Below are 60,948 nucleotides of genomic sequence, written 5' to 3' on the forward strand. Positions count from 1 at the left end.
ACGTATGTGGGAGTGTGTGGTGTGTGCGGGGCGACAGGGGCTGGGTAGGGTGTGGGAGAGACAAGCACACACACCTGTAATAACATTGGCTTCAGACGCTAGGAGAGAAGAAATTCCCCCAACTGTTTTATCAGAGCCGAAGTTACTAAATTACGTTGTTGTTTTAAATTTGAGCTTCTCTGCCTGCAAACGAGGGGATCTCAGGTTCACAAGCTTAATGCTTGGCTGGGCCTGGAGCTCCACTTCCCCACCCAACCCGGGCTCCCAGAGCTCCCAGGCCTGAAGAACAAAAGTCTTCTCTCCCAGGGCTTTGAAGTAGAAACACTAACTGCTCCCTTTAATTAGAAAGAAACCCCCTATTGTTCCTGCTTTATTACTGATGGATGAAGACATTGTGGGGGGGGGTTCTGAAGAGCAAGGGGGGTGGGGGAGGAGTGGAAGGGAGACAAAAATCTCTATTTAGAATAGACAATCTCCACACTCAGTCTCCATGCACCAAGGCAGACCTCTTTGTCTACACCATCAACCAAGACTTTACAGGGCCTCAGCCTTTGATTAGATGTTACGGGAAACAGGCAAGATAGGGTCTCAGCCCTCAAAGAGTTTATAATCTAGGTAAGGGAGGGAGGCAGGGGGACAAGAAATAAAAGAGAATCAGTACTGCGAAACATAGGCAAGAAGAATTTAGGATACATGGAACGGAGAGAGAGTCCCATGAGACAACCTCCTAAGAAACTTCTGGGGAGGGGCAGTGGCCTACAGACTTGAGCTGGATGCTACAGAATGGAGAGAATTGACAGCGAGCAGGGGAAGCTACAGGAGAAGGGGTTCCCACCCCAAGCAGGGAAGTGGGCCCGGGAAAGGCACAGAAGCAGGAACTGGGACAACTTCTTTGGAGGACAGTATGGAAATGGGTCTGTTGGTAGAGGGGGCTGCGTGCAGGGGGACTATGGGAAATCAGGTGCATAGAGCAGATGTAACAGAGGAGTGGAAGACTTTGAAAGCACATAAGGGAGCAGGGCCTTGATGAGATATTAGGGAGCCATTGAGCTTTCTTGAGCAGGGGAGTGGCCTGATAAAAAGTGGCCCTTGGGGAGATTAATCTGGCAGCCCCTCGTGCAAGAAGGCATGGAGGGAAGGAGAGCAAAGGAGGGAAGCCAGCTGGGGAGCTCCTGAGGAAGCCCAGTAATGATGGCTTAGACGAAGGTGATGGCAGTGCGATCAGGAAAGAAAAGGTGAGTCTGGGATAGATTTCAAAGGAAGAAAAAGATGTGTTGACAGAATAGATATAAGAGGATAAAGGAGTGGGATGAGTCAAAGACACCTCTAACATCTCCAGTCTGGGAGACTAGGAGGGTGGTGGAGGGGAAAGAGGGTAGAAGCCCTCTAGGGGAAGTGTGGGGCCAGAGGAGTTAATAAACAAAACCCCCAAAAGCTTCATGCTCCCTTCCAGAGCCCAGAGATGTCCTGAACCTTGTAGTAACTCCAGGGCAAGAGAGCCCTGTTCTCTGACAATGGGAACACCATTAATGAAAACAACAACTTTTGTACAATCTTTTTTTCATGCACTTCAAAGCGATTCACACTTGCACCTTATTTGATCCTCAAAACAATCACAGTCAGTATCATTTTCCCCATTTTGCAGATGAAAAAACGGAGGCACAGAAAGACTAAACAACTTGCTCTAAGTCACACAACTAGTTAAGGGCAGAGCTGGAAGCAGAAGCTTTCTGGTTTTCGGCTCAGAACCCCTCCCAGTGCCTGTTGGCAGCCCAGGAGAGGGGTGGGGCCTGGAGCTGCATGTGCCCTGAGTCACTGGGGGCAAGGAGTCTGGGGTTCAGAGACAGGGTCCACCCCGGACTTCAACAGCACCTCCAGCCTGCTCCTCACACTCACATAGGGCGTAAGTCGGGAGCCCAGGGTTGGAAACGCCAAGTCTAATCAGACCTCACAAGCCCACAGATGGTTTGAATCAATGTGCTACCTTGATAGGAATAATGAGGAGTCCTGAAGACAGTCTTATGCCAGATCTATCCATCTGGACAGAGAACCATATCTTTCACAGGAGTTTCCCCATCCAGGGTCCCATCACCCTCCAGGCTGGGCAAATCCTTCATGGGGATGTCCTCTGGTCCCACATCATACCTGCTCCTCAGCCCCCACCAGCAGAACCACCCACAGATTTTCCAAAAGCTTTGGCCTCAGGTTCTGATTTGACAAAATCTGAGTTCTCAGGCTTTTCTTGAGGCTGAAAATGGTTCCTAGGGAGAAACAGGTGACCACAGGTTACCAGGATGGGCAGGGGTTGTGAGGCAATACGGTAGGGTGGATGGACCTGGATCCAGAGAAATGAAGAACCAGACAATTGTCCCACCCACTCCCTGGCAGAAAGAGTATTCCCAATGTGCAATGTTTCATTCAATCAACATGATGGGATACCTGACCTAGGGCACCCAAATCTCATGGAGTTAATCAATCTATAAGGTCACAGACTCCCAGCAACAGAACCAGACCTACGATCTAGAAAAACCTCTCCTCTTACTGTGGGAGCCCATTGGAGCCAGGACCCCAGAATGGCAGCAGTGACCATTCCCCAGGGAAAGCTCAGGCTTAAGATCTCAAGCCCCCAAGGGTGGTCCTGTGGGCAGGGACCTACTTTAATGTAATTTGGTCCTGCCCCACCCCTTGCCTAGCAAAGCTTAATTTGAAGCTTAAAAAACAATGAAGTTAATTTTTAAAAACCTTTCATTGAGTTCCATGAGACCCCTATTAATTTTATTGTTTCAATAAAGCATTTATTTAATTGTCTCCAGAAGGGCCCTGTTAAAGGCACAGATGTTACCTGAGTCAGAAGGGAGGGGAGGGAGCTGGGAGCCTTTTTTTTTTTTTCACCCTCTCCCATTAGCACATTAGCAGGATTCTGTTATTGGATTAACTGATTGTCACCTTAAAAGTCACAAAGTAGAGCCCTGAGGGAATGAGACAGGAGGCAGGTAAATTCTGGGGAGCAGTTTTGGTCACAGTTGCAGAAAGCAGCAAGCCAGGCTCATGATAAAGAGGCTGGGTTTGGTTAAGACAAAAGGAGAGCATTTTTTTTTTCTCTGCTGATGAGGAGACACTTGTTACTTAGCCTCTGGCACAAGGCTGATAACCCTGAAAAAGATCAGAGAATAAGCACATCAGTAGATGTGTGCTGTCCAAACCATAGGAGGGGATGGGCTCAGCTTGAGTCGACGGAGGATCAGGGGAACATCACATTCAGTCCCTCCACAATTATTTACTGAGTATCCACTATATGCTGCTACTACTTGGAGCTTCGAAGATACAGCCGTGAACAAAACAGGTCCCCTGCTCTCGTGGTGCATACATTCTAATGAGGGGACACGTGGACAACAGAAAATATAACAGACATATCAAGATCATTTCAGACAATAAGTGCTCTGGGGACAAAACAGAGTAATGTGGTAGAAAGTGGTCAGAGGAGGCCTGTGATAAGACATTTGAGGCAAGACCTGAATATAGGAAGGAGCCAACCACAGGAAGGTCTGAGAGAAGAGCTTTCTGGGCAGAGGGAACAGCAAGTGCAAAGATCCTGGGGCCCCATTTTGAGAAGAGCATTATGAAATGGTTAAGTAATCGAAGGAGCAAGATCTGGGGAGAGACCCAGGAGACCCTCTAATGTCAAGAAATAATCTCAGAACAGAGAGTCCATCATTATCTTTTGTCCCTGGTTATTGCTTAGTGTTTAGCACAGAATAGGTGATCAATACATGTAGGTTTGAAGGAAGAAAGGAATGAGAGGAAGGGTAAAATTGAACATTTAGGCTTCATTTAGTCAGATTATTCTTTTAGTCAACAACCAATTAAAACAGAAAGAGGAGGAAAAAAGAGCTGAGTCTACACACTAGGTCATTCATTACCGAGCCAGGGAGTGCCCAGGGGAAGGAAGGCACGGGGCGGGGGGTTGGGGAGTATACATCTGCACCCATCGAGGAGATCAAAATGTAACTGAAGAAACAGTAATAGTAATCACTCATTATTATTATATTATTATAGGCCCTGATTATAGCTTAAGCGGTGCTTTTGTACACATTTCCTGTTTCTCACAGACTCATGAAATAGAAAATAACACTATTAGTCAATATTTAATGAATTGCCTATAGGCCTTGGCACCGTGCTAGTTGACGGGGATATACTGGGAACAGAAATCAAACAAGGCCCCGCTTTCATGGACTATATAGCCCAGAGTCGACAGACTTCAACCAAATGACACAAATGAGAGAAATGCCAACCATAATGAGTATTGCAATGGATAGGTACAAAGGACTGCAAGCACCCATACTGGGGGTGCTCAGGAAAGACTTCCTTGGGGAGGTGTCTTAGGAGCTGAGCTCTAACGAGGAGTGGAGTCAGTAGGTAAAGAGGGCAGACAAGAGTGTTCCAAGCAGAGGGAACAGTAAGTGAAAGGAGAGAGCAAGGTGCAAACGAGAAGCAAGGGAGGGTAAGTGTGTCCTGAGCAGAGATAAGGAGGTAGGGCACAGTGAAGGGGGTAGTGGGAGTGGATAAGGCTCTAGTATGGGGGGCCTCAGACAACACAGAAGAAAGTTTGTCTTTGGCCTACAGGAAACCAGAGGCCAATGGAGGTTTTAAGTTATCTTCAAAGACTCGAAGGGCTGTCCTGAGGAAGATGGTTTAGATTTACTACAATCAAATAATGTCTTGGCCCCCCGTAAGAAAGCGAGCTCATCCATCACCAGAGTGGGGCAGTGGTTGGCTATTTGAATGTCAGGGAGAGGTCCTCCTTTGGCCAGGAGCCTGGGCAGCATCAATGACTTCAACCTTCTCACTATCAAGCGTCCTTTTTACCCATCTTGCTGCCCCCACAAACTCCAGATTTTTTAGAGTCTACCTCCCAGGATACATTAACATAATTTCCCCCCATTTTTCTTAATAAACAACCAATGTCATCCAGAAGGACAAGAAACGCAATGCATGATATAGTTCTGGCCACAAGCAAAGAAATTCAATGTTTCCTTTGGGAAAACTTATCATGAAATATGTATAATTCCCTATAGGCTTTCTGAAATATTGACAATAGCTCCCCACTCCCCAGTACACTTACAGACTCTAGGAGATCTTCTGGCTCCAGGCTAGGAACCTACTATTCTATGGTCATACCCAAGGTCTCTTCCAACCAGGGTACTCTGAACCACAAGGTATAGCTTCCTTGTATTCAGGCATTTGGGGGAAGGAGCAATAAATGTGAATTAAAACAATCAGGGAAGGCTTGCAGAAACAAAGAAAGCCTTGAGATGGGCCCTGAAGGATGGGCAAGCTTTGGATAGGTGAGGAAAGTGTGTTGTCAGGCAGGAGCAGCAGAATGTTCTCTAAGAGTGGTGAAGCGACCAGCCAGGCTGCAGCATGGAGTCAGGAAGTATTTGTGGATACAAGAATAGAAAAAGTCGGTCGCAACTGACTTTAAATGCCAAGCTGAATTACCCTCCAAATGACGGGGAGTCATCAAAGATTTTAGAACAGGAAAATGATGTGTTGGAAGCAGTGTTCTTGGCAGATGAATCTGGTGCCCATACATGCTTCGAGGTGGGAGGGGAACTTCGAGGGGACCCGATCAACAGACCAGATGTGAGAGGAAGAGCCTGAACTGGGTAGGATGGCAGTGAGGAAATAAAGGAGCAAATCCAAGAGACATGGCTTTTTTTAAAGCCCAGGACTTGAATCTGAGTTTAGAAGCAGCAGAGACTGCGAGGCATCTTGGAACCTGCTGGTAGAAAAATGAGACAGTCACCAGGGGAAGCTCATGGGTCTGGGGGAGATGATGAGTGCATGGGGCATCTTAGGGAGTTTTTACTCCATCCTTCATAGCAGCTACCCCTGCAAGTGGGGTTGGAGGGGCAGGCAAGGTGGCTTTCACATCTTATGATATATAATCTCCTTTAATGGAGGGATTTTGTATAATTTTTACTTCCTTTTTTTGTGTGTGTGTGTGCTTTTTGAGATTTCTCAAATAATTATTTTAACTTCCAGAGTCTCGTTAACCCTTCGTAAAACATCACTCGTGATGGAATGATTCACAGGGTCTGCTGGGGTCTCTGAAAAACACATCAGAGGGGTTTCGTCTCTACTCCTGAGTCTGTGGGTTTCCCTATGGGTGAGTGGTGAGGACTCTTCCACGTACCTCTTTCTGCGTCTCCCTCCTTCTCTCCTCACTGCCCCCTGCCCCAGCAGAGCCTACCTCTGTCCTTTAAAGGCTCAAAGATCATCAGACAGCCGTCTTTCCCGCCAGATAGCAATGCCAGGCTTGGAAAGACTGACCTTGGCATTTTTACAGCTGAAATCAGCCCAGCCTGGCCCAGCCCATGGACAAAACTACAGGCAACAGGACCGAACCTAGAAGGCACGAGTTCTGCACGCACATCAGACAGCTGTGTCCAGATCCCAGCTCTGCCACCGGTTACCTACCCCATCAGTACGTCAATCTTCTCATCTTGAAAATTGGAGATAATGATAGTATTTATTTCCTAGAGGCATTAAGTGGATCAAACCACGATGAAAGGCATTTAGTAAGCGTGCTGTATCATTAGTATTAATATGAACAATAAAATAATAAAACTTTATGACCAAACTCTGTTGCCTGGAGGCAAAGATAACCTTAATACCCTTCCATCTCGGTTCCCACTGGTGGCATTTATTTGCCTCTCTCCATCTCCATGCCAACTGGAATTTTCTTTTCCCAAACCAACCAAGAGCAGAGAGAAAACCTAAATCAGGGCCCGAGTCGCTGCTTGCTCATTTCATGGTGGTCTGCTCTGCCCCTTAAAGATGTGTGTGACATTCGACAAATTCCTTAATCTCATGAGCCCCAATCCCCTCCTGTATAAAACAGGTGTGGCGATACGGACCTCACAGTGTGGGCCAAGAGGCTAGACCATTCCCGGCACACAGCAGGCTTTCAGTTCAAGATAGTTCTCCATCCGGGTTCCAGGTAGGGGTCAGTTCTTTCCTGCCGGCCCATCCCAGACCCTCCTTGCTATGAGTCCCTGATGGTTTGGAGGGAATCTTCTCAATTACACCATAAGCTCCTGAGGGCACATGCAGGGCCCAGGTCTTCCTCCTGTCTTCCTCCCAGGCCTTGGTCCAGGCCAGCCTCCTGGGGGCAGCCAGGGAAGAGGGAGAAGACTGTCAGCCTTCTAGAGGTCCAGAACCAGACACACAAACTCAACAGCCTCCCTTTTCGTCCCCTTTTCTCTCCACTTTCCAAACCACAGCCCTGAGGTTGCTTGAAAAGAACTGGTTCTATTTGACAAGGGCCTAGAAGGAAAGTTGCCCCATGCACCCTCAGGGTATATTTGGCCTGGTTAAAGAAGGTATAATGTGTCAGATCCAATCACCCAGCCCCTATGCTCCATTCCCATCCCTCTCTGATGCAAAGGCCTCTGGACAAAGGCAAAGGTCTCCCTTCACCACCCCCTGCCACCAAAGTCCATCCATCATCCAGTAGTGATCCAATGGTCAACTCTCCATTCATCTATTAGCCTCTTCATCTGCCCCAGGAACAGAGCACCTGGAGTTCAGCTCTAACAGAATCTCAGTTCTGGGCTGGGTCCAACACCAAGGCAGCCCCCTTGCTCCTACCCCCAGGTAATGGCTCTAAACAGGTACCTCTCAGCCTTCTCTGTCGTTCCCCCACCCCTACCCTCCGGCTCCCCCAATCAAAGGAAGCAGTGTAAGAGGAGGACACACATCTCAGCCAACCAGGAAAGGGAGAGAAAGAGAAGCTGCAGAGCATCTCTCTGGGCTGGAGAAAGGACGGAAAAAGAAAAGAGCCCTGCCCAGGGAGGGAGACTAGAGGGACACTTGGGACCCCAGACCCAGAGGCCCAGACCCAGAGAGACCAGCCTGGGCAGTGGGAGCTCTGAGAGGCTACAAAGCCTTTCGGTTGCTAGGGTCCTGAAGGGCCTCACCCTCTGACAGGGTCATGGAGTCGTAATGGCTCACGTTCACATCTTGGGACCCACACAGAGGAACTAAGCTCTTTTCCAGAGGAGTAGACAGATCTCTCCTGAGTCACAGCTTTCTGTCTCTTTGTCTGACTATCTTTCTCAGGATTCAGGGCTTTTGTCTCTGCCTCCCTGTCTCTGCATCGTGTTGTCTTATCTTGTCTCTTCTCTTTCTCCCTCTGCCCCCATCTCTGTCTCAAATCATTTCTTAGGGGACTCTGCCTTGGGGCTCCCGCTCTCCACTGTGTAGGAAACCTGACCTTCATCATCTGTTTTTTATATTTTGCAAAGTCAGCTTCACTTCCTACCTGAGGGAAGTGGGGGTGGGAGAGCAGGCTGCCTGACTCCACCCCTTTCCCTCCCCCCTCCTCTTCTGAATCCATCCCCTCCCCCAGCTTCTTGCCCCAGGAAGGCCTATCCTGCTCTCAGTCACTTTGGCATCAGGCCCTGATTCGTGGTCTTCTCTCCACAGCTCACTGTGGGGTGGGGGAGGCAAAGGAGGCCTCTTCTGATCAACTGACCACTGGTTTGCTGATTTGGAAAAAAGTGAAAATTCCAGGCACAGTGAAAGCCCAGGAGGCTGAGGGATTTCACCAGTGGAAACCAGGATGGAAGTAAAGTCATTTCTGCCTCTGGGCAGAGTTACAGCCAACCAAGCAATGTGGTCACAGATGTTTATTTGTTTGACCGTGAATACTAGCAATAAATCACACATACTGAGGGCTTGCCCTGTGCCAGGCACTTTACATGTCTTTGCATATCATCACTCAACAACTTCACGTGGTAGTGACTATTTTCTCCCATTTTCTTCGTGAGAAAACTCGACACAGAGAGGTTACCTACCTTGCCCAAGGTAACTCAGCTAATGAGATTTGAACCCCGATTTCTCTGACTCCAAGTCCCAAGCTCTCAACTCTACATCAAAGTTTCCAAGACCAGAGAAATGTATTTTGTACATTTCCTTTTAAAGGAAATAAATCCACAGAACTCTGAGAATATACCTTCAAGATCCCAGGGACCCAGGCACCCGAGAAGATTATGTGTAACTCGCTACTTTCCGGAAGACCTAGAAGAACCAGCTAGCAAAGACTACACGGAGAGGCTAGAAGAGAGCATTTCAGGAAGGAGGAGCTGGGAGGGCAACCTGGGAAAACACAGATGATGGCTGCAAGTCAGGACACAGGGCAGGCACGGGGCTGGGGAAGTCTGGCTCCATGCAGGGGCCAACAGGGCTGGGGGCAGGGCTGGGGCAGCTCATGGAGGCCCAACGGCCCAGTTCAGTTTACCCTCCAAGTTTTCAAGCAGGAGCATAATACTCCAAAAGAGGTGTTAAAGGGAGGTTAAAGGGAGCTGGGCTGGAGGTTAAAGGGAGACGACTAAGAGAGCTGCTGAGAGGCAGCCCAGGACCACCTGACACAACATACAGACAAGAGGTGTCTAAGACATTTCCAGAGAAATCTAGCATTTTGGAGTCTGAACCCTCTGCCTCCTTCCCAAGGAGAGCTATCCAAGTTAGCCTTTGGGGTGGGTAGGGGTGTGGCAGGCAGGGGGAGAAACAGGAAGATGCGGTATGGCTGCAGCACTGAGCCTTCACACTAGCAGAGACTCTGGTCTGCGGGCGGCTGTGGCCCTGAGTGACAGCTGGAGGAAGACTCTCTTGTGAAGATGGCATTCAGTGCTCAAAGCTGGACACTGGCCTGAGCAGGAGGCTGGCCCTGCCGGGTCGCCAGGACAGGGCCAGTGGGCAGACTACGGATCCCGAGCTTGAAGCAGTAGTCTGTCTTTTTCCATTCTTTTGAAATGATGATTCTTCTCCCTGGGTGGCAAAAAAAAAAAAAAAAGCAAACAAGCAGAATTTGGTTAAGAACTCAAGAACTGCCAATTCAGAAACTCTAATCTCCAAAAGCGCAATCCCTTTTTTTCAGAGGCCAGAAACCTATTTCCATCAAAGATTGTGTGTGTCTGTGTGTCTGAGACTGGCGGGGGAGACAGAGTGGGTGTAAGGAGAGCGCTGAAATGTCTTCGTTCTTGTGTGGGAAGCTACCGCTCCGTGGGCTTCCACGTGTGCCTTGTATGTACATTTGTGCCTGTTCCTCAGGCCCCTGTGTGCACTGAACTTTCAGACCATAATAGAAACACCGAGCCTTGGCAAAGATATCATAGGAATAATTATCTAATTTCAGAACATGTTATTATAATACCTACTTGATGTGTAACAAACTTAACAATGTTCGCCTTATATTCACCAGCTCTAAGTTGGAGACTCGCAGTGCCAAGTCCTACCTCAGGGGCTTCTCCGAGACCCTAGAGCAGAGCAGGCCCCAAAGAAAGCTCTTTAAGGAATATCCACCCCACCCCCACCCCCCATCCCCCACTCCATGGCTTCCTCCTGGATGCAGAGGTTTGGCTGGGGAGATTCGAGGAGATTGCTGGAAGAGGGGCAGAGCCTAACTTGGTTGGCATCTCTGTTCCTCCCAGAATCCCCAGTCCTCACCAGGAGAGGAGCCCCTGGAACTGGAAAGAGAGCAGCCATATTGGGGTCACGGAGGCAGATAGGCTTTCCCTGACTCAGCAGTGGGCCAGGGGGCCTCAGGATCTGCAAGCCTCCCTTCTTCCCCAGGGGCTGGGTTGGACTGAGGCTGTGTGAGGAGAATGTTTGCTGTTTGCTGCTGTTGACTTTAGCCAGTAGCTCTGTTTACAAACCCAGGTTGGTTTTCCCAGCACAGTTAATTAGAACAAAGACATCTGGTGTGAGGGCTGGGGAGGGCATCTGCTCAGAACATTGCCCCCACACCCAGCAGCGGTGGGCCAGCACCGGTCAGAGCAGCTAAACAGGGCCAGACTGAACCCACCAAACTCAAGGTTCTCAGAAGAACCGTGGCTTTTCTCACTCTGCCTTTCCCATGCCTGCTAAGTTGGACTGGGCCCCAACGCTCCAGCCTTAGGGCACCCCGAGAGTCAGGGATGGATGCCCCTACCTCAGTGGAATCCCAGGCTGGAAATCCAAGACTCAGTCCTCCCCTCTGCCCTTCCATGTCCAAAAGAACTGGGAGAGAGATTCCCGTCCGCTCTCTCATCACAGTGACTCTGCATTCTGTAGGAATGCCAGACCTCTTCAGCCCCCTGGAGGAAAATCTCCCCTCCCTGACACCCCCTCAGAGAGGTGTCCTTCCGACACCCCCCTGACTCCTCTCCAGCCAATCTCTGACACTGCGGGGAGGAAAGAGATTAACCAGTCCAGAACCAGAGGGAGGCAGGAAGGTGCCCAGGAAGGTGAGAGGTTCTGGGTGGACAGTTCCAGGGCTGTGGGGAAGTGGAGGGCTGGGATGGGGAGGGGCAGCAGCTTATCTCTCCCAGGAGGGGGGAAGCTCACTCCAAACAGCTAATGCACTGGCGTGTGAAAGCCCCTCAATTAGCACTAATGATGCAATCAGGGAGGGAGGAGGAGGGACCAGAAGTTCTGGCGGAGTCAGCACCAGCTTACACACAGGGTACACACTCCCTTCCTCCGACACAGTGGCCCCTTCAGACACACCAGTGCACACACTCCACAGACAGCCTGGACCACGCACGTCCGTGGGTACAAATGCACCCTTTGCACAAACTACTAGCATGCATATGGTTCGCGATCCGCTGCTGACTGCGGGGATCCCGGGGAGAGGAGTTCGATCTGGGGCTTCAGGGTCAAGGAAAATGAGAAGCCAGAAAGACTTGGTGGCGGAGGTTGAAGAGGGCATCTTCGATTATTCCTCTGATCCCAGAATTCCCGACCCACGCAGGCTCGCAGGTGCCAGCCTCTCTACGGCCACCTCCCCACACCACCCCCACCCCTTCGCCCCGGGATCCGGGACTGGGCGAGGAGCCTCTATCCCCAGCCCCCACCCCGGAGGGAGGCCCTGGGTTCCGGGAGAGAGCTCTGAGAGCACACGGACCCCCAGCACCCCAGAGCCAGCTGCTCGTCCCCTCCGGAGCCCGTTACCCGCCGACCTCACCCCTCTATCTTCTCCCCCACCCCGGCCGGCCGGCTCCGTTATCCGCCTCCCGGTCCCGTTATCCGGCAGCCCCGGCCCCGTTATCCGCCCTCGCGCCGGGCCCGGAGCTCCCGCGCGTCGCGGGGTCGCCGCCGCCCCTTCCCCCTTTCGCGGCCCGAGCTCGGGGGCCCGCGGGCTGGGCAGGGCCGGAGCCGCCTCCGCGCCGCTTCCCAGGCCCGGACGGCCGCGGGAGGAGGTCCCGCTGTCAGTCAGCGGGGAAGGCCGGGCCGGGCGGCCGGAGGGGGCGGCGCCGAGGACGGGCTCGGGCCGGGAGCTGGGAGGCGGAGGCGGAGGGGGCGGGGGCGGGGGCGGCTCCGGGCCTTATAAGCGGCGGGGGCAGGGCGGGAGGGAGGCAAGTGTCAGGCCGATGTGCGGCCCGCGAGGGGCCGGGGTCGGGGCCGCCGGGGCCATGCGCTCGGACTGGGCAGGGGGCCGGAGGGGCGCAGAGCGGAGCCGCCTCGGAGCCTGAGCCTCCGGGGCGAGGGAGCCGCGCGGGGCCGGCCGGCTGGGGGGAGGGGAGCGATGCGGCGCCGGCGGGCGGCGGTAGCCGCGGGTTTCTGCGCCTCCTTCCTGCTGGGCTCCGTCCTCAACGTGCTCTTCGCACCGGGGTCGGAGCCTCCGCGGCCAGGCCAGTCCCCCGGGCCCTCGCCAGCCCCGGGCCCGGGCCGTCGCGGCGGCCGCGGGGAACTGGCCCGGCAGATCCGAGCGCGCTACGAGGAGGTGCAGCGCTATTCCCGCGGGGGCCCCGGGCCCGGGGCCGGCCGGCCGGAGCGGCGGCGCCTGATGGACCTGGCTCCGGGCGGGCCGGGCCTGCAGCGTCCCCGGCCCCCGCGGGCCCCCCTGCCCGACGGCGCCCCGAGCTGGCCCCCGGCTCCCGGCCCGGGCTCCCCCGGCTCGGGCCCGCGCCTGGGCTGCGCCGCGCTCCGCAACGTGTCCGGCGCACAGTACGTGGGCTCGGGCTACACCAAGGCCGTGTACCGGGTCCGCCTGCCGGGCGGCGCCGCGGTGGCGCTCAAGGCGGTGGACTTCAGCGGCCACGATCTGGGCAGCTGCGTGCGCGAGTTCGGGGCTCGGAGGGGCTGCTACCGGCTGGCGGCCCACAAGCTGCTCAAGGAGATGGTGCTGCTGGAGCGGCTGCGGCACCCCAACGTGTTGCAGGTACGACGGTGGGGGTGAGAGGGTGAGGGTGCTGGCTGGACGTGCCCAGGTCCGGTCACTCTGACTGGAAGAGAACCCTCGGCCATAGAGATAAAGACTGTGCCCAGGTTAAGTAGGGGCAGAACCCCGACCGCGGCCGCTGCCCACTACACTACCCTGCCCCTCACTCCTGAGTGGGCGTCTCTTTACGGAGGGACTCCTGCGTCTCTCAGCTTCCACCCCATATCCTTTGAAGACAGAGACCAGGACCGAGGGTCCCAAAACTCGAGGTAGGAGTGCGAGTCTGTTAGGACTTAGGACCCTGCTTCTGGCTGGAGCTAGGGTGTTGAGCACCAGGGAAATAACCCCAAGCCAAGACACAGAGGTCATCCCTGAGTCAGGATTCCAACTGCAGTGATAGGGCCCCTTTTCTTGATGGAATCTGAACCCCACTTCTCTCAACGTCCAGTGGCTTGTCAGGCTTTGAAGATGGGATGGGACAACAACGGGGTTGGGAAGGGCTAGAAAGAGACCCTGTATTGGGCTTGATTCCCAGAGAATATCCCCACCCCCTACCCCACCCAGAAGCCACTGGAAGGACTGGAGGGAATTGGGTAGTAGGCCAGAAAATGCACAGCCCTTCCCAGAAGTGACCCCGCCATTCTCCAGGCCTTAAAGACAGCCCTTGGATTATGAAGGAAGCCTTAGGATCTTAGCTCAGTGCTCAGGGGACAGGCTACGGGCCTGAGGGTCTCAGGGTCACATTATCAGAGCAGATGTGGCCAGTGGCTGGAAGACTGAAAAGGCCAGATGCCCAGGTTCCTACTAAATGGGACTCTGTCTCTCCTGTTCACTGAGGAGCAGAGGGGAGAGATGAGACCCCACCTTGTCCCCTCCGGGCTAGACTAAGAGAGTGGGCCACTCACAGCCCCAGCACTGCCCTAACACACCCACTTCCTCCTCTCCCCCAGCTCTCTGTCCTTGAGTCGACCCTAGGATTAGACAAACTCTTCCCTTGCACATGTCTGAGCAGCCTGAGAGGGGAATCCCTGACTGGTCTTGGCCCGCTGAACAGAGGGTGTGTGCAGACTCCCCAGCAGAGGAACCTCGCCCACACCTTGCACCTCCGAGCCCCCTCAAATTAACCTTTCTGCACCCAGCAGAACTGAAGAGAAATCTAGGAGTCCCTCCGTCCTCTTGTAAGGACTGAGATAGACCCCAGGCCTGGGTGGATACTGTGGAACAAGAGAGAGGCGAGAGAGCTATTTATATTCCTGCTGGCTCCAGGTCTCCCCAGGCTCCCCCGACTCTGGTCAGACACTTGTGACCAGGTCCTACGCCCTGAACTGGTGGCAGGAGGTCGGGCAGAGCCAACGGTTGTGACCAGCCATGCCTGGATGCCCAGCTGACACTGGGCCTGGAGCTTCAGGGAGTGAGCGACTGGTTACGTGGCCATTCTAACTGGGAGGATCTTGTTCTCTTCGCTTCCAGGGGCTCTTGGGAACTTTTTGGCAACCCTGGGGTGTCAGCCAGATTCTGAGGCAGTGGAGAAGCAGGACATTAAGTGTTAGTTAATTGATTCAAGAGGCCCCCCCACACACACCTCCCTTAGGACAGGTTTGAGGTTTTGATGTGCTCTCCTGTCTCTTAAGGAATTTCTCCCTCCCTCACTCACCCTACCCAAGCTTCCTGACCAGCATCTAGCTAACTGCCCCCACGCATCTCACAGAATGGTCCTCCGCTTTAATGTCAGGCCTCTGCCCGATTCTGAAAGCACCCCCCAAAATACATCTATATTACATAGGTAATACATATATATTACAGCTGAATAGTTTTCACCCAAGACTGGGTCTGTCTGAGGTCGGCTGTGTGACTTTTACAGGGTCAGAGACTGGGGGTAGTTGCCCTAGGGCACCAAGTGTTAGAAGGTGGAGAGGGTCCCTTTCCATCTGGGGAAAGGTAAAAAGCTACCATGAGCGAGGAAGAAAGGGTCCCTGAGTTTGAGTTTAGGAACTGTTTTGGGGTGACCGCCAGCCAGAGTCCCTCTGGCCTCTTCCTCAGGGCCACCTCTGCTGCCACGGAAGCCCGCTGTGGGGTACAGGGGGGTGCTCAGGAGGCTGCAGTGAGGGTGTGCAATGTTTCAATACCTCTTACTCATTTAAAATTTCAAAACCATTTGACTGCTGAACCAGGGAGGAGCCAAAGAATGTTTCTTAGAGTTCCGGCTCCCCCAGGCCACCCGGAGGCCCCATCCCCATCTCTGGTAGCCCCCAAGTTGGTTCTGTGGATTCTACTAGAAAAGCCCCAGGTAGCATGTCCCACCATGCACCTCCCAGCACTTTCTCTGGTCTCTGGGGACCTGCCTGGGCGAGATCTCTCTATCTTTCTTCTGTCACCCCCTACACACACACACACACACACACACACACACACACACACACTTATCACGTGATAGATGCCTCTATAGCCCAGGGTCAAAGGGCAAAAGGGTCTTCCCTCCCCCCAACCTCCACAGTTCCAGGATCTCAGGCCTCAGATGGGGCCCCAGCCTGCTTGGGCCCAGATTCTGGCCCTGCTAGAGTATATTTCTTCTCCCAAACGAACAAAAGATGCGACTGAAATGCTCAGCCTCACGCTTCCTGGAGGGGTTAATGGTGTCTTTTTATTTTTTCCTGAGGGGTGTTGATTAATACCTCGTTAACAGCGCATTTAACGACCTCCGGGTGTTTAATAACCTTCAGAAGTTTCCCACAAAGGCTCAGACTCTGGGCAAGAAAATGAGAACCAGGCCCCAGGGCTGCTCCCCTTACCTTCCCCCCCACCCCCCACCCCCGCCCCACCGGGGCCTGGGGCCTCCCTGGGCTAATGCGAGGTGGGGGAGCAGAGAGAGAGAGAGGGAAGAAGAGGGTGCCTGGGACTGTCCCCTGATCCCTGGTTTGCAGCCCTGCTGATCTAATGGCGGCCCTGAGCCGTGCCTTCTCTCATGCTGGCAGGCTTGGGGCAGCTGGCTCCAGGAAGGGAGAGCTGAAAGGGCACTCCTGGGACGGAAGAGGGCACGTGAGGCTGGAGTGGATCTGGGAGGGGTGTGAATGATGGTAAGAAGGGTGACAGTATGCAGGGACATCTAACCTGTGGGCTTGGCTCCCCCCTGCTCTGCAACCCCACCCTCCCACCAGCCCCCACATTGTGCAGCTCTCCCCTCTCCCTATTGTGGTCTGGACAACTCAGCCTTTGTGTTTCTAACCCCACAGGGTGCTGGTTGTTTTGAGCCTCATCTGATCCCTGGCTGATGGGCAGTGTGGTGGGGGAGGCTGGAGGAAGCAGGGCTCTCTCTCTGGATGCTGGTTTAGGTGTTAATGACAAAGTCAGGCTGTGCTTCCCAGAAGTCCCTGACTAGATGAGCTGTGCCGAGCCCATCCTCAGGTCCTGTGGAGTGGGCAGGCCCTTGTGAGCATGCCCCCAAAGAACTGATCTTCCGCAGAAACCATCCCTTACTACTAATCCCATTGGTGGGTGTGACCACCCCCACCACCAACATATGCAAAGAACACTCAAGGCTGTGCCCCTTGGATGCTTTGTTCTTATAAATGCTTGTTACCAGTCCGAGGGAGCTTGTTTTTCCGCCCACAAGACCAGAGCTGAGAAAAAATGAAGTTGCCAGAAAGTAGAAATGATAAGGAATAGAAGCCCGGGACACCTGAGTGGCTCAGTCGGTTAATCGTTTGCCTTCGGTTCAGATCCTGATCCCAGGGTCCTGGGATCGAGCCCTGCATCAGGGTCCTTGCTCATTGGGGAGCCTGCTTCTCCCTCTGCCTGCCGCTCCCCCTGCTTGTGCTCGCTCTCTCTCTCTCTCTGTCTCTCTGACAAATAAATAAATAAAATCTTTAAAAAAAAAAAAAAAAGGAATAGAGGACTGGAGCAGGAGAGGAGGTAGAATACCCATTTGCTGGCTTGTTGATTAACAAATGGTATTCGTAGAAAGAACCAGGCTGTGGAATCCAAGTGACATAAATATGAATGCTAGCTCCTGCATTAGCTGTGTAACGTTACACAAGTAACTTAACTTCTCTGAGTTAGTTTCCTCACCTGTAAATTGGAGATTATAAGAATCAAGTTATGCATGTAGAACACTTAGCACAGTGCCTGGCACATGGCTGACACGTGGTGTCCAGACCTGCCCATTTACCTGAGCAGCAGGAGGTAGGAGGCTGAAGTCGCCAGCAGGAGCTCTGGCTGCAGGGACAGAGGGCAGGCTTCCCTGGGCCATGCTGCTGTTCTCTTCTGGCCTGAGCTGAAGCAACAGCCTAGGGATCAGGGTGGGAGGTGCGTAGTGCAGAGGGAGGGGGGCCTCTGACAGCCCAGCCCTTCTCTGTCCCCACTCCGACCCTGTGACCTAATGACCTGCCCTGGGCCTCCCCCAGCTCTATGGCTACTGCTACCAGGACAGCGAGGACATCCCGGACACCCTGACCACCATCACAGAGCTGGGTGCCCCTGTGGAGATGATCCAGCTCCTGCAGACTTCCTGGGAGGACCGCTTCCGAGTGAGCAGGGCAGAGGGCTGGGCTCTGGGCTCCTTGCTGGGATGGTTTTCCCTTAGAAGGCCAGCCCTCCAGAGCAGCTTGGACTCCTTCTCAGTCAGAAAAAGGAGGGAAAGATGGAGCAAAACTGACTCAGCTGTCAGCCAAGGGGTTAAAAAAAGAAGCAAGACATAGAAGATCCTGACGTTTTTGTGCTCCTTACACACACACACACACACACACACACATGCATGCACGCCCGTGTAGCCTGGCTGCCAGAGGGCCAGTGTCCTAGGACTAGAAAAGACCTTAAAGTCATCTTGACCCTCCATTTCCATGCACTGGACTAAAACCACACTCAAGATGCAACTTCAAGGAGGAGAGCCGGTATCTGCAGACTTCCATGCGGCCTGTTTCCCACCGACTCCATGTTACTTTCAGGGTCAGGTCAGCCCAGGGTTACTAGAAAATCACTGGCTTGCTCTGTAAGGCCCCTGGCCCTCAGCCCTTAGTAAGCACTGGAGCCTTTAAGAGAAAAGCCAACCCCCCCCCCGCCCCAAAGGGGTGAGCCCTGGAGTCTCCCAGGCCCCCTCCCAGGAGAGAAGCCTATGAGCAGCCTTGTGTCTGCCCCTCAGATCTGCCTGAGCCTGGGCCGGCTCCTTCACCACCTGGCCCACTCCCCACTGGGCTCGGTCACTCTGCTGGACTTCCGCCCCCGACAGTTCGTGCTGGTGGATGGAGAGCTAAAGGTGACAGATCTGGACGACGCACGCGTGGAGGAGACGCCATGTGCAAGCAGTGCTGACTGCATCCTGGAGTTTCCGGCCAGGAACTTCAGCCTGCCCTGCTCGGCCCAGGGCTGGTGTGAGGGCATGAATGAGAAGCGCAACCTCTACAATGCCTACAGGTGACCTCCAACCCCCCACCCCCCCAGGAAGGCCGAGGAGGAAGAGTGAGCCAGGGAGGGCATGGCAAGGGGAGAGCCCACATGGGGTCCAGGAGGCCAGCCAGGGTGGGGAGACTCCGCCTTGATCAATGGAGGAGCAGGGGTGGGGAAGGTCTTCTACCCACTCAAGAAGGGAACATTCAGGCTCCCGGCGATGAGGCTAAAAATAGTCATCTCCAAGGAGAATCTGGGGTGGGGGGTGGCAGCTGGAGGCTTCTTAAAATAGTGTCCGATTCAGAGCCTAGGGCTGGTGGGACTGGCACTACCCCTTCGTCCCCTGGTCCTTCAGTCTTGGAAGCTCCTCACTGGGCCTCAGCTATGGGGCTGCTGTCACAGTGATCAGCTCAGGGGATAAGGTAGCACTGGGTGGTGGGGGAGTCCTGGGGACGGATGGGGAAAAGAGACCTCAGATTGCAGCGTGGTATAAAGTTAAGGTGTGGCCTTAGCATGTGTCCTGATCCCTACCCTGAGTCCTGAGTGGACTCCTTCATTCGCTCTGGGGTTATGCCTGGGTAGTAGGCCTGAGGGATCAGGCTCCCTGGCCAGATTAAGGTTCTGTCCCAAGTTGGGGCAGAGGAAGGATGTGTCCCCAAGGCCAGACCACTGAGCCCCTGGTTTCTCTCTGCCCCAGGTTTTTCTTCACATACCTCCTGCCCCACAGTGCCCCACCCGCACTGCGGCCTCTGCTGGACAGCATTGTCAACGCCACGGGTGAGCTCTCCAGGCGCCGTCTGCTTCCCATCACCGTCCCCCAGCAGGCATGGTGTCGAAAATGCCCCAGGACAGCACAGTATTGCGTTTCCCAAAGTGGCATTCCATGGCAAACCCCCTTCCCAGTCCACTGGTCACCCGGGCCCAGGTTCCAGGGGAAGAGAGGGAAAGGCAGCAGGTTGCAGACCGCGGGAAGGGGTAGGAGCGCGGGCACCCTCTCCTAGCCACACTGCACTCCGCAGGAGAGCTCAGCTGGGGAGTAGACGAGACTCTGGCCCGGCTGGAGAGAGTGCTGCACCTGTTCCGGAGCGGGCAGTATCTGCAGAACAGCTCAGCAGGCAGCAGAGCCGGTGAGTGGCTCCCGCAGGGCTCCAGGGGCTCCAGGGGCTCGGGAGCAGGGGGGAGGGTGAGTGGTCCCCTTAATCGCGCTAAGCGGCTCATCCTCCTAAGGCACACTTGAAGAGACCACTGACTGTTTAGCCTCTACTTGGAGGTCTTCTCTCTGGCTGAGCCAGAACGACTATAATTCTGCCTTGACCTCGGGGCAGGGGGCGGGGGGGGGGGCAGGCATCGACACCCCTTCTCTGGGTAGCTCCAGACCCCACTCTGTATTGACTGTGTGACTTTGAGCAGCTTCCCTACACCTTGAGCCTCATTTTTCTCTCCTGTGAACTGGGTTTAATATTTCCTGCCTCACAAAATGCTTATGGGGATTCAATGCTAGGCGAAGTGTGTGCAAGCAATTAACTTGCTTCCTGTTACACAGTTGTATTACAGAATATATGTTGGCTCCTCTTTCCTTCCTCTGCCCTTCTGGGGCTAGGAGGGAGGCTGGAGGAGGCTGCGATTCCACACCGAAACCAGCCAAGAAGCCCAGGAGCACGGGGAGAATTGCAGCCCCCAGCCGTCGTCGTTCTGCTGAGGCCCTGGGGTTTATCATGGCTGGCAGGGGGGCCAGGAGTGGGCAGCCTCTGTATTCAAGGAGCTCTGGCCAGTCTTAGGGGTGGGGGAGCCCTCGTTAGCCCTGTAAATAAAGTTTAACGAGGTGAACAATGGCTGGCTCTGTCCCTGAGGACGCCGTTTATGGGGCCATAAATCACAGCCAGCCCTGGACTTTGGTCTAGTCCCTGGTAGAAGAAGGAGGCAGGAGGGCGGGGTGGCCAGAGGCCCAGGGCTTCTGCATTATCAGTCCCGAGCTGGGGCTCCCCAGGCAGCAGGAAGGACTCAGGTGAACGAGCAGCTTCCTGATTGAGGAGCTCGCAGAGCCTCTGGGGGCTCTTTCTGTATAATGGGAAGATTTTTCCTCCAGCTTCCTCCCCCAGACACCAGAGCTGTGGATTCCCCAATGGTCATTTTTGTGTTTCACATTCATTTGCATTCCTCATAACTTCAGAAATCCCCAACTGCTCCCTCCCTGAGGAGCTTGCCTCATCTCTCTCCCTAAGGCCCAAAGGAAGCAGGACCCAGGGGTGCTCTAAACTCTTGCTACTCAAAGTGTGGTCTGCAGACCAGCAGCACCAGAAGCTGGTTAGAAATGCCCACCCCCAAACCCCACCCCTGACCCCCTAAATCGGGATCTGCATTTTAGCAAGAGTCCCTGGAGATTCACAGGCACACTGAAGTTTGAGAAGCCCGGCTTTAAATGTCCAAAATGTCCCGACCTCAAGCTCTGCGTGTGCGTTTATCCCACGATGCACCCGCTGTCAGGTGCTGTCCGAACCCACTGTGCACCCTCAGATTTGGGAGCTGTGGGTCTCCCAAAAACCGAACCTGAGCTTTGCCTTTACTGGGTGCTCAGCCCAGTTCCACAGCAGTAGCTGCCTTCATCCCCATGCGAGGGTGACTGGGCTAGCTTTCAGCTTTCAGTTAGGAAATGAGTCTTAGCCCTTTCCAGGAAGCGGCCCCAGCCCTCCTGCCTGGAAACACAGAGCTCTCATTCGAGCTCCATCCCCAACCCCACAGAGTACCAGCGCCTCCCAGACAGCGCCATCCCCCAGGAAGACTACCGCTGCTGGCCCTCCTACCACCACGGGAGCTGCCTCCTCTCGGTGTTCAACCTGGCTGAGGCCGTGGACGTCTGCGAGAGCCATGCCCAGTGCCAGGCCTTTGTGGTCACCAACCAGACCACCTGGACAGGTAAGCCAGTGGGAAGGGAAAGGACGTCCTGAGGGAGGTGACTGGCATTCCCTGGAAGAGCCTGACAGGTAGTGGTCCCCCGTCAGAAGCCAGCTTTGATGAAAAGACAAGAAGGCCGAGATGAGGAGAGACAAGTCTACGCGTCCTCTAGGCAGTCCCATCGGGGAGAGTGGCCCCGCCTCCAGGGAGAGAGACAGTCCCGTTATCTCTCACCTCTGCCTCCAGGTCGGCAGCTGGTATTTTTCAAGACAGGATGGAGCCACGTGGTCCCTGATCCCAACAAGACGACATATGTGAGGGCCTTGGGCTGACCTCTCGGGGGGCTCAGCTGACAGCGGACCAGCCCGCCAGCTGGGCTCGCCGGTGGAGGGAGGGAGGGACGGACTTGCACTAGCAACACTGCATGTCACCTGGAAACCCCTGCAGACGAGGCTGACATCCCAGACGGTGAGGTGACCAGGACAACGTGCAATAATGCCAAATGTTAAAATGTGAGTTTACCGGTCTAGGTATGGGACTGCTGGCCCCGGGGCCAGGAATCACGGGAGCGGGGCAGGGGGGCGGACTGCCTTCCCAAGCCTCTGGGCAGCCAGCAAGGCTCAGGCTGGTATCCCCTGGGGGGGCTCTGGCCCTCGCTGGGACAGTTCTGTGGGCAGCCCCATCACTGTGTCCGTGGTGTAAGAATGTAGCCAGAGCCCCTGCTGCTGCATGTCACCATCTGGTGGGGGCTGCGTGGGGACAATCAGTCACGGAGTGTTCTCTCAGCTCAGCTCCGGACAGAAGACTTGACGGGAATGCTCTGGGATGTGGGGGATTCTGTACCCGGGGAGGCCACCTCTGGCCACCCAACCGGGGGCACCCACAGGCCAGCGCAGAGGCAGGGACAGAGGAGCCCACAAGGTATGAGCCAAGACATGGGGTCAAGGAGCAGGTTGCAGTTTGAGCCAGGACCTGGGGTGGGGGTGGGGCCGGGGCCTTTCTGCCTCATTTGCTTTCAGTGAAAGCCGCAAAGCAGCCAAAACCAGCCTCTCCCCCCTCCTGGAGTTTGTATATCCAGAAGCTTTTGTACTTCTTGTTCATTAGAATGTTTATTTTTGTAAAAAAAAAAAAAAAAAGGTCAATCAATTAATAAATGACGTTTCACGGCAAGGACTCTTCCCAAAGCCACAGTTTCTTGGGCTGACTTGTCCTCATTTAATGTCTTTGGTGTTTGTTTGGGGAAGTGGGGGCAGGAGAGGTCATGGGGGATGACCTTTGGAGGAGTGAAATCTCTGTGGCAAACACTGAAGTTGGCAAAATGTGTTTGCAGGCCCTGCTCCCACGGCGCCCACCTCCCTCCATGGCCCTCCACATCCGTGTCCGGACAAAAGACAGGAGGGACTTCCTCCCCTAGGGACGTTCACGCTTTCACACACACCAGTTCTTTATATACAGAGCTTTTACCTAAAGGACTGGTGTCCTAAGGGTGGGATGTCAGCCACAGTCAGGTTGCAGGGCTCTGAGCAACCTGTAGTCAGGTCAGCTTTGTCCCGTTCGGGGTTGGGCCTGGTCATCATCACCACGGCCCACCACAAGCTAATGGGCAATTTGTTTTCCTGAGCTTTTCTCTGAGCATAAAATATATGGAAAGAGGGGAGAAAGGAAGGTCTAGAGAAAGACCAGCTCCCTCTACCTGGGCTTTAGGAGGGAGGGTCTAGGGCGCCTGGGTGGCTCAGTCGGTTAAGCGACTGCCTTCGGCTCAGGTCATGATCCCAGGGTCCTGGGATCGAGTCCCGCATCGGGCTCCCTGCTCTGCATGGAGCCTGCTTCTCCCTCTCCCACTCCCCCTGCTTGTGTTCCCTCTCTCGCTGTGTCTCTCTCTGTCAAATAAATAAATAAAATCTTTAAAAAAAAAAGAAAAAGGAGGGAGGGTCTAGCAAGGGAAGGCCCAAGTGTGTGGAAACCCAGAGGGGAAAGTGAGGACCTAAGGGTTCACAATCAATCACACTGAGGCCAGAAGGAGCCCAACATATCTGATACACATCTTCTAACTTGAAAACCTGCATCTTCTCTCCTGTACACTCATTCTGCTTCTAGAATATTTTCAAAGCACACAAACCTTTAAGGGCTTTAAAAAGTATAACCAAACTTTAACTCAGAACCCGATTTCTCCTCAACAGACGTGGTTGTTGTAAGTTCTCATGCCCAAGATGTCCCTGTGGTTGTAAGGGATTGAGGAGGCAATCTTAGTTCTGGAATCCTAATCATGGATGCTGCTCAGACGCTCAAGGTTGCACCTCCCTACCACCATGCCTGGCCCACACGTGCCACATCTCGCCTTTGGCTTCCTGGATTTGGTGATTGTGGGAAGGTCAGAGCCACCTACAGCAACTCATACCATGGCTCAACCAAGTCAGATCCCAGCCGTGCTCACCCCCCTCAGGTCCCACCCTTCCACGGAGGACCTCTGCTTTCTTGAGATCTCCAGACCCCTTTCCTCAGCTGAATTCATGCACTACAACACGTGTAGCCTGCCCCATGCCGTCCAGTGTTAGATTTCCCCTGCCCTCTGTTATTCTCCAGCGCAGACCAGCACATGGGATTTGAGGACAGGAGGATCCACATCACTATGCTGAGACCAAGGAGGTGTCATGGGACTGGGGCAGCGAAGTCTGCAGGGTCTATGTAGCCCAGAGGGAAACAAAGACCCTGATTACACTCAGCAGACAGGCCCATAGGGCCCAGGAAGTGTGTGGCTCAGTGAGGAAAGAGAATGCTGAAGATGAACCCAGAACTGCCTTCTAGGCTCTAGAAGTTTCTAGAAGTGGCCCGAGGAGAGGGGCAGGCGCTGGCCTCAGCAAGGTACAATTATCATTCCAATTTTATGGACCTGAAAACTGAAGTCTAGATGACAGCTGCTAAGGGATTCAGTAAGCATTCAAATCCCACCATAACTTCCAGACCTGTCCCAGAGGGGAGAATCGCAGCAATCTAAGTGAGACGTAGGGAGCCCTTGCTTACTTGGAGTGGATGACAAACTAAAATGGAGGTCCAGGGGCACCTGGGTGGCTCAGTCAGTTAAGTGTCTGCCTTTGGCTCAGGTCATGATCCTAGTGTCCTAGGATTGAGCCCCACATTGGTCTCCCTGCTCAGCAGGGAGCCTGCTTCTCCCTCTCCCTCTGCACCGCCCCCCGCCCATGCTTTCTTGCTCTCAAATAAATAAATAAAATCTAGGGGCGCCTGGGTGGCTCAGATAGTTAAGCGTCTGCCTTTGGCTCAGGTCATGATCCCAGGGTCCTGGGATCGAGCCCCGCGTCTGGCACCTTGCTCGGTGGGGAGCCTGCTTCTCCCTCTCCCTCTGCCCCTCCCCCTGCTCATGCTCTCTCTCTCTCTCTGTATCTGTGTCTCGAATGAACAAATAAAACCTTTAATATATAAATAAATTAAATAAATAAATAAATAAAATAAATAAAATCTAAATAAAAAAATAAATTAAATGGAGGTCCAGAGCACCTTAAACTTTTTTAGAAAGACTCAGGTACAGGCGGCTGAGGCGATAGTAGATTGCTTCTTCCTCAGCGAGCGAGCCTTGCCTCAGAACCTAGATACCTGGGAGGAAAAATGGCCAGGTTCAGCCCTGCAGAATAAAGGGCATTCGCAGCTAGGAACAGAGGTGACAGAGTGCCCTGAAAGGAAAGGGACAGTGAGTAAAAAGCCTGAGGCAAAATCACCCCTCCCCCCAGATGGCAGTTCACCATGTAGCCACCTGTCTCCCTGGAAAACGTTCAGTTCCTGGGTACATCTTGTCCCCTTCCTGCGGAAGCCAGAACCACACCCGCTTTCCCCAAAGTCTATGTTCTTTCCGCTCCGCTGCCTAGTGGAGTGGAATGATACCAGGGGCCTCATGCATGGGAGAAATACATTCACCTAACTGAAGCCTTGGGTGACAGTCCCAGAGGAGGGAAGCCAGAGGTGGGTCCTTTCCAGCGCTGGGGAAGTAGGAAGCAACATGAGAGGGCTCACATTGCCACTGGTCCCCCAAGAGACTCTGGAGGAATTTTGGCCCATCCTGCGTTTTGCTCTTTGTGTCATCTGGGCTGTGACAACTCCCTGAGCCTCCGTCTCCTCGTCTGCAAATTTCAGATAAATAATATCTGCTTCACAGCAGTGTTACAGGGACCAAATGAAATTATGTAAGTAAGGGTCTTAGCCAGTGTCAGCAAACAGTACGTGTTTAGGAAATACTGGTTGATGTGTCGTTGCTATGAGTGAGCTGAGCCCTCAGGGTTCACCTGGGACCTGGCCTGGAAGACTACCCAGGTGGGCTGGGGAGAACCGAGGCACAGCCAGACTGTCCCCACGCCCCACCTCCAGCGCCCCCAACAGGGAGCACTGCCATCGCGGGGAGGAGGTGGAGCGGGGCTCTCCGGGTCAGTGCCCTGCGAGTTGAGTGTGTGGCAGACAGGAGGAAGAGGATTAACATGAAAGCAGAAAATGGGATTAGGAGGCCTCAGGATAATGTGCCCACCCGCCCGCCATCCATGACAACGGCTTCTTGCTTTCACTCTCTGGCTTCTGGAGCCCAAAGCATGTAAAGCTCGGTCACCCCCTACTCCCAGGGACAGAGCCAGCCAAAGGCTTGGTAGACTCGGAGCATGCGACTACTCAGTCGGCTAGGAAGAGGGCCGGGCTGCCTTTATGTGCCCTTACTTTCTCATTTAATCCCCACGGCGGCTCTGAAACGGTGGATGGCCCAGAAGGTGAAGAGCCAGGATGTTAGCCTCCGAAAGCCTGTGTTTCTTCACCTCTCCCCACTGTCTCACGTGGGAGCACAGCGTCCCCCGGCACCCAGATCAGTGATGTCTCAGACCTGCACGCCCCTTAGGAAGAATTCCCAGACCCCCACCTGCCTTTGATAGAAAACCCAAAAGGCAATTTAAGGAGACCAGGTCTGCCTCTCTGGCTCATCCCATAAGGGTGAGGATGTCCCCCAAAGAGCTTGACCTTTTTTCAGGACGCCTTTGAGGTCTATCATGCAGGACTTTTATTTCCCCCGTAAGTTCTTTTTTTTTTTTTTAAGATTTTATTTATTTATTCAACAGAGACATAGGGAGAGAGGGAACACAAGCAGGGGGAGTGGGAGAGGGAGAAGCAGGCTTCCCGCTGAGCAGGGAGCCCAATGTGGGGCTCGATCCCAGGACCCCGATATCATGACCTGAGCCGAAGGCAGACACTTAACGACTGAGCCACCCAGGCGCCCCTCCCCCGGTAACTTCTTTGTGAATCCAGGCCAAGGCTACACCATCAGGTGGAGAAAGTGCTATATAAGTCCCAACTGTGGGAAGAAGATTGACCACATTATTTCTTAAAATTACTTCTCAAGTTCTAGAGGATCCCCAGTGACCATGTCCAGGGAGTTCATTGTCTCACCCCATTCCGCAAATTAAAACAAGGCCCATCTCAGCCTCCTTTTTTAGGACTGTAATCCCTTGTCCTCCTGCCCCATCCTACCTGGCCCCCCACCCTCCATCACTCACCTACCCTCTGCTTGCCTCCTCTCCGCTCCAGGGTGTTCTCCTGAGGTATAGTGATAAGATGTCCCCCATCTGTGATTCAGGGTCCCAACAGGAATAGGAGAGATAGATTTATAAATGTGTAGGTACAGGAGAACCCCAAGGGATAGGGCTGGAACTCGGGCTAGCAGCAGTATAGCTATTACCAACCCCTCCCAAGGGGAGGGAATATAATCTGTTACCAGAACCCAGAGAACCTAGAAGGAGTCAAGTGACCAAGGACACAGCCAGGCGGGGTGACCTCACAAGGAGGGAGCCAGATGAATATGTATGCTCGTGTTACTCTCCTCCCCGCCCCTCTGCCCCGTCCCCGTCTCCTTTGGAGCTCTCCACTGGACAAACCCACCTGAAGCCATAGGGACCTTGATGTGAGGTCTGTAATTGTCGGGGAGTCCTCTACAGCATGCATTCTCATGAGGGCCATGATCATCCCCAAGGAGAAAAAACTTGGCTCTCGGACGTGAAAAGATCTTAGATATCCCAATGGCTGGTGATCCTCCAAAAGCCCACAGTATATAAACAGATAACACAGTATATGCATGCTATTAAAATTTCATGGGGGTGGTGCAGTTAGGATAAAAGTATCCACAAAAGTACTTGGCAAGGGAGGGGGCAATAATGAAAAATAGATTAAGCGGCACTGGATTATAGGGACCCAAAACTCTTTCTGGGGCTGGCACTGAGAGCTTCAAATCTGTCACCCTCAAAAGTACAGTTTATACTACTCTTCTCGAAACTGCCATATATACCAATATACATCTATATGTATTCCCTGTGCAATGTATAACAACAACCATTAAAGTGCAATTTGAATTATCTTTCACCTAATGCTTTCCTCAACCTACCCTTGCCCATGCTGAACATCAGACCACTCACGAGTCTCCTGCGTCTCCCACAGCTTACAGCTTTTGGTTGAGATTTCTCCACAGAGAAGAGCCCCCCCGCATCATGGGCAAGTCAGGCAATTTCAATGTGCAACTCCCTCCTCTCTCGAGGGCTCAGGCCACAAAATATTTCTCAAGCGCTAATCACTGCAATGAATACTGAATTACCAGACATGCCCCTGCCTTTCAGGACCTCACAGTGTCACTAAAGATGTCAAAAAAACATAACTAGAGCTGTCACAAACTCAACGAGGTGAGAGGAGCTGTCATGATAGGGCAAGGAAGCTGATTTGCTTGGCAAAGCAGAGCGCCTGACGGTCCCATCTCAAATCGCTAAGGGCCAGTTAGCCCGGTTAACCAGGACCCTCAGGAGCATCAGTTCCCCCACCAGAAGCCCTACCATTAACACTTCTCCATCCAGAGAGAGGCTTATTTATCCTTACTCCGTCTTTCTTATCTCTAAGCCAGTTCTCTATGGCCCCCAGACATTCCCCCCATTTCCATGGCGACTCAACAGGCTTTGGCGGGGAGCCTGTCAGAAGCTTCGTGAAAGTGTAAATAGAGTGTGTCTACTGTTTCCCCCTTATCCATACACTTATTTGGCCCTTCAAAGAGCTCTAGTAGATTAGGGAGACACGATTTCTCCTCACCAAAGACAGGCTGCCTTTCCACAGGAGGTGGGGCTTGCTCAAGTGCTCCATAATCCCACCCTGCGAGATGCTGCTGACTGGCTCGGCGTGGAAACAAAACTTGTGGGCCATTTCCCAGAAGCCCTCAGGCACCCTGAGGTTCTTGGGCATGGAGGCCAGTCTTTAGAAAAGGCTCTCCTTTCGTCCTGCCCTTCCATGATGTTGATCTTCTTACTTACTTGGGGAAAGACGTGTAGGCAAAATGAAAATGAAATACAGGGTGCTTGCTTTCCACGACTCGGAGATTTAAGACACTGTTAGCCATCTGAACTCAAACAGAAGACAGTGGTAAGGTTATCTGTATCACATTTCATTTTATGACACATCACCTTGTTTACACCCCTCTTCAGGTTGTTTATAGGGTATAGAATACCTTTAAACACTCTGGTCCTGTTTAGCCTTTTTTTTTTTTTTCCCATCAATAAAAAATTTTAAAGGCAGCCATTGTTCTAAGAAATGACTCTTGTACTTAGGGCACAAAGATGCTTTAATGGGGAAAGACAGTTTGTCTTGTATCTTGGCTTCCCGTATCTTTTTGAACCAGGCTTTGATGCTCTGCGGAGTTTTCTGACTCCATCGTCGAGCTATGCAGCATTTTGCAGTTATTAAGAGCAAATGAGTTTCTTCTTTAAACACAGGCCTCTGCTTAGCACATTTAGTCCTATTTGACTTGGGTCTCAAGATAGTGCTATTCCCGGAATGGACTTCACATGCTGCAATTTTTTTTTTTAATTACCCACAATCCTATCACAGATGCTGAAATGAGCTTTTTTTTCCCTACAGCCTCTCCAATGACTTGCTGAGATAAAGAGACTTATACAGGGTACTTGTGGGTTAGGAATTTCCAGGTTAACTCTTTAATATGCAAGTTGTTACATATATAACCCATTCATGCTACTTCTGAAACTATCTTCTGAGCAAATACTTCAAAATACAAAAAGATCCAAATGCTGCAGATGTTCCTTGAAACATTATTTAGAAAAACAAAAAATGCGGATTAGACAACAATGGGATAAAATATGTAAATTACAGCGTTCAATGAAAAAAGCAGGATGCACACCCACATAGGCAACTATGTAAAAATGCGTGTGAAAAAAGACTGGAAGGAATGCACACGAGGAAAAATTTTGCAAGGATGACAACCCACGTAGCATTTTTTTTAAATTTCCGGAACTTTTCTTGCATGCTGTAATGTTGCTTAATTTAAAAAAAAATGATTTTAATTAGATAATTGTTTCAATGGATTAAAGGAGTAGCTCAATCTTTTCACCTAAAGTCGGAGCAAAATCTCTCTCTCCCACTTTGTTATATAAGCTTCATTTAAATTGGAGTTTTGGAAAGTCAGCCCCACTAACTCCCTGATCCATAAAATGTGCTTGATGGCTTAATACTAGAGTTGAAATCACAAATGACTGTAGAAGCCAGCAGGGAGGGAAGGGAGTTGTGCTGCCTGATGCCATCTGGAGAGCTTAGGCCTGAGCGCACAGGTATTTCAAGGGAATATGAGGATTTTTTGTTTTTTTTTTTTGGTTTGGGGTGTGTGTGTGTGTGTGTGTGTGTGTGTGTGAACGCACATGCATGCATAATTCTCTTGATTGGCACATTTTGGCCTCTAATTCAAATTCAAAAATAAAGGCATTTGTGGGCCAACTAGTACATGTCTACCAACTGGAATCAGCCAGCTGACAGCCACTTTGTGACCTCCAGCATAAAACCCATTTCTGAAGTTACAGCCAACTGCCTGATCTCCGGGCATTAAGGCACCCTGACCTTCCCCATGTTCTCCCGCTCGCTCTTCTCCACTGAGCCCTACGCCACTTCTGGCTGTTTTTATGAGGGTGATGAAGGATAGTAGTCCCCAAAATTACGAAGCTTTGTGAATCGGTCGGTCCCTTGTTGGAAGCCTTTCTCTTTCCAGACCGTGAAAGCTGGTGACATTTGTAATATTGATTTGTCTTTCTGTCTGTCGCTTACACTTAGTGTGCCGGGAGGAGTGGATTCGATGCCGTTCAGATATGGCCAGTCTCATCCCTGAGCCCCGTCAGAGCTATCAGATGCTGCCAGCCAGGCCCGGGCTGTTTCCAGCTCGTGGATCAGACTTGAGGAGTCAGTGTGTATATTACTATGGGACGGCACTGGTTTGCCACACCGTTTTCCCAGTCTTCCCAGGTCCTTGGATATTTGACCCCGGACGCGCAGCAAGGGGCAGCTAACACCTCAGGCCTGACCATCATTCCCAGTCCCTGCTGTACCATGGACCATCTGGCCCCACAAGTTTTCGTGATGTCCATGGGAGCTGCCCCGGGAGCCATGGCAAACGGCACGGGCAGGACCTTCTAGGAGCTTGTGCATTGATCAACTAATTAACCACCCATCAAGAAACAAATGAATTGAGCCTCCGCAAGTAGCCAGCTTTGGCTTTTACATAGTGACCCACCCCTTCCTTCCCTATCCAGGACCTATTGTGGTTACGAATGCCTCCTATTCGTTCTTGGTTTATTTTGAGCATGGCAGATGCTGCCAGATGTTTACTTTTAACGTGAGGAGAATTGCACTGTTCTTGTGGTTGAGGGGAAAGAAGGGGGAGCTCAGGGCTGTGGGCAAAGCTGGCAAGCCCCTCCATGGCCCAGGCCACCGGGGGCTCCTTCCCTCTCCCCTCCAGATGTGCACCAACCCCCACACCCATTTTGCCAAGTCAGCAGATCCAGACTATTCCAAGCACGGAGGACCCCGCAGGTTCCAGAACCCAGGCAGCCGCACACATGGCCCACCATGGGGGGCGCACCTGTGTAACTCGGATAGTGCCTGGGCTCCACCGGCCCTCACGGCACCCTCAGAATGGGATTCCCCACCACGGAGTCCCCTTCCAAACAGCTCCCTCTTTGGCAAAACCAAAAGGCAGAATTTCCTTGTGAACGACTTGGACTATCTGAAAATCACACTTTGGGCAGTCGGGACCATGGTAGGACCCCAAGACTAACTGCGGGACCGCACAAAGCCTGATCCATTTTGCAGCTACAACCCTGTTGCTGGATCCCATCACTGTAGAGTCCGGTAGGACATAGGGGATCTTGTGTTCCTAAGGGGAGCTGAAGCTGGTGGCAGAAGCCAATGCAAATGCAGGTTCTTCCCACTGGGGGCCAAAGTCTTCCAAAGACATGGCAGGCAATTATTTACAATCCGTACCCTTTGAAGGCAAGTTCCTGATTCCGTGTCACCTTCTGCCACCTTCATCTGGACAAAAAGGGATGCTCTATTCATTTGTCCATCCTGTCCTAAGCATAGACCTGTCCAGTCTACCCTCCTCCCTTCTGCTTTCTTGGGCCTTAATCACCTAAAGGCTAAAAACGTCTTCTCTTATTTTTTTCTTCCTGGTGCCCAGAAAGCAGGACCAAAAAGCAGAAGTGCTTAACCCTAGCTTCATAAATTATGCCCTGGGGGACCTTCACATGGATTCATTCATATCATGCAGCACCAGTTTCTTCATCTGTCAAAAGGAGACATAATAATACTTATTTTACAGGAGAGTGGCGAGGTATACATCAAGTTGGTAAATCACTGATCCTGTCACTTCATAAGTCCTCAATAAACATGAGCTGTCATCATCATTATTGTCTTGTACTGTTGGGTTCCACAGCCGACCCTCTCCAAGAGGTCCTGAGGCAGGATGCCCATCTCTCTGGGGGTCAAGGTGTCCGGGCCCATCCAGGCTACTCCAGCAGTATATCCAGCCAGATGTGGTTCAGTACATGCAGCAGATGAGGCAGGCTGGGAGGGCCAGGACAGGACAGGACCACCCATCGGGCTGGGGAAGGTGCTGGCAGGACAGCCTCAGCTGCAGCTGCCAGGCAGCCGTCCAGAGTGACAAGCAGAATGCAGTGTGCAAGGGTGTGGAAACAGACAGCAGGTGGCAGCTCAGCAACTGTCGGCAGCGGGGGCAGGGAGCGGCAGATCTTCCAGCATTTGGGAACAGGGTGTCCCTACCAGCAGATGGGCCCCAGCAATGGGCAATTCCAGAGGGGTATTCTGAAATCGAAGCAGACACACAGCATCATGAAGGTCCCTCAGCAGATCCCAGCACCCACGAGATGCTGGATCTAGTGGGGAAGAAGCCAGAGAGAATAAAGCAGGGCCCCAGACAGATTATCAAGACAAGGCTGCAGGCCCAGAAAAAAAAAGGCAGAGGGGGGAGAGGGGGCATTGCCAGAGGTTGGCCTCCAGCCTTCAGAAGGGGAGAAGGCCTTCGTGGAGCAAGTCCCACCGTGGTCCAGCCTGACCCGTGATCCCTGGGCCCAGGCCAGGCTACTCAGCAGAGCAGTCAGGGCAGGCCTGAGATTGTGCTCTCCCCACAATGAGGATGCAGGCGGGAGAAGCTGAAGGTCATCATGGGGTAACTTCTCTCTCTCTCTCTTTCTCTATCCAGCTACCTCACCAGTTTTCCTGATTCTTGCCCCTTTGCCTGTTATTTTTCTCCCCCAGATCCTACTTGCTAATAAGGAAGAACCAAAATAGATAGGGTCAAGCTTTTTTAAATGAAAAACCCAGCCCATCAGGGACCAACAGCTCTCCTGACTGTCATCTGGCCAGTGACTTGGCCACAGGCTTCTGTCATGTACCCAGTGGAGGGAGCTGCAGTGGTAAACACAGCTGGAGGGAGCTGGACCCCAACTAAGGAAGGAAGGTGAAGGTCCCCACAGCCCCTGCCTTGGGTTTGGCTCCCATGTGTCTCTTTCTTAGGCCCAGCTGAAAATGCTTCATAAACTCTGTTCTGGACCCACGTCTTCCCAATGACGGTGAAGACTTTGTCTTGGAGACTAAGTGACCTTGGGAGCCATGCTCGAGGTTCCTCTATGCTGGACCCACATCCCTGCAGATGTGGAAACCTAATCCATATTCATCCATGTAGGTCAGTCAGCCTCACACTGTGCATCTATGTTAGCCCCTAAGCTACATTTTTATACTATTTCTCAACCCACACACATACTCTTAGTCACTAGCTTCCAAAGCATAAAAGCACAAGCAATGAAAGTGGAAACCACATCAGAGGACCTCATAAGGGCAGAAAGCAGTGACCAGGGCACACCTCACCCCCACCCCAGTCTCTATGCACTTCAGCTGTACTATCCCTTTCCCTGTCATGGCTGGGCCTCTCCTCCTGAACAAGGTGGTCCAAGGAGCGCTAGTGACCTGAACTTGGTGGGAACAGGCCAACTGTCTTCTCAGTTTGCTCTCAGGTTTAGAATATGGTAACTGGTGTGCATAACATTTGGATCCACCAGGAGCTAAGTTTTGTAGACTCCATCTGGAGCCAGGGCCACAGGACCCTTCCTCACCTCCAGGGATTCCTGGATACATAAAAGGCAGATGATCAGCGTTAGCAGTTGGAGGAAACGTAATAGGTACCTAGTGATAAAGAGCTAAGAAGCCATGCAGGAATGATAAGACAATCCAGACAGGAGCAAGGGCAAGAAGGCTCTTCTGCTCTAGGGCCAGAGGGAGAAAGGAAAGTGAGAAAGTCTGTCCAGTGGGAACTGCAACCACAGAGAGAAGGGTCATCTGATACGAGCTGGAGCCATGAAAAGACCTAGATTCTGCCAAAGACACCAAAGGAAGCAGAGAGAAAGAAATGCCCCACCTTTCCCCCTCCTCCCTCCTTCTCATCTTCTGCCAGGGTACCCCCACCCCCCGCCCGCCATTGAGTGAACTTCCCTGGAAGCCAAAAGGCAGAGACTGAGAAATGTAGATCCTACAGAGCAGCCCGCCAAGGTAAAGGAACCGTTCTGAGGGCAAATAGGCAATTGACCAGCACCAGCTAAGAACAATGACTGACCAGGCCTTGGATAGGCCAGTTGCAACTGTCTCTGTTTTAGGGCAATATTAGAACCACCTTCCCAAGGAGCAGCACCCTCCTTAGACCTCCCAGTCTCACAAAGATAGAAATGGATCATCAGCCCCGGATGCCCTGGTACTGTGTACACACAGAAGGTTATCTCATCACAGCAGAAAGATACCCCTGAAGGAAACTGGGCAGTGTTTGTAAAGAGATGGTGCCCACCCTCAGGGGCTGTCTGGCTTTGTGTCCTAATTAGGCAATAGGGGATCCTTTGAGCCATTTCCTACCCCGGGGGAAAAAAGGGGGCATGCCCTGTGCCTTGCTGAATGGTGAGGCATCTGGCTGAGGACTAGGAGGGAGGCATTGTTCAGGGCACCAGAGAACTCACCATGCTCCCTCGAGGAGACCAGAGAGCCCCTCTTCCCTTCCCTCTCTCTCCTCCCCTAAACCCTGACCACATTTGGCCCAGCTCCCTTCAGGCATCTTCCAGAGACTCACTCAAGATCTCAGCTTGAGCTGGGCATTAGGTTCATGTGCCCCAGCGTCTCCCTGTCTCCCTTTCTCCCTAAACCCCACCCTAGGAGCCAGTCCTCAGATGGAAAGCCCCTCCCTGCAAGGCCTTCAGCGCAAGGGTCCTAGGAATAAGGGTAAGGGAGGAGGCAGGGTGGGGAGAGTAAGAGGACATTTCTAAAATTCCTGGAAGAGAAGGAAGGCTTTACCCAACATGGGTTGAGAGTCTGAATATGAGGCCAAGACAACAAGCAAAATAGGAGGATCCTCCCCCACCCCATCTTGGTCCTCCTTTGGCAATCACAGCCTAACTTCTGCTCAGACATTGACATTTACTAGTGTTTCCCATAAGTCTCATATCCTCACCTCTTCTGCAAGTTCTCCACAGTCAGGATCCCCATCTGCAGAGCCCAGAGCCCAGCACACACCTACCCCTCACCATGCTGCACAAATACTTCACAACGGGTCCTATGCTGGACAAGTTACCTAATTTGCAAGGCCTGTTGCAAAATGCAAAGAGGAGCTCCTTGTTCACAATTATTAAAAATTACGAGATAATGACAACAGAGCATTGAACGAAGCACAGGACTCTTCTAAGTGGTCCTATGGGGTGTGAGTGGTAGCTTGCCTCCAAAGATTCCATCATCAATTCCTTACCTCCCTGTGTCTGCATGCCACTCCCACATTAAGAGGTGGAGTCTAATTCCCTTCCCTTGAACCTGGACTTGAACAATAGAACACAATGGAAATGACACTCTTAGACCTTCAAGACCAAGTCATATGAAGCCTTACAAATTCTGCCAGGGGCCTCTTAAACACTTGCTTTTAGGACACTCCCTCCCTCTTCAAAACCCAGCCAACATGCTGTGAAAACCCAAGTCACACAGAGAAGCCACGTGTAAGTCAACGGCCCCTGCCTGAGTCCCAAGGGGACAGCCAGTATCAAGTGCCAGTCATGTGAGTAAGCCACCTCGATCGCCTAGCCCCCCTGAACCTTCATAAAACTGCAGTCCCAGAGACATCTGTCTAAAACCAGATGAGAAACCCCAAGTGAGAACCACCCAACCGAGCCCAGTCAATTCACAAAAACATGAACAATTATCACAAGTTGTTGCTTTTAAAAGCTAAGTTTTGTGGTGGTTTGTCGTGCAACAATAAATAACTGGGACACGCTCCAAGGAATGGCATTCATTTGGAATACGATGTGAACGGCCTAGGTTTTGTGCCCCAACAGCCCTCCCCAGCACACAGTAGGAGCTCAAGAAAGGCTAACCGCAGTTCCTGACCACCAGTGTGTTGACACCAGACATGGGAACCCCCTGGCCCAGGATGTGCCCTCCCACCGGCGGATGTCCTTTGTCGTGACATATTTGCCATCTGGTTTCAATCTGACATCTCCCTGGCTGAGGAGGGCTTGGATACTGCTGTCTCCAGAGATTCATGACCACTTCCTCCCACTCCGTTCCTACCCATCCTACCTCAGGAAATGAAAAGCGATTTTTCCCCAGGGCCTCTTTACCCATGGCAACAGAACAGGATTTCCAAAACCAATCTCACGGCCAGTTCCAATATCTGTCTTCACTGGGATAATCATACAGATGCTGCACCTGCCCTCAGATTCCATTTTCCGCTCTTGGCGTTTGTTCATTTGTTTCTCCAGGTTCTTCAAACATCTGATTACATTTCATACTTCGGGTGAAAAGTTGTGAAGATGGAAGATTATCAGACTTTGTCATTTTCGTCAGCCGCCCTCTCTGCTCAGCCGCTTCTCGCCAACCCTTATTCTCTCTCCTCACCCTCTGCCTCCTGAGACTTCCCCTCGTGCCCTGTGAGCTCCTCTCCCAGTTGTGGGTCATACTGTCCTCTCCCCTGAAACCCTTCGAGGGCAGCAACCCGGGGACGATACCAAGTCAGCATGTGGCCTGAAGCTGACAGAAGCTGCAGTCTGGCTGGGGATGGAATTCCCCCTGTGTCAACCAGACAAAACGGGGCCTGGGACCCCAGGCTAACAGGCCACTCCCTCCCTATGCGGCTCCTGATCACATGGCCCCACTTCTTTTTTTTTTTTTTTAAGATTTTATTTATTTATTTGACAGAGAGAGACACAGCGAGAGAGGGAACACAAGCAGGGGGAGTGGGAGAGGGAGAAGCAGGCTTTCCGTTGAGCAGGGAGCCCGATGCGGGGCTCGATCCCAGGACCCAGAGATCATGACCTGAGCCGAAGGCAGACGCTTAACGACTGAGCCACCCAGGCGCCCCGGCCCCACTTCTTATGACACCAACTCCCCCAAAATTCATCCTTCCCTGAAGTGGGTGGACGGTGTAGGCAAAACTAAGGGGCCAGAGACCCGAGGCATGAGACTGGGATGTGGAACTACGGTGGGGGTCCTAAGCCTGAGTCTCCCACCAACTGCTCTGGAAAAACGAAAGCTTCCAGTGAAACCCAGGCCGTGCTTAGTCCGCACAGCCTGACGTGTATTTTCATTTTGCGAATATAAATCGCCACTTTGGAGATTTTGGTTGCAAGACCGGTCCCCAAGTGATTTTCATTTACTACATTACTTGCAGGTAGTCTCCTGGGCTACCAGGTGGCTGGTGGCCTCAGGACCAACCACGAAACGCAGCAGGAAACATTCTGGAGCTAATGACCGATGCTTTTCCCCTCAGGAGCTCCCTGCTGCCCCCACGCCCCACCCCCTACTCCAGCTCATTGGCAAGCAGCTTCTGCCTCAAGGGAAGGATGTGATAGGGAGAAATGGAAAAACACAAGCTTTGATGTCTGGGCAAGATTAAAATATTTAGGAGAAACATCTTGAATGAGAGCAGGGCTTCTCTCCACCCTTCCTCTACACTCCCCAAAAATAAACAGTGAAGATTCCTCTGAGACAGTGAGGGGAGGAGAAGGAGGGAAGGTGATAAGGACTGAGAACAACGGAGAGGCTCGTGGGCCCCTGGAGTCTGCTTGAGACTCTCTCTTTCTCTCTCCCCCCCCTCCCCCTGCCCCTCCCACTCATTCTCTCTCTCTCTCTCTCAAATAAATAAATAAAATCTTTAGGGGGAAAAAAAAACTTGGACTCAGACCGGGCCCCCCTGCCAAGCCTTCCCTAAGAGCATGGCTCCACCTCATAGAGCAGCTACTCTTTCTTTGATGTTAACATCTGCAACCTTTCCTTCTCTCTATCAGCCCAGTATTACACAGCATTGTGGTCCTTGACTAACAACAGGTCTATATTTGCTATTGGACGGGAGCAGCTTGGGATGCTTTTTGCATTCCTTGTAATTGGCACATAATAGGCATTAAATTAATGCTTTTGTAGTTAAATTGAATTGTCCACCCAATTCTCTTTTTAAAATTAAAAACAGAAATCCTCATTAAAGCACCTACAGAGCAAAGGAGATCGTCCTAAAGAGCAAGCAAAGAAGAAAAACACAATTGGATAAACCACCATCAGGTCTTACCTGTTCCCATTCACAGCTTAATTTTTCCCACAGCAGCTGCTCTGAGTCTTCTCAGTTTGATCCTTCTCCCCTCCTCCACTCTCCTTGAGCCCCAGTCTTACCCTCAAACCCCTCATTCTGAGCTCGGTCTAGGATCTTGTCTCTTATCTTATTGAGAACAAGAAGAATGTCTGATATGAACTCCCTCAAATCAGAAGGAAAATCTCTCCAAAATGATTGGCCAAAGGTGTAGGGGCAGAGGGAAACTCACACACCATCTGGGTGAGACTGATAAAATCTTATTGGAGTGCAATTTGGTGATGTGAATCAAAATTTCACAGAAACTTTGACTAGATGGTCAACTTCTACAACTTTATTCTGATCAAAGTATTGAATAAGTGCACCAGAAAGTCCACAAAGTTGTTCTGTATAGTGTTGTTTCTAAAACACACCCCCCTAGGGGCGCCTGGGTGGTTGATTAAAGGTCCGACTCTTGAGTTTGGCTCAGATCATGATCTCAGGGTTTTGAGACTGAGCCTGCTTAAGATTCTCTCTTTCCCTCTGCCTCTCTAAATATAATAATAAAGAAAATTTTAAAATGAAAAATAAAACACACCCTCCTAGCCTTGTTTTTGTACCGTTTTGCTTTCTGGGCTTCAGCTACTCAGGCCTTTTTTTAGCTTCTCTTTCTCCTCTCCCTTTCTCTGAAATCCCAAAAGTCCACACAGCCCACCCTAAAGTCTCCTCCATGTCTCTTACCCCAACCAATTGCTTCAACCTAGCTCAGACACTGCCCAAGCCACCTATAGAATATTAAACCAGGCACCCTGAAGACAGAGCATCCTTGCAGAGGGCACACAAAGTAAGGCTTGTGAAGGACCACTCCACAGGTGAGAAAAGAGTGCCTTATGGGTGCTTGCCAACCCCTGGCCCCTGAGTTTTCCTGACTCCCACTATGGTTGCACCACTCTGCCTAGGCGTGGACAAAATCCTTCTCTCCTAGTTGATCCGAAACAGACTGTAATTTTTCAAAGGGGACTTTAATTCTCTTTGTGTGTGTGCTTTTAAAGAAGGGAAATAAATTCGATATATGGAACATTAAAAAAGAGAATTTGCATGTTTCTTATCTTAAAATAATGCCCACCTGGCAAGATATCTCTTCCCTGGTAAAGATCACTGAACTCCCAAGCCCTGGCTCCCTGTCCTTCAGTTCTGAGTGCAACCCCACAGCACAGCCCACCTCTCCTTCCCATTGGAACCAAGGGGGGGTGACAAGCTGGACATTGAGTGAAATGGAAATCGTATCTTCCCTTGTGATTTTTGTTCCATATTTTATTGTAAATTTTTATCTTTGAAAACATGATCCCTGAACATGTTAAACATGTTTTTCAACAATACCAAAACATATGTAGTGAAAAAACTTGCTCCCTCTCATCCCTGACCCAGACCCCCAGCTCCCATCCCCAGGGGCAGACACTGTTCTCTGGTGAGTGTAAATGGAGATACATATGCCCTGGCATATTCTACACCCTGTTCTCCTTGTCTTTTTCATTGGATATATCTTAGAAATTGTTCCATAGAGGGGCACCTGGGTGGCTCAGTCGTTAAGTGTCTGCCTTCGGCTTGGGTCATGATCCCGGGGTCCTGGGATCGAGCCCCGCATCGGGCTCCCTGCTCAGTGGGAAACCTGCTTCTCCCTCTCCCACTCCCCCTGTTTGTGTTCCCTCTCTTGCTGTGTCTCTCTCTGTCAAATAAATAAATAAATAAAATCTTAAAAAAAAATGGTTCCATAGTATACAAATAGATAGGCCTTATTATTCTTATCAGCTTTTTCTCATAATCCACACACCAAATTCCCTACTGATGGATATTTAGCTTGTTTCCAATCTTTTGCTATTATGAACATGGTACCATAAACATCTCTGCATGTTTCCCTTTGTACATCCCTTAGAAAAATGCTAGAAAGGAAATTTCTAGGTCAAAGCAAATGTGTATTTAAAATTTTGATAGATATTGCCAAATTGCCTCCAAAATTATTGTTCCAGTTCATACTTCTACCAACAATACGTGAGTGTTAGCTCCCTCCCAGTTTTCCCAATCATCCACCAAACTTTTTTATCTTTGCCAATCTGATATATAAAAAATGATGTTTTGTTATACTTTTATTTTGAATTTCTTTTAGAATAGGTGCTATTGAGCAAGAAGTGTAGCATAAGCTTCAGAAAACAAACTCTGGTCCTTGACTGCTTGGGTTCAAGTCCCAACCCAACCATTTATTAATTGGGTGACTTTGGTAATTTACTGCACCTGTGTTTTTGGTTCCTCATCAAAAAATGGGATTCATGGGGCGCCTGGGTGGCTCAGTCATTAAGCGTCTGCCTTTGGCTCAGGTCATGATCCCAGGATCCTGGGATCGAGCCCCACATCGGGCCCTCTGCTCAGGTGGACGCCTGCTTCTCCCTCTCCCACTCCCCCTGCTTGTGTTCCTGTTCTCACTCTCTCTCTCTCTGTCAAATAAATAAATAAAATCTTTTAAAAAAAATGGGATTCATGATAATAATACATTCTTCATATAGTTATTGTGGAAATTAAAGGCATAAGTGAATATAAATGTTAATTATCATTATTATATTTTCATATGTTTAATGACCATTGTATTTTTTCCTGTGACATGTCTATTAATGTCCTTTGTGCATTTTTTTATTGTTTATCTTTTTATTTCTGAAATACAAAAGGTCTTTATATATATTTGGGAGATTAACCCTCTGTCATGTGTGGCAAATATTTTTCCCAGTTTTTCCTTGCCTTTGACTTTATTTATGGCATTTTTGAATTTTCAAAGTTTTATGTAGTTAAATATAACAATCTTTCCTTTTATGACTTTTGAACTTTAAGCTGTGCTCCAGGAATCTCACACTTCTTAAAGTAAGAATGAAGAGCAGCTAGAACGACTTCCTGCTTTTACTCCCTGCCTTTCCTCCCCTCACTTTCTCTCTGTCCTATGAATGAGCCAGGATTATCTCCTAATACCTCCTCAGTGACTTATCCAGGTTCAGTCTCTCCCTCTCCCGTCTATAGTCAAGAGTAAGACCAAACAAGGCACAGCCTTGCTCAATGGTGTTCAATAACTCCCCATTACCACATGAGCTAAGAATAAGCTTCTCATTAGAAGCATCTGCCTAAATGACACCAACTGACTTTGCCAGCTGGTGATTCCCCTAAATGTCTCTTCGATATTCCCCTAATAGTCTTTTTTTTTTTTTAGATTTTATTTATTTGAGAGAGACAGAGACAGAGATAGTGAGAGAGAGAGAGAGAGAGCACAAGTGGGGAGGAGAGGGAGAAGCAGGCTCCCCACAGAGCAGGGAGCCCGACGCGGGACTCGATCCCAGGACCCGGGGATCATGACCTGAGCCGAAGGCAGACGCTTAACCGACTGAGCCACCCAGGTGCCCTCCCCTAATAGTCTTTCCCTCCTCTCTGATTCTCATCACACTGTTTCATCTTTGTAAAGCCTCTGCCTATCTCTGCCTACCAAACTTCTCTTCATCTTCCAAAACTCATCCCAAACACCCCTTCTGCATAAAGTCTCCACTGATCCCCAATAATCAGACGTGAGCTTTTCTTCCCTTGTACAGTCAAAGGTACCTTCTTTGTTCTTTTCCTGAGATGTGCATCTCAATCTGTCCTAAATAAACCAAGAACTCTAGGGGAAATATGAGCTGCATTTCATTTATCTGTGCATCTGCCCATTTCCTTAACCTTTTGTTGAAATAAATTGTAGACACAAGTAATCAGATTGATGGGGGGGCAGTGGCGGGGGTGAGGGAGGGATAACCAAGGAGTTACTATTCTCTGACTAAACCATCACACACAAGCAGCTGGGCTGGAGGCTGCTGGAGCTTCCTTCCCCAGTTGGGTCTCCCGGGCTGTGTCAGATGATAGGTATTGGTTAATCTTCTTTCAGGTGCAAGTGAAAGAATACCTTTAAACAAAAAAGGGACTTGCTGGGGCGCCTGGGTGGCTCAGTCGTTAAGCGTCTGCCTTCCTCTCAGGTCATGATCCCAGGGTCCTGGGATCGAACCCACATCCGGCTCCCCACATCCGGCTCCCTGCATAGGGCTCCCTGATCCATGGGAAGCCTGCTTCTCCCTCTCCCACTCCCCCTTCTTGTGTTCCCTCTCTCGCTGTGTCTCTCTCTGTCAAATAAATAAATAAAATCTTTAAAAAAGGGGGGGGGGACTTGCTGGGTGGAGGAGCAGGTCTCTCTATTCTCTCTCTCTCCACCCTCAGCCCCATGTCCTGTGTATGTATTGGCTCCATTATTGGAGAGGCTGTCCCCTATGAAGGCAAGATAGTGACAACAACTCTCGTGGTCTATGGTACTTGCACATCCTTTCAAATTTAAGTCCAAAGAGAAGGGGTCTCTACCTCCCTCCTAGCAGCTCCAGCAGAGGTCTCATTGCCTTTCTCTTTCTTTTAATGGGTTAGATGTCCACATAGAGCCAATCACTATGACCACAGCCATGTATTGCCCTGACAGGTAGGGCCTGAACACCTCTCCACTCTTAGAGCTAAGGATTGAGTGGATTCTATGAGCCCATGGGCATGGTATACATCCTGAAATCACTCCACAGAAGGAAATTGACATAATGTTACCAAAAGAAGGAAGAACGGATGCTATTGACCAAAACCACCCAATAACCACTGTGCGGAATGCAGAGCACGGCTGCCCTCCTGGAAGAGGGGGATGGGCCTGAAGCCTCAACCCTGAGCTACTTCTCTCCTGCCTGCTGCTCTCCCCTGCCCTGTAGGCAATGGGTCTAGCTTCCAAACACAACATGGTCCCCCAAGGTTTGTGGCTTAGCCGCAGGACCAGTGTGAACAGATCCTAACCAAACCCCAGACCAGGCGATGGCTGGCGTGGTCCAGCCGGCTCTAAGTTATTAGAACCAGGAGTCCCAGCTCCAGTCCCAAGAGTTGTACAATTGTTTATCTTTGTTGGGGAAAAACTGCAGCCAGAGCCATAAATCACTGCCCAGCTGGATGGCTTCACTGAAATGTTTGTTTAAACAATGAAATCTCCTGACGGACTGAAAATATAGGACGGATCACCCTGTCCTTCTCAGGCCTAGTCTCGCAGGCTGGAGCCTGAAGCCTGCAAGAAGGACTCAAAATTGGCTCCCCACCCCCCACCCCCCATCCCTCCCACCCCCAATATCAGCACTAAAGAATGAAGCCACAGCATAGCTAATCTGAAACAGCAGATAATGCAAAAGCCATGTCTATCAATCTTTGAAATGCAATCTCCAGAGTGGTTTGCATTGGACGTGCCTTCCTAATGGAAGTAGCATTTCTTGGCTAATGTGCACAAAGAGGCTGCTTAAGGGGTGGTCCTTAGGACACAGCATGGAGCATGGGAGATCTGGCTCTGCCCAGACCACTGTGAGGTGTGGGCAAATGACTTCTGCTCTCTGGACCTTGGTCTCCTCACTTGTTACATGACAGAGTTACACTTGGTCTTTCAGTTTTCTTCCAGCTCTCACTTGCTAAGTAAGGCAACCATGTGTTTACATTCCCCCAAGAAAGACTAGATAAACAGGAGGGGGCAGGGAAGGGAGAGGGAGAAGGAGGAAAAGAAGGGTGTTAAACTGGATGGTTCCCTGAAGCCCCTTCCAGCCCCGGGATGCTCCCTTCTTTGCTCTCTGGTCTTTCAGAGAAGGAGGGAAGGTGAAGCCTCAGACTAGGAGCCTAGTCGGCAGACCCATAATCAGGGCCCCGTGCGCTCTGAGGAGGAGGTTAAAGGGTGACCATTCATGGGTGTGGGTGACATAGACCAAGTCAGACTACAGGACGGGGCCTGTGCCCAAGCAGTACCTAGCTGTGGACGGAGGGAACCCGTCGGGCCTGATGGGGCTTGATGGGGGCAGGGGAGCACCCAGAGCAGCTTCCTCCCCAGCCCCCGCCTAAAGGAAGAAGGCAGCAGAGACCTGAGCCTTTCCAGTCTGGGGCCTGAGACCCTGGCTCTGTGATAAGAGCTATGACAGGGCTGTGATAGAGTATGTGAGGCAGGATATCGGACCATCTGGTCTTGGGTTTGCCAAATATTTTCAAGAACATACTATCTGTCCCATACTGTGGGAGGCTTTGAGATGCAAAGCTGAGTAAGACCAGGGTCTTTGAGGGTTTGTGATGAAGTATTCCAAAGGGGCAAGTGGTGGGATTGACAGCAAGAGTCATGGTGGCAATTGGGAAAGAATGGATAAGGGATGGGTTAAAGATTATGTGAGGGGGGGTAGGGGGTAAATAGCGTCTCTAATTGCTGTGGAGTCTGTGATGGGATTTTATGATGGGATGGTGTGGGGGGCCCATAAACTATAAACTGAGAATATGATGGAGCGTGTGCTGGTGGGTGTAACGGGGTTTGTGAAGGGGTTGTTAGGACGCATCATGGGTCATTAACACAACAGCCTTTTTCCCAGCAGCCCTAATGAGATCAAATTCTTCCTCTTAATGCGATCTCAGTAACACTTTATATTTATCATTTATAGCACTTACTACAATTAAAGGAGTTCGTTGTTTGTAATTATTTGCTTAATTCCTGTCTCCCTTACTAGGCTCTAAGAGCTGCAGAAGGAGTAGCCTCTTGGGCTCTTCACTTCTGTACCCCCACCCTCCACCCCACCCCAACACATAGCCCAGGGCTGGACACATAGTAAGTTCTCAATAAGTGTGATCAGACAAACAACTCTGTGATAGTCAGGGTGGCCAAGCCCTTCCCCAAATTCTTCAGGGCAGCTGGACGTCCTTGGAATAAGGAACAATTTTGTGTCAAGAAATCAGGCGACTTTGGTTCTGTTTGAAGGGAGGTATTGCCCTCTGGTGGCCAAAGGGAGAAATACACTGAGAGGAGGCCGCCATCCCTCCCAATCCAGCCTCCACTGTCTAAGGGGCTGGGGGACTGCAGCCACCCCTCAGCTTGTGGTCCAGCCCCCAGCCACACAGGAATCAGCCCCAGCTTTCCACTCTGCCTGCAGAATGGTAGGAAATGGAGATCATGCAGACCCTGACCCTTCGTCAGTTCATTGACCCTCCATCGTTTTCACATCATGGTCACCCAGCCCTGCCTGCTTTGGGCTGGGCTCAGCCCCACTTCTCCCTAACTTTGTACTCAGCCCTTCATCCTCGAAAGCAACTAGTCCAGGGAAAGGGGGCCCATGCAAACATCCTTGATGAAAATTTGAAATGAAAATTTGAAATGAAAATTTCTCATCATCTGAGGTTTCACTTGGGACTTTGACCAAAACAGGTACAGAAATAGGATGGGGGTGGGGAGGGAGGATTTTAATCAGGACTCAGTCACCATCATGTAGAGTAAAGATGCTGCCATTTTTTGGTGAAACTGGATTGACCCACTCTGGACAGTGGGTGTTGGCAGGGCTGCTGGGAATACATAACTTGTTTCTATGACTTCTCCATGACAGATGAGTGCATTCCTCTGCACTTACTCTCTTCCTCCCCTTCCTCTCCTCTATCCTTCCCTTAAAACCAAACATCCCTTGGCCCACATTACAGTGGTGCCCAGACTTTTGTTTTTCTTAAGATTGTATTTATTTATTTGTCAGAGAGAAAGAGAGAGAGAGCACACGCACACACACACACACACACACACGAGTGGGGGGGGTTGGGGGGAGGGGCAGAGGAAGATGCAAGCTCCGTGCTGAGCAGGGAGCCTGATGTGGGACTTGATCCCAGGACCCTGAGATCATGACTTGAGCCAAAGGCAGACGCTTAACCGACTGGGCCACCCAGGTGCCCCATGCCCAGACTTTTTTTTAAAGTCCAACATTCCAACTAAGTTTATAAGACAGAGAAAATGGAACTTTACCTGCAACATAAAGGATTAGTTCCTTTACAGTGTGAATGACTACAGTTTCACTCATTCAACAAATGTTTGTTGCACACGTAAGTCCTACTACAGACACTAGAGAGATTAACTAGGCAGCTCCCCTAAGGGAGCTTAGATTCTAATGGAGCATCCTTTAATTATACAGCTTTACCATGGAGTTCCTCATCCTCAGTAATTAATTGGAGGAATGATTTCCTCTTTGCTACCTCACAAGGCAATATGCATATGAGATATTAAGAGAGAATTGAACATTGAAAGGACTGGTTCACAGAAACACAGTCACCCTATAAATTGAGTTAATCATATGTATGTGTTTTGTACTTGTCTTTTTATATTTCCATGGAACATGTTTTATTTTCCTTACTGCAGTTGGGTGAAGGAAAGTGGCAGCGTCCCCCAAAGCCATCCCATGTAAGCATGCCAACTGAGCACAAACAGTGCATTTGCTAAGCAAACCCAGGTGTGTGTCCCTTTGCCACTCCCCACTCTGACCCCTAACTCATTCTCTATGGGAATGCTGAAGCTATCATGGCCAGGGGTGTTCCCCTAAGGACATGGGAGCACCTGAGCATCCTCAGTCAGTTTCATTCCTTTCATTACTTCTTCATTACTTAATGAAAGACCTGCTTCTGCTCCCATAACACCACTGTCTGTGGAGCCCAAGGGGCCCAAGACAGCACTGTTCCAATGCTACGGTTCTCACCAAGGTGGGGAAAAATCTCCCCCACTATGTTTGGCTCTTCACGTTACCTTTCCGAAGGGTGGCCTGGTTCTTTCCATTTCATTACAGACCCCTCTGTTCAATAACTTTAAAAATGTTCCCCCAGGGCAAAGTTGAAAGACATATAATACAACCCACTAATGCCGCCTTACAGCTCCCTTGTGAAGCAGCTCTGAATTTGCACCCCGCACCTAAATCCTTCCCAGCTTCAGGGTACGTCTGCACCCCACCCCCAGGAGCAGTCAATACCAAGAAAGAAAGAGAGGCTGCCCACAGCCTTGTCCCCTACCTTCTTCATTCAATTTGGTCCTGACAATTGATTCTGAATCTTTCCTCACCGTTCTCTCGGGAGGCCCACAAAATTCCATCCATGTGTCCTACAATTCTTACCACAGAGATATAGAATCAGTCTCCCAGGGGACACTTACTGTAAATATGTAGGTTAGATAAGTGCAAAGGATCTTAAATTAAGTTATTAATACAAATAAATAAAATACGATAAATCAGAGTAAGAGAAAAATGGATTAATTAATAAAATAACTCTGCCAGGTTGAACCACACACATACTCAGAGCCCTTTCTCTAATCAAAACAACTAAAACATAAAAGTTAATGCCCTGTGTTTGTTCTAAGGTGACAAAGCTAGAATCTTTGACAGGAAAACACTTTAAGGGCAAAAAGAGAGGGCAAAAACTCCATCAAACCATCCTGGGTAGAGTATAATGTGCAATGAACCTTCAGATCTTATCACTGGGTCTACATCATATGCGTGTGTAACAGAATGGAGAAAACTGCATTTCTCAGAACTCCTCTCAAGGAGAATACTAGATATGGTCAGAAAGAATATTCTAGAAGCTGCTTGAATGGAGATACGGGCAGGAGTGGCAGGAGTCAGACCACTAAGGGCAACAACAAATGCTCAAGTGACAAAGGGTGAGGGTTCAACTACACTCTAAGGAGACAGGTTGTTGTCTAACTGGTGGGGTGTGCATTTTGGGGGCCAGAGTGAGATTGCTCAGGACAGTGAAGGGGAGGTGGAGACTGCAAGGAGGGGCCACTGAGGAGAGGCAACTTTATAGACAGAGGAACAAAGATAAGAATTGCAGCAGGTCTCTCATCAGAAACCATGAAGCCTGGAAGAGAAAGAACTGACATATTTAAAATACTGAAAGATTAAAAAAAAAAAAAGTCATCCCAGAATTTCATACACAGTGGAATATTTTTCCCAAATGAAAGAGAAATTAAAAATTTTTCAAACACTACCTAAGACAATAAAATATCAGTAGGTCTCTCTTATAAGAAATGTTAAAGCAAGTTCTCCAGGAAAAAGGAATATGATAACAAACAGAAATCAAAGCTATACAAAAAAATTAAGACCTCCAGAAAAAGTTAAAATTAAAGTAAATATAAAAGGTTTTTTAAATATTTTATTTATTTATCTGACAGAGAGAGAGATAGTGAGAGCAGGAACACAAGCAGGGGAGGTGGGAGAGGGAGAAGCAGGGTTCCCGCCAAGCAAGGAGCCTGATGCGGGGCTTGATCCCAGGACCCCGGGATCATGACCTGAGCCAAAGGCAGACGCCTAACGACTGAGCCACCCAGGCACCCCATAAAAGATTTTTTTTTATTTCTAATTACTATAGTAGATAAGTGACTGCCTAAGCCAGAATAGCAGTAAAGTATTGTAGGTTTAGAACATAAAAGTGAAATGGATGACAGTAGCTTAGAAGTCAGGAGGAAAGCATAGGGATTACACTGTTGGAAGAGAAAAAAATTGAATAAGGAACAGACAAAACAAGGAAAGAACAAAACAAATAGAAAACAACTGGTGGGGCGCCTGGGTGGCTCAGTTGGTTGGGCGACTGCCTTCGGCTCAGGTCATGATCCTGGAGTCCCGGGATCGAGTCCCGCATCGGGCTCCCTGCTCAGCGGGGGGTCTGCTTCTCCCTCTGACCCTCTTCCCTCTCGTGCTCTCTGTCTCTCATTCTCTCTCTCAAATAAATAAATAAAATCTTTAAAAGAAAAAAAAGAAAGAAAGAAAACAACTGGTGAGATGTTAAATTTTGATCCATATGAATGGTCTAAAAAATCAGATGAAAAGACAGAGATTGTCATGTGGGATAAAACAGTGAGATCTAACTATATATCTAACTATATGCTGTCTACAAGATAGCTGTTTACTTTTAACCAAGATATACATTGGTTAAAAGTAAAAGCATGGTAAAAGATATACTGTGTAAACACTCATCAAAAAAAGTATGGTGGCTAGATTAGCATCAGGCAAAGTAGACTTCAATACAATAAATATCACCAAGGATAAAGAAGGATTAGTTATTTAGTGATAAAGGGGTCAATTCACCAAGAAGGCATAATAATCCTAAATTTGTAAGCACCCAACAACAGAGCTTCCAAATACATGAGGCAAAAACCAATAGAACTGAAAGGAGAAGTAGATTAATACACAATTACAGTTGGAGGCTGTAATTAAGTTATAAAACAAGTAGAAAGAAAATCAGTAAGGATATAAACAATCTAAACATCAGGATATAAACAATCTAAACATCACTATCAATGAACTTGACCTAACTGAATTTATAGAACACTCCACCCTACAACAGCAAATTTCGCATTCCTTTCAGGTGCGCACCAATCATTTACTAAGATAAACCAATTTGGGGGGGTATATAAAACAAACCTCAACAATTTTAAAGACTTGAAATTATGCAAAGCACTTTCTCTGGCCTAACTGGAGTTAAACTAGAAATTAATAACAAGAAGATACCTGGAAAACCCCCAAATATGTGAACATTGCCTGATGGGAGTATTCACTAGGTTGTTGCTGCTTGGTGTGAGATATATCCCTCTTCTCTAGCGCCTCATCAAAGTCCTTAGTAAAATTTGTGTAGTTTACTAATGCTTTAGCCAATAGGTGGCAGACTAGGACCCACAGGACAAATCTGACCCTTGGGCAGTTGCGCTCTGGACTGTAAGCTAAGAATGGCTTTTAAAATTGTAAAGGGTTGTGAAGAAGGAAGAGAAGAGGGAGGAGGAGGAGGAGAGGAAGGAGGAAGAGAACAAGGAGGACCAGGAGGACGAGGAGGACAAGAGGATGAACAGCAACAGCCTAAAACAGTCTAAAATATTTGCCAGCCTGTCCTTTAACCTCATAAAATGAGTTGAGAAGTGTTTTCTCTCCTATTTTCCGAAAAAGTTTGTGACACATTGGTATTATTTTTTTCTTGACCTGTTTACCAGAAAAGCCTGGAGTTGGGGTATTCTTCGTGGGAAGGATTTGAATTATAAATGCAATTTCTTTCATAGATACAGAGCTATTCATGTTTTTATTTCTTCCTTTGTCAGCTTTGATAATTCATCCCTCTCTGTTAAAGTTTCCATCTGCTATCATTTTCCTTCAATTTGAAGGATTTCTTTTAACATTTCACATAACACATTATGCCAGTGTTGAGTTCTCTCAACTTTGAGGGTTTTTTGTTTTGTTTTTTTTTTGTTAAGAGAAAAAGAGCATGAGCAGGGGAGGAGCAGAGAGAGAGGGAGAAGCAGACTCTCCGTGAGCAGGGAGCCCAATATAGGGCTCGATCCCAGAACCTCAATATCATGACCTGAGCCAAAGGCAGATGCTTAACTGACTGAGGCACCCAGGCACCCCTGGGTTATTTCGTTTTGGTTTGGTTTTTTGTTTGTTTGTTTTTTAATACCTTTGTTTTCATTTCATTTGAAGGATTTTGAATGACCTTTTCATTTTGGAGGTTATTTTTTTGCTGAATAAGGAATTTTAGGTTGACATCTTTCTTCTTATAGAACTTGAAAAATCCCTCTTCTGGCTTTCACTCTTTCTGATGAGAAGTCAGTGTTTGTTCCTATCTTTGGTTTCTGTATGTAATGTGTCTTTCTCTTCTTGCTGCTTTTATGATTTTTCTCTTCATGATTAGATTGTAGCAATGATATGGTGTGTCTTGGTATGGTTTTCTTTGTGTTTATACAGCTTGGGGTTTGTTGAGATTCTTGGATATTTGAATTTTTAGCTTCTATCAAATTTGGACATTTTTCAGACATTTTTTTTTTCCAATATGTTTCTGCCACATTCACTCTGTTCTCTCTTTCTGGAACTCTAATTACGTAAATATTAGACTCCTGATATTATTCCCACAGGGCACTGAGTCTCTGGGGGCTTCAGATGGGAAAGTTGCTATGTTTGCACATTCATAGATATTTTCTTCTGCAATTTCTAGTTTATGTGCTGTTGAGTCCATTTAGTGAATTTTTCCCTCTGGGTATTGTATTTTTCCGTTCTAGAAAATTTAATACTTTTGTTCATTTTTAGATTTTATATTTCTCTTCTTGCCATATTCATGTTTTCCTTTAAATCCCTGAACATCTTTGTAATAGTTCTTTTAATAGTTCTTTGTATGCTAATTCAATAATCTTTGCCATTTATAGATCTAGTTCTTATCATTGATTTTCTCTTGGGTATGGGTAATGTCTTCCTTCCTCTTTGCATGCTAGTAAGTTTTTATTGGATGCTGCTGGACAATGTGAATGTTACATTGTTGAGTGGCTGCATTTTGTTCTTTCTTTGAAGATTATTGAGACGGGGGGGCAGATAGTTGACTTAATTAAAGATAATCTAAAAGCTTTCAAGGTTTGTTTTTGTGCTTTGTTAGGGTGGATCTAGGGCAGTGGTTCTAAATTAGGTACGCTTTTCCCCCACACCTATCCCCAGGATATTGGCAGTCTCTAGAAACATTTTTGGTAATCACAACCAGGAAAGTGCTACTGGCTTCTAATGGTTAGAGGCCAGAGATGCTGTTCAATATTGTAAGATACACAGGAAAGTCCCCCAAAACAAGAATTATCCTTCCCAAAAATATCGATGGTACCAAGAATGAAAAACCCTGATCTGGATTACCTTTACTCTAGGGCCAGTGTTACCCAACTACTAAGATAACCACTTAATGCCTCAGATAGTTAATGTCTCTCCATGCTCCAGTCTGGCTGGTTGGAACTCGAACATCTTCCAACCTGATGTGAGCTCTGGACACTGTTCAGCTTACAGCTTCCTGGTAGTTGTTTTTCCAATAGTTGGCCCTTGCCTGGCTTAGGAGAGTCTTACCCCACACATGCACAGCTTAGTATTTACCCAAAACTCAAGAGAACCCTACGTGAATTGCTGGAGTTCTTTCTCTGCATAGCTTCCTCCTTGCTAGTACTCTGTCCCACAAATTCCAGCTGCCTCAGCCTGCCGGACCTCTACTGTCTGGCATTTCAATTCAATGAGCCCTGCAGACTGTGTGTGGATTGCCCCCCGTCCCTGTGCTGGGTCTGTAAAGGGTACTAGGCAGAAAGCTTCAGGGATCAAAGAGTTCTCCGTGTGTATCTCCCATTTCTGCACATCTTGCGAGCTGAGGCACTGACTTCTTGGCTCCTGATTATCTTTTCAAACATACTGGTACAATGAACAGCCTTGAAAATTAAAGATAGTGTCTCCCTGTGGATCAAAGGGCAGGTTTGTGTACTGTCCAGTGTTATGAAGGTAATGTCTCCCTGCAAGGCAAAAGTCAAGTAGGCTTACTGCCCATAATAAATGACCCTGGTTCCCTAAGCTCAGTGTTCCTCTTGTGTAATGTGACCCACTGGCTGCGCTTGTGTCATCTGGACCTCTTCACATTGCCCTGTGGGGCCTGGGACTCAAGAAACCAGTGCAAATGCAGATGCTCTGGCTGTTACTGCTGTGAGTAATAAAGTCTTTTGTCTTTGACCTGGGAGTCTCGTGTCTTCTGCCAGCATCCATGAAAGAGCAGCAAGCTAACTTGTTAAGTTGTAAGTAGAATTTCAGCCTCCTTCACAGTTCTTCACATACCCATTCTAAACTAGGCACTACAAGAGGCTCTGATCACAAGAAGTGAACCACACACCAAAAACAGCCATAATCTGCCTTTCTGCAGTCTATAGCCTGCAGCAACAAAGATTTTAAAAGACAAACATAATTTTTAAATGGCAATAAGTATCAAAAAAGGAATCAAGAAGTTACAACAAGAGAATGACAAGGGGGATGATTTTAAATGAAATGGTTAAGGGAGGCCTCTCTGAACAGGAGATATTTAAATTGAGCCTGAAGGATGAGAAAACAAGCAGACATAGGACGAGCAGAAAACGAGCTTTCCAGGCAGAAGGAACAACATCTACAACGGTCTCCTGAAGCAGAACCGAGTTTGGCACATTTGAAGACTTGAAAGAAAACCAACACAGATAGAGCATAGTGAGCCATATGCATGTGTGGTGTGCTAGGTGAGGATGGAAAGATAGTCAGGTCTAAATCAGAGGTTCTAAACCGTGACTCTACTTCTGCATCTACTTTAGGAATTTGTAAAAATGTCCAGGCCTCAGACCTCATCCCATATGAATTAAATCAGAACGTGTAAAGTGGAGCTCAGCCACCGATCACTTAAAAAATACTCCCAGGTAATTCTAATGTGAGGATGGGGTTGATGACCACAGATCTGGACCCTTATAGAAATTTGGGTTTTATTGAGGAGTTTGGGCTTGAGTCAAAGAGTAATATTAAAAAAAAAAAAAACACCACTGAAGGGATTTAAGCATAGAAAAGACATTTGATTTGAATTATTTTTAAAAAGATCTCTGGCTGATGTGAGAAGAACAGATCAGTAGTTGGAGCAAGGAGATAAATTGGGAAGTTACTGAAATTGACCAGGCAAGAGGTTAGAGGCTGGGGCTAGGATATAGCCATGAAAAAAATATTGGAAATACTGGGAATCCGGGCCAGATGAGTAGAATGGGGCCAGAACATGAATGCTGTGCCTCAGGACCTTTGTAGATACTGCCCCTTCTGCCTGCAAGGCTCTTTCCCTTGCTTATCCTATGTCTCCTCATCATTTAGGCTCAGTCTAAAAAATACCAGGTTGGGATGCTTGGCTGGCTCAGTTGGAAGAGCATGCGACTCTTGATCTCCGCATCATGAGTATGAGCCCCACATTGGGTGTAGAGATTACTAAAAATAAATAAATAAATTTTAAAATTTTTTTAAAATTAAAAAAATACCAGGTTAAGGAAAATTGACTTAATTCTGTGGGTATCAGAGGAAGGGAAAGGTATTTAAAAATCATGAATCAGGATTGTGTCCAGATGAGCATGACAAAAAAACATGACTTGCAGTGGCTTAAACAAAGGCTTATATATTTTTTTCAAATAAGCAAGGAAGGAGTAGCATTTGTTCAGCTACTCCTGAGGTGAGGTCAGGAGCAACAGCTTGGTTTCTCCCTCATGGTTGCAAAGTGGCTGCTGCAGCTCCTTTGTAACCACATTCAAAGCAGTAAGGAGGGAGGACAAGTGGCACCAACCACAATTGTCTCTTTTAACAGGCAATGACAAACTTTCCCAGAAATCCTTCCACTCACTTCTTGCTGGTTATAACTGTGACTTCTTTACCTGAAGGGAGAGTAGAAAAGAAAGGATTTCGTTTTTTTCCAGATTTTATCATGCAAGGCAACAAGAACTGCCGAGTTTAGTTCTTGAGCTAAAGAATAATATCATCAAAGAGGTGTTTTAGGAAAGAACAGCTTGGGGACCATGGAAAAGTGGAAAGGAAAGAACTAGAAATGGAAAGGAGTTAAGAGGTTCCTGCGGTCAGTCAGTGGGATGAAGATCTGGATTAGAATGAAGACAGGAGAAATAATAAAGGGCTTCACGTAAACAGCATGTCTACTCACAGCTATAGGCATGGGTACATGTGTTTCTGTGCTTTCACGTAAATGTGTATCACTTTTTGCAAGGTTAAAGAAATTTATGTAAATAGATGTTGATTTCTGTGCATTACCTTTGTTTTTCTCCGCGTCTATGACTGTGCCATTTATTCATTCATTCAGCAAATACTTCCCGAGCCTCAGCTTCGTGCAAAGCAACGTGCCAGGCACTATGGGGAACACAAATATGAGTCAAGCACAAGTCAAGTGCCCTTGAGAAGCTTACAGACTAGGAAAGGAGAAAACACGTGTCCCCTTAGCTAAAATGCAAGTCAGTGAAACGATAAATATCATAAAGTTATGGAAGTCCAGAAGAGAAAGTCATTACCTTAGCTAGAGAGGTAAGGAGGGAAGGTGGCATTTGAACTTGGCCTTAAAGAATTAATGGGGGCGGGGGGGGGGAGGAATGTAGGCAGGAGGCAAGTGACAATCAATTGGCTAGAAAGGGCAGTGAGTAATAAACCTGAAAGAAAGCTGATCTGAAGAATTCGGATTTTATTTTGTAGACTAGCAAGTACCGTTGATCCTCGAATGACACGGGTTTGAACTGTGCGGGCCCACTTACGGGTGGATTTTTTTCTGTAAATACAGTACAGATGGTAAGTGTATTTTCTCTTCTTTGATTTTCTTGATAACATTTTTCTTTTCTCTAGCTTACTTTATTGTAAGAATACAATATATATATGTACATATAACATAACCAAAAATGTGTTCATTGACCGTTTATGTTAATGGTAAAATTTCCAGTCAACAGTAGGCTATTAGTAAGTTAAGATTTTGGGAAATCAAAAGTAATATGCAGATTTTCAACTGTGGGGGGATGGGAGCCCCTAACCGCTCCCCCCCACTCCCACCCGGCGATGTTCAAGGGTCAACTGTATTGATTCGAGTCCTACCAAGGGTAAAGTACTGTGCCAGATCCTGAATTTCTACCTGTGATTACGTGTCTATGTTTCCATATATATTTTTGGTGAACACGTATATGTTTTAGGTATGTACACAGCAGTGTTACCCTCTCTGTTTTAATAGTCCATTTCTTTGTGCATTTACACCTCACTTTGGCTGTGTCATATGTGGCCAGCAGATGGCGCCATAAAATCATAACTAGCAAGGACCATTCTGTCTCTTCCAGCCAAGTAGCATCTCAGACCCCATCAGGCCCTGCATGGAGAGATCCCAGGGCCTTCTAGGGCCTTTATCTGTTTCCATCGTTAGCATTATTCACCATTATGTTCCCATGTCTAGTAGGGAGCCTGGCAAACTGAAATAATAAATATGTATGGAATGAATTGATGAAATGCTAACATGCTCCATGGGAGACATGGGAGATGGAGGGAAAGCAGAGAAGTACAGAGATAGTGGTGGGGATGTCAGCCACGTTCATAGAAGTCCCAGAGGGGCCCAGGGGGGAATTCATGAGAAAATAGTAAACTCAGCCATTGCTGTCACCTGCAAGACTTCCCCTCGTAATGTGGCATCTGACCCTGATTCTTTCCTTCTGCTTTTATTGAGTGCCCAGTGAGTACGAGGACCTGAGGGAAATACCACCTCTGCTCTCTAGGCGTTCACAGTCTAGGAAGATACAGTTTATTTTAAAAAACACAACAACCAGGGGCGTCTGGCTGGCTCAGTCAGTGGAGCATGTCACTACTGATCTCAGGAACTTGAGTGAGTTTAAGCCCCACGTTGCGCGTAGAGCTCACTTAAAAACCACAACAACCAGGGGCACCTGGGTGGCTCAGTTGGTTAAGCGACTGCCTTCGGCTCAGGTCATGATCCCAGGGTCCTGAGATCGAGCCCCACATCTGGCTTCTTGCTCAGCAGGGAGACTGTTTCTCCCTCTCCCTCTACCTGCTACTCCACCTGCTTGTGCTCTCTCTGTCAAATAAATAAATCAAAATTCTTTAAAACACACACACACAACAACCAATACAATTCTCTCGCCTATTGCTGAGAAACTTCCTTCCCATCCCACGTGAGAAGTGCTCTGTTAAGGAGAGAGCCACAGAGCCAGCAGAAGGTCCAACTGGGTCTATTTAGAGACCTTTTGGCCCAGAGACCTCTGCCGAGTGCCCCTCTGGCCCCTAACACCTCCTCCCAGACCCCTCTCCACCCCAGCTGCTTCAGGAGACTGTCTCTCCCTCAGATCTGGGCTACCCCAAGGTCTTGCCCTTTTCAGGGACCAAACCTGTGCCCTCTCCTACTCACCCTCCCCGTGCTAGCAGGAGAAGGAAGGGCTCTGATTGCCCACAGTGATTACTGCCCTGGCCCTTTCACACAGGAACACAGAATCCACCTTCCATACTCACTTTGCTCTCATAGGAGAACTGAGGCTTAGACTTCTACAGCAAAAACCTTTGACCAACAAAGATCTATTCAATGGAACCAATTTCCGGTCAGTTGCACATATGAGGGGCTGGGAATATAAAGCACTTTAATGGTCTGGCTGCTTCCCCTTCTCTCCCCCGTCCTCCCCTCTGCCTTGCTTCTTTCTGAGTGGCCAGCAGCATGATTTGTCATGCCATTGCTGGTCAAGGGCTCCTCATGGCCCTCTGAGAAATCCCACAGACCTGAGTCTGATATTCAGGACCCTCTACAAAGTCCAGGACCCACCTCCTATTCCAGCCATTTCTTCTGTTACTCCTTTGTACCCACTTTTGCCCTATGCTCTCAGTACCTTGGATGTGCTTGCACTTGATCTCTCCTATACCTTTGATGATGCATGACCTTCCCCGCCCTGGATGGTCCTCCGTCCCCATCTCTACATGGCAAATGCCCACTTGCCTTTCAAGGCCCACTCAAAAGCCAACTTCTTCCGAAGGCTTTTATACTCCGCCCACACCTGGTGTGGTCCTCCCTCCTCTCTTGGCAGCCGTTAATTGTCGGCTTCATTCTCTTAATGCTCTCTTATGTGATCCCAACTCCTTCGATTCAGGTCTAACTCCTGCAACAGAAAAGCTGTCTTTGATTCACTCAATACCTAGCAATTTGTCTGACACGTAGTAGGTCTTCAGTCAATGCAGAGGAGGTGAGACACTTAAGGGTGTTTGCTGTACTTCAGGGCTATGAGATACAGGCCCAAGGATCCGTGAGCTCTAAGGGACACACGATATGGATGCTCTTTCCATGAGGAGATGAAATTAACACTGAGCACCTATTAGGTGCCTTCTGGCCCCAACCCATGTCCATCAGGCTCCTGGCCTCCTCGATCCTCAAGGACATGCCACTTTAAAAATATCTCCCCTTCTTCCCTCTGCCATGCCTATCTCCCTTTCCCTTCCTTCCTTCCTCTACTGAATCCTAGGGCTCCTGCCCACAAAACCCTGGGGAGAAAATAGAAGGGCTTAGGGAACCCATCCCCTTCTGAGCACGGAGATGAGGAAGTGATCGTCAGAGGTCACTGTCTTGGTCAGTTCCCGTTTCTGGAGCAAAGATGCCAAAATCTGTTCCTTTTTCTTGTGAAAAATGTAGGGGTTTTGACTTCCAAAATTCCCAGAACCAATACTGTCACTGTGAGCTGTCTGTGTTTCTGTCTGCCTGAGTCTGTATAAAGGGTCTGCCAAGGCTTCCTAAGCCTGCGCCTCACGGGTGAGTGTCCAGGGGCAGCCGTGGAAATGACACCTCATCTCCTATCCCTCCCCAGTTCTGCCGACACCACGAGGCCCGCCTGCGGAGGGGCAAGTGCATTAGGACAGGCCTGTCTCTGGCTCCTATTTCCTCCCAGGGACTTGCAGGAGAGTCCCTCCCCACGCCTTTGTCTGGCTTCTCAGAAGTCCCTGGAGAGGGTGGAAATTTAAGCTGTAACGTGGACTCGGAAGCGATGTGGGTCAGTTTGGGAAACTCTGTCCCTGCCCTGCTTCCCAGCTGGAAGCCATCCCATTCCAGGGGCAAGTCAAGTCTCCACCCATCACCACTCCCAGCCTTGGGCCAGGGCATCACCTTCTGCGCTGTAGACCTCTGAAAAGGTGGACAGCACTGCTCAGTGTGGAATCAGACTCTCCTGAGCCAGAAGCAGAGAAATGAGGAGGGCCAGCATGGGAAGTACTGGATGCAGAGATGGGGAAGGGTAGGAGACAGAAACATGCACATCTCCAACAAAGCCAAACCCCGAGGCTAAAGCCAGGGAGGGTAAGAAAGAGTGAGAGGGCGCCTGGGTGGGATCAGGCCTCATTGGGCTCCCTGCTCAGCAGGGGGTCTGCTTCTCCCTCTCCCTCTGCCCCTCCCCCTGTTCGTGCTCTCTCTCTTGTTCGCTCTCAAATAAAAAAAAGAATGAGAATGGGCATTAGGATAAAGGTTTGGATCACCTTGTGAAGGTCAGAGTGGTTTGGGGTAAGTAATGGTGTCAGGCCCTCTGGACTGGGCCCACCTGGAGGTTGCAGGTAAGAGAGGACAGCCTAGATAGTAGGTTCTCTCTATATATGCAGTGAGCAAAGATTACAGCTTTCTAGCAGGATCCTTATCTCGCCTGCTTTTCCTTTGATCTCTGCTTCTGTCTGTACCTGCCCACCCAATTCCTTCCTCCTTCTCTCATTCATTCATTCACTCATTCAACAAACATTTAAAGTGTCTTTCCTGTAAGGCAAGTACCATACTAGACAGTGAGTCCACAAAGATAAATGAGATTCGATCAATCCTCGACCTTGTGGAGCTATTATCGAACTGGGAGCATATATTTATTAACAAATTGGTCACAATCCCGTGTGAAAGGGGAAATAAGGCAGGCAGTGAAAGAAGATTGAGGGAGGAGAATAGAGTGGAGGGTCAAGGAAGCACTCACAAAGATATCTGAGCTGAAAGTCCAAGTGGGACTCGCCAGCCAGAGAAAGGAAGTGTGGATCTTCCTGGAGAGTGTAGTGAGCGCGCAAGTCCTGGGGGGGGGGGGGGGGGGGCAAATGCCATTCTTGATTGGACAGATCCCGAGTCAAGCAGCCCCTGCTCAAGACCCCAGGGGCTACCCTCCTAGCAGAGGTTACCTGGACCCCAACCTAAGGTCCTCCATCCAAATCCTCCCCTCCCCCTCCCCCAGTTACGTTTTGGTCCTGTCCAGGGGAAGCATTGGAGCTATCCCAGGCTACGCTGACCCCAAGAATGACTCCACACTCTGGAACAGTCTGAGACAGCCTCATTCCTCGGGCCAATTCACTGCTCAGGCCGGCTCTACTAACCCTGCTCCCCGCCTCCAGCTCCTCATGCTATACCACTCAGGGCCCCGCCTGCTCCTGCGGGGTCAGCCTCTCCCTTCAAGCCAACTCCTGCCCTGCTCCCAAGGCCTGTAGTAAAGCAAGGCCTGCGCAGCAAAGCCACAGAAAGCCAGGGCCTAGAACATTTGGAGATACCGGGCCAGGGCCTTCCCAAAGTGTAGGCTGGGACTTGCAGAGGCCTCACTGCGCAGAGCTTCGGCATGTCCCTCCGCCTGCGGTGTGTGCTGTGCGATGCGAGTCACCCCAGAGGCTGGGGGCCCGCTGCCTGATCAGCAGGGGTGCAGTACCCCTCCCCACAAGCCCCCCCCCTCCCCCCCCAGACAACCTGAGCCAGGGACAGGTTGAGAGGGCAGGAGGCTGGGCCTGGCCCGCTGCCGGCGCGGGTTCTCGAGCTCCCGGAGCGCTCCCAGGGGAGAGGGGCCCCCGCCGGGGCCGGGCTGGGAGCCGGGCCGCCCCCGCCAGCGCCCCGCAGCGCCTGCGCGCGCTCCCTCGGGCGCCCGCCCCGCCCCGCCCCGCCCCGCCCCTGGCCCGAGCGAGGCGCCGCGGGAGGAATTCCAGCCATTTCCTCTGCGCCGCGCGGTATGTGGCCTGCGCGCTGCCCGACCGCAGCGCGGGCCCGGAGGTGGGGCCCGGAGGTGGGGGCCGGCCGGCGCGGGCCCGTCACCAGCCGCGTCTGGCAGCTGCCCGGGCCTCGCTGCCCCGCTCGGGGTTCCCGGCCAGCCGCCCCTCGCCCCGGGCCACCAAACCGGCCTTTCCAGCAGCCCGGGCCTGTGCGGCGCCCCCGGGCTCGGCTCCTCCCCGCGCCGCCGCCGCCCGCTCCTGCTCCCCGCCCCGCGCCGCCGCCCGCCCGCCTCCTGTGTCCCCGCTGCGCCCCCTCCCCGGCCGCCGCCGACCCTCGGGGGTCCCCCAGAATCCGAGTTTGAAACTGAAGTTCG

General features: G+C 50.0%; 1 protein-coding gene and 1 long non-coding RNA gene across 6 annotated transcripts; one reads left to right on the plus strand and one right to left on the minus strand.

The window, feature by feature from the left end:
* Positions 1 to 8,678: 8,678 nt before the first annotated feature.
* Positions 8,679 to 60,473, minus strand: LOC123851017 (uncharacterized). Of its 2 annotated transcripts, none has more exons than XR_010405539.1 (3): positions 60,339 to 60,473; positions 54,887 to 54,982; positions 8,679 to 9,834 (listed from the first exon to the last, which is right to left on the minus strand). It is a non-coding gene; the product is annotated as an uncharacterized LOC123851017 (long non-coding RNA). The 2 variants fall into 2 exon arrangements; XR_006792462.3 differs by lacking the exon at positions 8,679 to 9,834 and adding an exon at positions 54,226 to 54,498.
* On the plus strand, positions 12,396 to 22,672 carry PKDCC (protein kinase domain containing, cytoplasmic). 4 transcript variants are annotated; one of them, XM_045884483.3, is made up of 7 exons: positions 12,396 to 13,207; positions 17,608 to 17,730; positions 18,342 to 18,613; positions 19,284 to 19,363; positions 19,606 to 19,713; positions 21,326 to 21,499; positions 21,725 to 22,672. In XM_045884483.3, the coding sequence occupies exons 1-7, from the start codon at positions 12,572 to 12,574 to the stop codon at positions 21,808 to 21,810; spliced, it is 1,479 nt and encodes a 492-aa protein (XP_045740439.1). In that variant the 5' UTR covers positions 12,396 to 12,571; the 3' UTR covers positions 21,811 to 22,672. The 4 variants fall into 4 exon arrangements, with proteins under 4 accessions (XP_045740439.1, XP_064428229.1, XP_064428227.1 ...); XM_064572159.1 differs by lacking the exon at positions 21,725 to 22,672 and adding an exon at positions 21,586 to 21,717; XM_064572157.1 differs by lacking the exon at positions 21,725 to 22,672 and having other exon boundaries at positions 20,130 to 21,420.
* Positions 60,474 to 60,948: the final 475 nt, after the last annotated feature.

The sequence above is a fragment of the Mirounga angustirostris genome, unplaced genomic scaffold (genome assembly GCF_029215605.1).
Source record: "Mirounga angustirostris isolate CCGP_5_RB_7025 unplaced genomic scaffold, mMirAng1.0.hap1 SCAF_10, whole genome shotgun sequence".
In the NCBI taxonomy this organism is placed as follows: Eukaryota; Metazoa; Chordata; class Mammalia; order Carnivora; family Phocidae; genus Mirounga; species Mirounga angustirostris.

Coding starts and splice junctions, on each gene's coding strand:
- PKDCC (XM_064572157.1), top strand. CDS start 12,572: ATGCGGCGCCGGCGGGCGGCGGTAGCCGCGGGTTTCTGCGCCTCCTTC. Junction 13,208..17,607: donor GGCACCCCAACGTGTTGCAG/GTACGACGGTGG, acceptor GGCCTCCCCCAG/CTCTATGGCTACTGCTACCA. Junction 18,614..19,283: donor AACCTCTACAATGCCTACAG/GTGACCTCCAAC, acceptor TCTCTGCCCCAG/GTTTTTCTTCACATACCTCC.